Genomic DNA, 70,686 nt, shown 5'->3' on the forward strand with positions numbered 1-70,686 from the left:
ATCGAAGAAAACCCAAGGGATTGGCATGAGAAGTTATCAGAGGCATTATGGGCCTACCGCATGTCATGCCATGGAGCTATAAAAACTTCGCCGTACCAGCTTGTTTATGGGCAAGAAGCCGTATTACCTTGGGAGATTACGGCTGGATCAAGGCGTGTCACGTTTCAGGACGACCTGACGGCAGACGAATATGCAACTCTGATGAGTGACGCCATTGAGGACGCAACAGAGCTTAGGCTTTGGTCGTTGGAAAAGATCAAGGAAAACAAAGCCCGGGTAGCTCGGGCCTACAATAAGAAGGTTAGGCCAAAGGAGTTTCAGGTTGGTGACCTGGTATGGGAAGCTGTGTTGCCGTTAGGAACCAGGGACAAGGCATATGGCAAGTGGTCTCCTAATTGGCACGGTCCGTACAAAGTCGTCCAGGCCTTGAAAGGTAATGCATACATGTTGGAAGAGTTGGATGGGCAGAAGTTCCCAGTGGCCGTAAATGGTCAACACCTCAAGAAGTATTTCCCAAGCATGTGGGATGACAGGTACTAAGGTAGGGAGGCCGATTAGAATCGGCCAGCAAAAGGGGATGATCCAATCATGGGTACCAAAGTATGAGGGCCGACGCAATCGGCCGTAAAAAAAGAAAAAAAAAGCCGATGTCGCCGCCATCGACTCTAGAACAATTATACGAGACCCAGAGGGTGTTCAGTTTGGCTTCATGAGTTCCTTCGAGCACGTCCTTGATGATATCCTCGCCTTGACTAAGGCTCGGGGGGCAGCTAATCTAGCGGATGCTCTATATTCTCGGGAGGAGCCGATTGGGGTTGCTGCAAGAAAGGGAAGGAGACTAGTTGCTCAGATTAGCCGATGAACAATCATCGGCTGTGGAATTTGCAAAATACCATGGTTAAGGAAAAATAATAGTCCGATTCGTTTGCTATCGGTCTTGGTGTGGCAAGTAGGAAGATGGAGATTGAATTAATGAAAGAAGGATCGAACGAACAGTTCTTATTAATTCAAAGAAACTGCTTTACAAGAAGAGCCGAGGGCTCCCAAAAGAAGGATCTGGTGCCTAGCGCACTGCTAATCCTACTCCTCTAGTCGTCACCGTCTTCATCATCACCGTCGTCGTCGGCGCTGCTCCCGGGAAGCTCCTCGCCATCACTGTCCCAGCTGTCGGCTGGAGCCTCCTCCTCCTCCTCATCATCATCATCATCCTCGCTATCCGCCCAGGTGCGGAGGCGCTTCGTTGGAGGATATCCCGCAGAGGAGGAATCATCTTCCTCCTCCTCGTCCTCCTCTTCCTCATCATCATCGTCGTCTTCGCTGTCCGCCCACATGAGGGAGCGCTTCTTCGGCGGGAACTTGGTGGAGGGGGAGGTCTCAGTCCCTTCCGCTCTTTTTTCTTTTTTCTCCTTGTCGGAGGAGATGGGATTCGCCCCAGAGCGGGGGTCGTCTTCTTCCTTGTTCTTCGGCGCCGATTGGAGGGAGAAGCTGGAAGCAGAGGAGGAAGAGGAAGACATTGCTACAGAAGGAAAGGGTTTTTTGGTGTCGACTGCTAGAGCAGAGGAAGGGGATGAAGAGGGCTGGTCAATTGGCATGGTTAAATAATAAAGAGCCTAGTGGAGATTCAATGCCATTGCGGTTTCCGAGGAAGTGGTACCGAAGCTGTCAAACTTTACGAAGAAGTGGGAAAGACGAGGTGTCATGATGACGGAGGCTGCGACGGTTCCGCTCTGCCCCGACGTGACTCGACGAAAGGAAGCATAATGATTTTGGAAATGTCATTTCCAAAACCAGGGGGGCATGTGTTATCACCAGAAATTGGTCAGTTCAGAAGTGGGCCGCGATCAGGATGGACGTAAAGATATACATATAGGAGAAATATGTGAATCGGCCTTTTATACAAGTTGGGCTAAACCGCCCATGTATCTGTAACATATTAGATCGCATCTTAGTTTAGAAGTTAGAGTTTTACCCGTGCACGGTTTGGTGCACGACCACATTAGAAAGTCCCCTGGACTATAAATATGTATCTAGGGTTTATGGAATAAACAACAACCAACGTTCAACACAAACCAATCTCGGCGCATCGCCAACTCCTTCGTCTCGAGGGTTCCTCCGGTAAGCACCATGCTTGCCTAGATCGCATCTCGCGATCTAGGCGGCACGAGCCTGCCTAGTTGTTCATGCGTTGCTCGTATCGAAGCCTTTTTGATGGCGAGCAACGTAGTTATCATAGATGTGTTAGGGTTAGCATTGTTCTTAGTATCATATGCTTTCGTAGTGCAACCCTTGCGCATCTAGCCGTCCTTGTACCTCATCATGGGTGCAGGGACGGCACCCCGCTTGATCATCGTTTAGTAGATCCGATCCGTTACGATCGCTCCTTGATTCATCAAGGATTAGTTTAATATCCGCAATAGTTAGGCCTTACAAAGGGTTGGAGGATCCAGCGGCATGCGGGGTGTAATTTGCTGCCCCTAGACGGGACGTTCCGAGGATCAACCTAGTGTTGGTTTTTAGGCCTTGTCTAGGGCTGGCTTACGATCACCGTGCGTGAGCGCGAGGCCCAATCGTGAGTAGGATGATCCGATTATGCGGTGAAAACCCCAGATCGTCGTAGATCTCATATGCTTTATCTTGATCAAGCAGGACCACCACATATTCGGCCACCTTGGACGAATCGTGGGTGAATCGGCTCTATGAGCCGATTCACGAGACAACCTCGAGAGCCGATCGAGGCTCGTATTTAATGTGTACGTGTGTGCCCTGCAGAAACTAAGCGAGGCATCATCCACACCTTCCCGACCAGGTATAGGTCGGGTGGCACGCCCTTGCAATTTGCATCGGCGCGCGACCAGGAGGCTTTGCGGGCCGTCGCTCTGAGGGACTGGGGCCAGCCGCAGCCCTAGTTGTTCCCGGCTCTACGGTGTTGACCAGTCACTGCCCGCCAGTGGGTTTCTGACATCAACACTGAAGCAAGGCCGAATGTCGGTGGTAGAATACCGCGACAGGTTCCTCACCCTGTCAAGGTACGCCCCCGATGAAACCGACACCAATGAGAAAAGAAAGGAGAGATTCCTGAACGGCCTGCATGACGAGATGCAGACCGTACTGGTCAACATTCCCTTTGCTGACCTTGAAGCCCTAGTGGATTCTTCCATTCAAATGGAAGGCAAGTTGCACCAGGCCAATGAAAACCGCAAGCGCCGCATGATGAACCAGAGTGGGCCCAGCAATGCCCCAAGATACCGCCCTAGCTCAAGCAGTGGTTTTGCCCCCAGAAACAGCAAGCCCCAGAACCAAGTGTCGCGCCCCGGTTTTCAGAACCGGAGCGGAGGAAACCCAAGGCCGGAGGCCCCCACCACAACAAGCAACAACCCCAACTCCTATGTGCACCACAACAGCAACTTCAACCGCGCTCCGCCGCGAGCCCCCAACACCAACAACACCAACACCAACACCGCACCAAGGACCGGGAGCAATGCTATTCCGGTTGGAACCAAGGACAAGACCACAATCACCTGCTATGAATGTGGAGTTGTGGGACACTTCTCCAATGAGTGCCCCAAAAGGCTGGCCAAGCTCGCCGGCAACACCGCCGCACCTGCTCAGCAAGCAACGCCATGTCTCCACCGGCAAGAAGTTCGCCCCCAACAACCCGCACAACCGCGGAGGTCGCCTCTACCACATGAACGCCGAGGAAGCCCGGGAAGCCCCGGATGTGGTGCCGGGTATGTTCTCTCGTTAACTCAATACCGACAAGAGTGTTGTTTGATTCCGGAGCATCACATTCATTTGTTACCGAAGATTTTGTGAGCACTAGTAAGATTCAACCAATCAGCTTGAAACATGTCATGATAGTTCAAATACCTGGATCAACAACTAAAGCTAGAAATTTTTGCAAAGAAGTACCCATCAGAATTCAAGAAATAATGTTTTTTGCAAACTTAATTGTTCTGGGAACAAAAGGATTGGAAGTAGTACTAGGTATGGATTGGATGGCGAAACATCATGGATTGATAGACTGCGCCAAGAAGGCCATCACCATGACTAGTAGCACCGGAATAACAATAGAACATGTGTCTGAAAAACTCCCCGTAAATTTCACTTGCAACCAAGGAGTAGCCAAGCCAACTCCGGATCGATCGGGGTCGTCTGTCGATACGCTGATGTGTTTCCGGATGATCTACCCGGTATGCCCCCGGATCGGGATATCGAGTTTATCATCGAGTTAATTCCTGGAACAGGACCTATAGCCCAGAGAGCCTATAGCATGAACCCGGCAGAATTAAAAGAGCTAAAGAAGCAACTGGATGATATGTTGCACAAGGGTCTGATTCGACCAAGTGCGTCGCCTTGGAGGTCACCAGTTTTATTTGTGGATAAGAAAGATGGTGCCAATCGGTTATGTACGGATTATCGTAAACTTAACGATGTCACCATCAAAAACAAATACCCCTTGCCAAAGATAGAAGACCTGTTTGACCAGCTAGCCGGTGCCACCGTATTCTCCAAGATTGACCTTAGGATCGGCTACCATCAACCGAAGATCCGTGCAACGGATATCCCAAAGACTCGCCTTCACCACCGGATATGGACTCGTATGAGTACAATGTCATGTCATTTTGATTAACCAATGCCCCCGCCTATTTCATGAACCTCATGAACAAGGTCTTCATGAACTTTTTGGATAAGTTTGTCGTTGTTTTCATCGATGACATTCTTATCTACTCCAAAACCGAAGAGGAACATGAACAACACCTGGAAATAATCCTAGAAACCCTGAGGCAGCAGAAGTTATATGCCAAGTTCAGCAAGTGTGAGTTTTGGTTGAAGGAGGTAGGATTCCTGGGACATATCTTGTCCGCAGGAGGAATTGCTGTAGATCCCGCCAAGATCAAGACTGTCACAGAATGGAAAGCCCCAACCACTCAGACCGAGGTCCGCGCATTTCTCGGATTAGCGGGATATTACCGCCGATTCGTTGAAGGATTTTCCAAAGATAGCCCGACCCATGACGCAACCGCCGAAGAAGGACAAGAAATTTGAATGGACTGCCAAATGTGAACAAAGTTTCCAACAGCTCAAGAGCAGATTGACCACAGCCCCAATACTGATCATGCCGGATATCACCAAGCCATTTGATGTCTACTGTGATGCGTCCAAGATTGGTCTTGGATGTGTGTTGATGCAAGAAGGCAAAGTGATATCATACTCGTCCCGGCAAGCTGAAGCAAGCATGAACAGTAATTACCCAACCCATGACCTCGAACTCGCAGCCGTAGTGTTAGCCCTGCAAGTTTGGCGTCATTACCTCATGGGTAATCGATGCGAGATCTATTCGGATCACAAGAGCCTGAAGTATATCTTCACCCAGAAGGAGCTGAACATGAGGCAACGCAGATGGTTAGAGCTAATCAAGGATTATGATATGGAAATTCACTATCACCCCGGCAAGGCCAATGTAGTAGCAGATGCCCTGAGTAGACTGCCTTGTCAGTTAAACTCCATGATAGCAAAGGAACAGCCTAGCCTACACCAAGAGTTTGAGCATTTCGAATGGAGCTAGTTAGCAAAGGATACCTAGCCAAGCATAGAACCGCAGCCTACTTTGATTGGACAGATCAAAGAAGCCCGGAAGGGAAATGCCGACATTGACGGAATCAAGAGTCGATAGCTGCAGAAAGGCACCAGGATTCACCATCGATGAAGAAGGAGTACTTTGGTACAACGGTCGCTCGTGTGTACCGTCGGATTCAGAATTGAAGCAAGTCATACCGAAGGAAGCTCACGACACCTCGTATTCCATTCACCCCGGAGGAACCAAGATGTACCAAGACCTGAAGGAACAATTCTGGTGGCACGGAATGAAGCGAGAGATAGGAAGTTACATCGCCAAGTGTGATATCTGTCAACGAGTCAAGGCAGAACATCAACGACCCGCAGGACTGTTGCAACCCTTACAGATTCCTGAGTGGAAATGGGATTCTGTCGGTATGGACTTTATCACAGGATTGCCCAAATCCAGCAGGGGAAATGACTCCATTTGGGTTGTCATTGATAGGTTGACCAAGGTTGCACACTTCATCCCTGTCAAGACCACATACCAAGGCCCAAAGTTAGCTGAGTTATACATCTCAAGGATAGTCGCCCTACACGGAACCCCGAAGTCAATTGTGTCAGATAGAGGATCACAGTTCACCTCAAGATTCTGGCAGAAAGTGCATGAAGGACTAGGAACCCGTCCGAACTTCAGCACAGCCTTATCACCCGCAGACCGACGGACAGTACCGAGAGAGTCAATCAAATACTAGAAGATATGTTGAGAGCCTCGTGTACCGGAATATGGATCCAAGTGGGAAGACCGCTTGCCATATGCGAATTCTCGTATAACAACAGCTTATCAAGCCAGCCTGCAAATGGCCCCCTTTGAAGCCCCGTACGGAAGGAAATGCCGTACCCTCCGAACTCGGTCGAAGTCGGAGAAAGCCAAGTCTTTGGACCAGATGTTCTTCGAGAAGCCGAAGAGAAGGTGCACAAGATCCGCGAGTACCTCAAGACCGCGCAATCCCGACGGAAGAGCTACGCTGACAAAAGACGCCGAGAGATGACCTTTGAGATTGGAGATTTTGTCTACCTCAAGGTGTCACCCCTCAAGGGAATGCGGAGATTCCAGCTGAAAGGAAAACTCGCACCCCGATATGTCGGACCTTTCAAAGTTCTGAGTCGCCGAGGCGAAGTGTCCTATCAACTCGGAACTACCTCGAAGAAATGGCAGCCGTGCACAATGTGTTTCACATCTCACTGCTCCGGAAGTGCCTTGAAGTACCGGAAAAGACTGAAGTATTCAAGAATATAGATCATCGTTCGGTGGATATCAACACAGACTTGACATACCGCGAAGTGCCTATTCGCATCCTAGAGGAAGCATACAGAACCACCCGCACCAGGAGTATCAAGTTCTTGAAGATTCAGTGGAGCAATCACACTGAAGACGAAGCCACTTGGGAACGCGAAGAAGACATGAAGAAAGAATACCCCGATCTCTTTAGTACCTAGTTTTCTCTCGATCTCGGGACGAGATCTTTTGTAAGGGGGAAGGGTTTGTAACATCCCAAATTTCAATAAAATGGACAAGAGAGAATTCAAGAATCCCAAAAATCAGAGTTAACAAAAACTTTTTCTCATCATATAGGTTTATGCATGTAGATCACCTTATTGATTATTTTGAGTGTGCAATTGCCATGATGCTTGCTTATGTGTTCTCTCTCACTCTAAAACCCTAGCAATGATCACTTGATCACCCAAATTCAAATAAAAGTGAAATAGAAAAGAAATGCTAAAAATCAACTTCACATACCCATAAGGCTTAGGCCATTCTTGCCATTCTTGACCTAGGCCATTTTGGTTTGCATCATCACTTGTAAATGGTTACTAAACACTTATTAACCCCTTACAAATCAAGCCAACTCAATTCAAAACAAATTTGAAGCAAATATGAGCTCACATATGATTATGGTCATATGTGCCATTTTTACCCTGATGCTCACTTTGAGCCCCTGGCTTTTTACTTTTCACTTCTGTCCTGGACCAATTCTTTGCACCTCATCCAAGACAACATCAAGCACTTCAACTTTGCCCAAAACCACCACCCCAAATCCTGTACCAATTTCAAATGAGAAGCATGCAAAGTTGGAACAAATTCACATATGTAAGATCATATGCAAAATGTGATTTTGCATCTCAATTCCATTTTGATCACCACCACCACCAAAATGCTCTATTTAATATATGTTTACAACTCACCAAAAAGAATTTCAAAATTTGAAAATTTATTTCTTTCGGCCATTTGGTCGAACACCTTGCAGGCAGGGTTTATATTTGAGCCCATACTGAATTTTTTTAACTTGGACTTGGTCCAACCTGACCCTCTCTGCACTTCTGGAGACTCTCTCAACCCTGCAGCACCAGTGCCACCTCTTGTCACCCCTCCACTTGACCAAAATCGACCACACCTTGCCATGTCGTGGCATGGCATGTCCACTTCATGCCATCTCCTCACCTCGGTCGATTCCAGCACGCACCACCATGTCCGGCAGCTCTCCTCTCACCTCCCCGGACACGCTCATGCCATCCCTTGACCGAGACCGAGCTCGCACGCGTCGGCACACGAGCGCCCGCACACGCCCGTGCGTGCACACGCTGCGCCAGAGCGCGCATGGCGCCAACCCTGGACGCGCCAGAGCACCATTGGACCGGAGCCTCTGCGCCACCTCCGCCCTTGCTATCAGCGCCGGCCGACGCGTGACACCACCCTGCACCGCCTGGACACGCTCAAGGACCCGCGGGAACGCCGCAGGTGACGCGAGCATCCACGGCAGCCCGCCATGGCCCGAGCCCTCCCATCAAGCGCGCCAGCGCCACAGAGCCTCGCCAGGGCCACGATCACGCTCGTCGTCATCCTCAGAGCAGCAGCAACCCTGCACACCCATGCCTTGCCCCTTGACGCCCTTGGAACGCCGGCGCCATCAACGACTGCCGCTCCGCCCACGGCCACCTCCCGCTCCTATAAAAGGAGGACTTCTCCCACCAAATTGAGCACGCCGATCACTCCCTCTCCTCTCCCAGCTTCTCCTCGCCACCTCAATTCCACCAATTAGTCGCCGGAGGCCTCCAATCGCAAGCTCGAAGCCGCCGCCGGTACACGGAGTTCGCCGGAGCAGGAGGCCACCCCAGGAAGCGCCGCTGCTACCAGAGGGATCCTCGTCCTCGACAACGACGCGGCGCACCTCTCCGACGACCGCCGGTGCCCTGAGGCGCCCTCCGACCCCCTACTGCCGCCGCCGGTAAGTCCCGCTCTCGCCGTCGACGACGACGCACCCCAGCCGTCGATTGGCGATCTGATCGCACGGCTCTCCTCTCCCCGTACCGCTTCGGGCGTTAAGTCCCACTGACGCGTGGCCCCCGCCGTCGGACGGCCTGCTCGCGCTGGACGCGAAGTGGGCCGGCCCAACTCTTTTCTCTCTCGCAGCCCAGCCTAGTTTTCCCGCGCGAGCCCACCCGTTTAAATTCGAATTTTCCAGAATAAATAGAATATGCAATCCGATGCTAACTTTAAAATTTAATAGAGACAAATCTACTCAGCCAAATTTTACAAACTTTATATATTTGGAAACCTTAGGAAATTATCTATACAATGCCACTGGATTGAACCCTAGACCTATTATAGAATTAAAATAGGAAAATAAACAAGGCAGGGACTTTTCTGCATTAGAATAATTATTAAAAATCAACCAAACATGCTTTTAAGTTAATTCCAACTCCTATAGTTCACATTTCACTTATATTAATTGTTTCTACGAAAATATGCCATGCTTACTGTGTATGATCATGGCCTAGTTTAACTAAAGGACTATAAGACTATTTCTAGTCAAAACTATTGTCCAAAAATGTTAGGAAATCATATGGGAGTATTTTCTTCCATTTAAATCTTGTCATGAACAATGTAATATGAGGTAAAGACTCTGGTCATAAAAAAATCTCATATGGTTTGTTGATGATATTAAATCTTTACCATGCTAAGATTAACTTGTATGGGGTACTACACCCCATTTAAATCATTTTCTCAAAATGATAAGTGTGAAGAGGTTGACTTAGGTCAACCTAGGTCACATATTATGCATAAGAGAAATTAAATCTTAAAAAGATAATGAGAGGAAATTATTTCTCTGAATAATTCAAAGTAACATTCAAGATTAGTACGAGAGGAAATTATTTTTCTTAATTAATAAGAAAAACACATCCACCAACTAAATAATAATGTGTGATGCTAGTTTAAGGTGTGTAAATCATGAGTGTGACTAGTTTAGTAAATTTGTTTGGTATGATGATTGTGTACCCCGTATTCGTATTTTAGACGCTAGTACCGAGGAGTATCCAGAGGAGGAGGAGGTCTACTGTCAAGGAGAAGAAGACCACTTTGACCAGTTTCCCAACCAAGGCAAGATAATACTCTTGCAAAGTGCTAGCTCATCATGAGCCAAGTACCACCCATTTACTTTATGTTATGAGCCTAATTCCCAGTTTTATTTCCAAGTTTTACTTACTGTTATTTTGTACTGTTGATTCATAATTCAATAGGGTTAATGTTAGATTAGTACAAGAGTATCAAAGTTAGCCTAGAAGCAAAGCAAGGTACTTAGCACCCCTCATCCTTAGATGCTAGTGCTGAATTAAAAATGACTACTCTAGATGGGAACATGTGTGGTGAAATAATGATGATAATGATTATGAAATGAATTTTGAAGGTGAATATGACCAAGAGAAGATAGTGATTTTTGATTAAAAACTAATATTGGTTTGGATGCGATACCTTTCCAATTATTGAGTACCCCCACAATACCCGATTATGGGTAAGGGCTTAACTAGAAGTTTATGTATCTTAGTATGAGTTCCCTCCGAACACACATCATAGGGGTTATGCCGAGGCTGCCTCCGTTGTTGAGAAATGATGTGAATTGAAGTGAATTGTACGGCCAAGCCCCGTGCAGCTCCCAGTGTTGACAGCTTGGTCTTCACCGGGAGGCCAAGCTCATGGGGAGAGGTGCTCATACTAGGGTTAGTAAATGAAAGGTTATGGTTGATGATCCGCGTATCGTGTTACGATGATTCGGGGAAATCCCGACGGATGAAATCAAATGTTGTGGCACAAGTGTGCAACCTCTCGCAGAGTGTAAACCTATTCGAATAGCCGTGTCCACGGTTACGTGACGGTTGGAAAGGCCATACGCTTTCCAAGTATTAGCATTTGAACATGTTGAGAAAATGAAGGGTGAATGGTGACTTGATTATATTGAAAACACAACAGAGTTGTGGGAATGACACTAATGTTCCCACTTGAGTTAGTTAGCACATAAATAAGTCTTTAGTAAATACTTGCAAAATAAAACTGGCTTTATGCAAATAAACTAGAGCTTAGCACCCCACTACTAGAAATGTTAGCACTTACACTAGTATTAGTTTGCGAGTACATAAAGTACTCACGGCTGTGTCCCTGGCTATTCAAATGGCCGACTATGAAGAGGAGCAAGCAAGATCGAGGAGGACGGTCAGCAGGAAGTCTACAACAACTAGGAGTCCGCTAACGTCAAGCGTTGGCCTCGTGGACTATAGAGTCCTTGTATCTTCCGCTTCCGCTATGAACTTGTGTTTGTTCGTTGATCAGTTCGTTGATCATTAGATCAACTATTTGTGTAATATGGATCATGTGATTCCAATTTGTAAGACTTTATGAGTTGTAATGAATGATGACTGTGATACTTAACTATTATGCCTCGCAACAATAATATTCCTGGGATTGCGATGTATGACATAATAGGCATCCGGACTTAAAAATCCGGGTGTTGACAATCTTCGAAGCGGCCTTGTGCTAAGAGTTTGGGCTAAGTTGCCCGTGTATCTGTAATATAGTAGATCGCATTGTAATTTAGATTAAGAGATAGAGTCTGGCCCGTGCACGGTTAGGTGCACGCCTCAATTAGAAAGTCCCTTGGACTATAAATATGTATCTAGGGTTATCGGAAAAGGAGGACAATCATCGTTCAACCAACACAAATCAGGCGCATCACCACCCCTTTCTTCGAGGGTTTCTCCCGGGTAAGCACCATGCTGCCTAGATCGCATCTAGCGATCTAGGCAGTATACGTTTATTCGTCTACCTTGTACTGCTCGTGCTGAAGCCTTGTTGATGGCGAGCAGTACTACTTATCATTAGGTGTTTAGGGGCTTGCATTGATGCTTTCTCGTGCATATCTGCGTGGCAATGCCGTCCCTCGACACCTAGCTGCCCTTACACCTATCCAGGTGTAAGGGCAAGCATCTTGCTTGTTCGTTACTTAGTAGATCCGATCCGTTATAGTTGCTCCTTGCTCCGCAGGATTAGTTTAATATCCGCATAGTTAGGCCTTATCGTCGGGGTCGGACGATCCGGTAGTGCGTTAGGTGTTGTTCACCGTCCCTGCAAGGGATGTTCCGGGAATCAACGTTATGTTGGTTTTTAGGCCTCTCGTAGGGGTAGTTTGCATCATCTCCCATAGCTGCTAGGCCCGATCGCACGTAGGATGTTCCGGTTATGCGGTGAAAACCCTAAACTGTCGTGGATCGTTTTAACTTTGTTTTGATCAAGCAGGATCCCCATGCCATTGTAAATCCAACGTGAAACATGGGGCGATCGGCTCCTTGAGCCGATCCACAGGGAAACCTGAAGAGCCGATAGGGCTCGTATTTAATGTTTACGTGTCTGCCATGCGGAGAACAATCGAAGCACTCTAACACCTTCCCGATCGGGTCTAGGTCGGTGGCACACCCTAGCAACCGCCGGGACGTGGCTGGAAGATTTGCGGGACGACGCGAGGTGCCAGGGTCCACTAAGCGGCCTTGGGAGCCTCCCGGCTCTTCGTGTTGCTTAGCCATTGCCCGTCGGTGGGTTTTGGAGGGTAACAGTTCTCTAGTGATGTGATGTGTGGCGCCACTATCCTGGTACCAATTGGTATCAACGCCATATGAAGCAACATGAGCCTCCTTATCATCTGTGTCATCGTCATCATCCTGAAACCTCCACCAACAGTCACAGGCAGGATGACCTTCTTTGTTGCATATTTGACACATCACATCCACCCAGGGGGTAGTACGGCGCCGGCCACGTCCTCGGCCACGGCCACCCCCAGCAGGAGCACGACCGCCACCACGTCCGTCACGGCGAGGGCGGTCATCACGACGATCATCACGCCGGGTATCACGGCGGTCAGAGCCATCATTACGGTCGCTGCGAGACGGATTATTGGAGTAGTTGTTCCTCCCACGGCCTTGGCGCTGAGCGGCATTGGCTGAGGTCTCGAAGACCGTCTCTGAGCCACCACCAAGCATGTCCTGGCGTTCATCATAAGCACGCAGCTGGGCGTACAGGGAGGAGAGCGAAGGCTGTGTGGGAACGACGCCAAGAGCAGCAACCAGAGCATTGTAAGGCGCACCGAGGCCAGCGAGGATGAAGGAGACATGCTCCTTGGAGCTAATGATCTCGCCAGCAGCAGCCAACTCATCAACTATACTTTGCATCTTGGTGAGAAACGCATCTGTTGTCATCTGAAGTTTCTTTGTGTTCGCCAACTGAATCCGCAGGTTCGTGACCTTGGTCTGACATTGGGAGGCGAACATCTCCTCAACCGCACGCCAGACACCGGCGGCGGTCTCAATCCTTTGCACATGAGGCAAAACCTCCGGGCCGATTGACTGAAGGAGATACCCAAGAACCAGCTGATCCCGAGAGATCCAGGAATCATAAGCCGGGTTGGGAGCTGTCTTGGAGGGCTGATCTTTCTCAGGATTTTCGAGAGGCAGCAACTCCGGCGGAGCAGCATCGGATCCGTCTAGCGGTCCGAAGAGGCGGGCTCCGCGTATTGGTGGTAGGATCTGGGCACGCCGCCCAGAGTAATTCGCGCGGGTGAGTTTGTCGGAGAGAGGCTGACCAAGGTGGACGTGCGGAGCGGTGGACGGCAAAGCCATGAGATCGCGGCGAGGTCAGCAGGGGTGGCGGCGGTGGTGGGGATGGGGTTTTTTAGGTTTTGGAGCGATCAGTTTCGTCGGCGGAAGAGCCGGCCTGATACCATGTAAATTGATCAGGTAGGAGGGTTCTACTCGGATAATCCGAGCCCCTTGCGTATGCATTGCTTATATAGGAGATACATTGAGGGGAGAGGGGAGACTACGTACACGACCCGGACACATACGTCCGTGGTCTATTCTATCTCTAATAGTAACATGTCAAGATATACACAAGATATTTTTATATTTATGTAACATTTTAAATTTGTTCAAAATGCAATTCAAATAAAGGGTGCAGAAACACCCTATCCGGTTTTTGCTTTTTTCAAGGCAGTGAGGCTTTTGGTCGAGACTCGAGAGGAACAAAAACATTTCTCATAGGCTTTATGGGCCGTTAACCTTTCCACTAGTGCACTCTGGGCCTAGCGTTTCACAAAATAGAAAATTGATGTCCGGGGCTCTGAGCACGGCGTGTGAGGGGTCCATTCAAACTGTGCATATTTTCTCCCGAAGCTTCTAGCACATCTCTCGATGGCTTCCCTCGAGTTCACCCCGGGCCATCTGACCCCTGGTTGATCTGGTTTTGCGCATACATGTGCGTAGTGAAGGGGCCACCGAGAAACGTTTCTCCGGAAGCACACACGCAAGGTGTTCGTCGGAATGCCTCAAATGGACTTTCCATGGACACAGTAGCACCAGCGGCCATTCCAATTCTCTTCGGATGTGCGTCAGGCGGATGGTGATGTATCTTGCTTGATCCTAATAATGATTGTTCACCGATATGGTACAGTCTTCCACTTTGTGTTGTTTTTACTGTTTATCATGCGCTGCTTTTACGCTATAGCTCTAATGCTGATGGCCATGATCTTTGATTCTACAGTTCCTTGGACTTCTCCTGAATGCCCAGTTTCAGTTTCACTATGCTACGCAAATTTATGAAAATATACGCAGGAGTGACAGCGTCAAGTATTTACAGGCACAATCCTTTCAAAGAAAAAACGTACTTCCTCTGATCCATAATAAGTGTTAGGGTTTTAGTTGAACTAAAACCCCGACTCTTATTATGGATCGGAGGGCGCACTCACTATTTACATTTTGAAGGTACGACCATATGAGGCATTGTGAACCGCGAAGCAGGAAAAACACTATCTCTGATGCTGTGTCCGCTGGAGAGTGCCTTGTACGCCCAAACTGTATGCCTTCCTTAATTTCCATGTTCTTTGTACACGCTTTGCATTTACAATTTAATCCATGTTCTGTTCTGTTATGTCTCTTTTGTGACATTCACAAAGGGATCCATGCCTGTAATTCCAACAGGGTGCATTTATTATCGGTGCAAATTTAGATAAACATGAATAGCACCTTTCCCAGATTCATGGTACGCTACTGCTGCATTTATTGCCGGTGCAAATTTTAGATAAACATGAATAGCACCTTAACCAGATTCATGGTATGCTACTAACCTTAATTAACCCAGTTTCAGTTCCACAGAAAATGATGTCATTTGCGGCGAAGATGCTCGTTATCTTGCTCCCTGCAGATAGCCTTCCAACTTTCTGCTGCTTCTCTCTCAACCATATCTGTCCAGATGCATAAGCACAAGCATAATCAGGTTCGCAAGTTTTGTTTGCAATCTAAGACATCAGAGTGAAGGATGTGTTCGGGTACCTGTTACTTATTACTCCCTCCGTCCTAGAGTGTAAGTCATATTCCCAAAAACTATTTGTCCCATAACCCCCACCTCTAAGGCATAATTTTATTTAATGAGGGAGAGAAAGGGGTTGCATGCACCAATGAGGGAGAGAAAGAGAATGAATGCACCAATGAAAGAGAGAAAGGGGCTGCATGCACCAATGAGAGAGAGAAAATGAGACCCAATCAACTAGTACATTGGGTCAAGATATTCAAAAAATGTGACTTACAAACTAGGACGGAGGGAGTACTATACAGATTACTGACATTCATTGTTACCAGCATAATACAATCTCCCATAAATTAGAAATAACAATACTAACAAAAGTGATGCTAATAACCCTTAAAAAAAGTAATATTAATAAAATCACCTGGATGATACTAGGGCTTTTATTGCAGGTCAAGTAGATGAAGTCCTCCACCACTGCCATTGCATCTACGTTTGTTCCCTTTGATATTGGCATTGTCATTGCAGGCTTGCATCGTTTTTTCCAGTCCTAAAAATAAAACCATGATTAGAATTTTTTTTTCGTATAATAGTTTCTAGAGGTCAAATTTGATCATTACCTTCATGGCAGATCCCTCCACTTGAGAACCAGCACAGTACATCCAATCTTTATATACTACAATGGAGCTAATGGATTGCTTACTGATTCTCCAGCTTCTTGTAGGTGCCCTTATCTCAATCTTCGATTCTACTGATACATCTAGTTCCTGATGACATGTTTTATGTTTCAGATTCCATGTTCCTAGGTGACATTACCGTCATGGTAATAACAAAGCTAACCTGTATACTCAAGTCTCCGCAGCCGAGGTAAGCTTTGCCCTGAAAAAGAGCTAGAGACTTTACATGCTTGCTCTTGTAAAATGTCTGGGTACTTCTTGCTGAACAAGAGAACTGTGGAAGTAGTAGGAATTCAAGTTAGAAACATTGTTTATTACTACACATTCCATCACTCATTGACACAATTCTTGAGACCATAGGAAGCAAATGTGCACCTTGAGAACCTTTTTCTGTGTAAGCACAATTATTTTGTCACCATATATACCAAACTTCTGCACAGCATCTTTCATTCGAATCACCTCAACACACTCAAGCTTACGCTGTGCCATTTTCCATACCTACGAAGTGTACAAATGAGCATAGTAATTAATGATATTTTTATTAATTTCCCTTTGTTGTTGATTGCATTACCTACCCGAATAGATTTGTCAGCAGATCCGCTCAAGAGATTTTCTCCAGATTCTGATAGTGCAAAACAGGTGACTGCTTTCTTGTGCTCTTTAACCTCTCTGCTGATTACTGCCCGCTGGCCTTTTATATCCCATGCCTGTATAGGAAACGCGAGTATTAGGAACTTTAATTAGGGAAACATTACAGTGTTGCATACTGTCGTTTTAATGGTTATAATTCTGAGGAAAATCATTGTTTATTTCCCAATTATGAGTTATCTATTGTCATGTTACATTTGTGTTCTTCTGTTGATTTATGAGTTGGAAAGTCTACTGAGATATGGAACATAGCATTACCCTGATGGTGCCATCGAAATAACCAACAAAGAGCTGCCCTCTAAAGAATGTTATAGCAGTTGCTGCTCCATTGCCAGGTTGACCAATCTCTAGGATTTGTGTATGCACACATGATACACTCTGCACTGACAACTTCAGTTAATTAGAATACATGTGAAAGTAAAGCTTTGAAAGGGCGAACTGGAGTCCATTCTTATTAGGTTTGCAATATAGCACATCATTATTCAGATTAGAAGGGACTAAAGCACCATGGTAAAATGATAAATATAAGTAAATCAAGTTCAATAAAAAAAATTAAGTAAATCTACTGAATGTTCAAGATCTCGCTCATCAGTTGTGATCCAGAAAGAATGGGAAAACAAAATAAATAAAGAGAAAATTAATTAAATTTTAACAGCACTTACTGGTCTCCTGGGGAGGTAATAATCTGTAACTTGGAGTAACTCCTCAGCCATCCATGTGAATGATGAAAGCCTCCTAAGAGATTCTCGTGAACTCTCTGACAAGCTCATTAACTTCTTCTTCCCTGAATTTAGGGAAACAAATCACTTCTTAGAATACTCTATAACTTGGAGTATTGCTTTGACCATTCTTGTGCACACACTTAGGCTAGTTAATCTTTACATTCCAAAATCTTAATATGCAGTGTACTACTAGTAATTCAATACCAAACCATTCTAATTTAATTTTTAAAATCGGTGATGAGAAACCTTCCTTACCTTTTCCAGACGTGTAGTTATAGACACACATGCACGCCAGAAGCTTTTCATCAAGCTCACATCTCGGATGAAGGTGGCGCACTATGTCATGCAACAAGATCTCGCAAGCAAAATATCTTACATCATTTTCACCAAAGGAAGCCAGCTCACTTCCAAGCCATGCGGTGCATACAAGGCAGTCACGTGAGATTCCCTTCACCGTGCTTTGCAATCCTTTTGCCAAAGTAGTGATAGCTGGTACTCCTATTCTTACAATTGTTCGTGCAAATCTATTGCTCCATGGGCTTATTTCTGTATCCTGCATCATATTTACTCTTAATTGTCACTTTTAAAGCTAGTTCCTGTTGTGTTGGCAAAATGAATGAATAGTTTTATACTTGACCTGAAGACAAGTATCCAGCCAGTCGATGTTTCTGATCATATTTCTATGCGATATTGAGGTGAGACCTGCTTTCTTTGAGAGCCATGCAGCAGTGTAGGATTCTCCCGACCAGGAATAAGTCCCTCCAAGATTTGAAAGAAAAGATGCTGCTAGAGCCTGCACAGTCAAATTTTCTTGAGATGATAGAGACTCCAATAGGACCTCCACTGCTTCGTCTTTGAAAACGCTCCTTCCATCTGGTTCTCCCTGAAAAAGAAGGAAATTAAACGGTTATTACAGATAATGTAAGGTCACTGCAATGCCATCGTTGTCAATAGATTTTAAAACAAAAGCTATCTTCTTCATGGAATCAAGGGTAGGAGCTCTGCCCCATTTCACATAGAAAGAAGAGAAGAGAAACACTGAATTTAAAAAGGATTGGTATTTTATAAACACCACATTTTCTTAAATTTTATTGCAGCTAGTGTACAACATGGTTTTATGGACCAAAAAATGATTGTTTAGATTATATAGGACGGTAGGAGTACCAGCATATCCAATTGAAGGAGAAGATTAGCTGCTAAAACCCGATGTTCAGGTTCAGTTTGATGGAGACAGGCCATCAGTGTATGCATAATGGCAATTCCTCCTAGCTGTCGTATTTTTTGTAGCAAAGAATTTGCTGAAGACCTGAAGGTTAACACAGTTGAACAAGCTATTATGGCAAATATTTAACAAATTCAACCTTATCAGAGTGTGTATCATACCGAGGAATCTGAAGAATCTCATGGAAGTATTCAAGCGCCGCACACTTGGCACGTTGCTCTTTTCTTCTGAGAAGATGAAGGAAAGGTTCCACTGGAGTAGCCTGTGATAAGAACTTCTTACAGTTTCCACCAAGTCGCACACACCTGACGAGAATGGCTGCCAGGGCCACACCTTCTTCCAAGTTGTTATTCTTTGCAACATCAACAAGCTTAGAGAGAATAGGAGGAGAACTGATGGTGGCCAAGTGGACATTATTCGTTACATAGTCGAATGCTGTCACTAAGATCTCAATGAGAGCTATTGATGCTGATGTTGGTGTCAGGGGGAGCAACGTAGGCCATTTTTGAGTGGTAGAATTACAGGCCACATGTAGAAGTGAAGGTAACAGCTCCAAGTTTTTAATCTCTGAAGGTGAAGGATCCAACAAATATATCAGAATGGCAGCTTCATGCACATCTCGCTTCAGTGCAGTAGCTAAATTGGTTAAATGGAAGTCTTTCCTCTTGATGCCTCTCATTACATTCCTATCTTCAGATATCATAAGCACTAGAACATATACTGATGCTCTGATCACTTTTTCCTTTTTTGCTGTGGAAATGCTATCAAACAGTTGATCAAGAATGTCTTGCCCCACTGATGATTTGTGTCTCACTTCAGAATTATGGTTCAGCAGCTGCCATATAGTTGTGACTTCTGAGCCAGCATCTAGGCAGCTTTCTAGCCCATCTGAGACCAACAGTTTAGATACTGCCTTCTCGAATCTTTCAAGGAAATCAACCTGACTGCTGTTACCGCAGCGCGAGGTAATATCGCTCCAGTCATCACTATTTGAGAAAGCTCTGAATTTCCTACTCATGCTTCCTCGAGAGACTAGGTCGGATAGAGCACTTCTCTTGATGAATTTGGTTGAGAAGTTGCTGAAGCATCTGATATCATTCCTGGGTGTGCATTGTGGAGGCATGTCAATGTCATCCTTGTTAAAATACTTGGAAATGGCGTATGAGTCTGCATTGTGCAGATCAAAGACCGACTTTGACAGATTATTCAGTGAACCGTGCGAGCTGCTTGTCTGTATGTAGTTTGGTTGCATCTCGCTGTCGTCGACAAGGTAAAGTGGAGATTCAGGAGCGTATATCATTGCATTTTCAGGAGAAGCGCACCATGTTAGACTCTTCTTGTGGCATGATCTAATCAACAGAAGAGTCTGTTAGGAGGGTAGCAATACTCAACAGCATATCAGATGGAAGTTGAATGCAGTACCTTTCATGGAGTTTAGATGACAAGAAATCTGCATCAATGGGCATAATCTTTGCTGATCTCCCGTTCTCATGGGGAGCTGCCTGCTTCAGATGAATAAAATTCAATTATATTCCCTAGGGATGCTCAAGCATATCAAAGATTTTGCAGTTGAGGTACATAATCTGTTTACCCCGTATACTAATGTTACAAGTCATGCTTATGAGTTCAGGAAAGTATTTCACTAGTTTTCGGTAATGTAGGTTTCCAAATATCCTTGTATAATTTTTTTTCCACAAACTGAAGTACTAGTTTATGAGTATTCAAATAATGACTGTTAAGATCGCAATTTTGGTAGCTGTTCTTCTGATAATGAACTGAAACAAGAGCACTAGTTCTACAAAATGAGAATAACAAACTATGTTCACCAATATAATTTATTATAACTGAGTGGTAGAATGGATGTCTTACCTCGTCATCGCTTCCTTCACTAGAATCAAGATGTGAGTAGAAGGAGACCGGCGAGTCGGACTGGGCCTCCTCGAGTATCTCATGGAGGCACCTGCTGTCAGAGCTCTCCTTAGTATCTTCTTGAAACTCTTGATCTGCACAGCTGAGAAAATCCTTCAGCTCAGCGAAGCCACCGTAACTGCAGAAGTTTGAGACGGTGGCCATGCTCTTCTCTTCATAGCCAAACGGTTGGATTGTCCTCTCCTGCAGAAATGCCAAGTCCATTTCAGCTCCCAAATAACTCCTAAACTCTTCTGTATATACACTGCATTATATGAAAACATGTGTGCAAAAGTATGACACTTGCCTCGGACACATTTCGCCATCTTGGGATGACCGAGCTTGCAGATTTTCCTAGCTGAAGACACCTGTCCATGGATGTATGCGTATTCAGAATAGAGACACAACTGCTGCTACTATGGTGTGTAGAGAATAATGGAAAGTATAATGCAAGCGTGAGTTCATCTACTGGTTTTGTTTGAACTATATATAGCAGTAGCAGCACTCAAGGGTGATCTATCTAGACGGTGTTAAGTTTTGTAGGCATGCACGCAGCTGTGGGTCAGGACGGTTTAGTGTGCATGCTTGTCTCAAGCTGCTAGTGGAGAATCTTTGGCTTTGCTTCAGAAACTCGTCAGGGATTTGGAGACGGCATGCTGGTAAAAAAGGTGTGTCAGCATGTTCCTTTTAGAATCCTTTTGAAAAGGGATTAGTCCTGCGCTGATCTCTCCCTCCTTTTTTCTTTTTCTTTTTGCCACATCGCAAGGGCATGCAGCATGCTAGAGAAAGTTCAGGTTTGTGCCCAAATGCCCATGGACCGCACAATGTGGTCTGCAGAAACCAAGCAAAGAAAAGGTTGGGCAAAGGGAATGAGCAAGGCAAACTGACAATCATCTTTTTTTCAGAAATCGCAAGTTGGTGTCCTGTACTCCAATTTACCTTGGCTCTGTTTTTGAGTTTGACACGGAAAAACTCAGTTTCTCTACATTTTGAGTATAAAGAGTTGCCACGTCGAAACAATCATCGAGCTAAGTTAGGAACTTGGGGAGAATTATGTACACAACCCAAGATTACAACTTCATCGAGTAATGCATGTGACATTTCATCTTTAGACACTGTCTTGAGACCTTTATATTTGAAAAATCATCATCAATTCAAGAGTATGGAGAGAAAAGAAGAGAATGTGAAAGAGACAGTGGACAAAACTGCAGTAGCAAAATCTTTTCCATGAAAAAGTGACGTCCCTACTGCACCACATCACGACCCTATCATGAAGGGTACTGCCCCATGTTCAGTGTTCACTTTCCCGTCTCCTTGTCAGTGTACTGTCCGTCCGATGTATGCGCGTACGTATAATTATAACTGCTCAGAGTATGTACATACATAAGTACTCACTCTGTTCGATATTAGTTATGGCTGATTTCGATATATCCAGACATATCTTACGTATAGATGGAACAGAGTGAGGAGGGAGAATATACAGTAGTACGAGATGCCGTTATAACTGTCGCTGTAAACTTGGTAGTTTCCCGCGTTCGTAAAGACCAACACCGTAACACTCACCCGGCACTGTCGGCCGATGATGCGGCGCCGGCGCCGTCGGGCACGGCGGCCACGACCCGGTAGTACATGAGCCAGTCCTTGTACCGCCTGGCCGCCCGGCGCGCCGCGTCCTCCTCGCTGGCGCCGCCGGCGCGCGCCAGCACGGCCCCGTCGAACAGCCCGTCCCAGAGCGCGCCGGGCGCGAGCTCGCCGGCGGACACCGCGGCGGGGGAGACCAGCACCGCCTGCAGGAAGTGCGTGGCCGTCTGCCACGCGTCCTCCTGCGCCGCGCGCACGAGGGCGAGGTAGAAGTAGGCGCACGCCGCGACGCGCCGGTTATCACGCCCCGCCGTCCGGCCGTCCTCCGGAAGCAGCGCCGGAGCCTGCAGCGCCGCCTCGACGTCGTCGAGCGCAGAACTGGATCCTTCTTCGTCGGCGGCGGCGGACGGGAACGAGTCGATGGCGCCGTGGAGCGCGGCGAGGACGGCGTTGTCGTCGTCGTCGTCGTCAGCCGACGCCGGGTGGGAGTGGGACGAACCACGGCGCGGGGCTGACGCGAGTAGAGCAAAGCACCGGCGTCTTGTGGCTAGGAGCTGCATCGGATCGGCGAGGAGCGCGCGGAGGTGGTGGTAGAGGAAGGAGATGAGGGAGCAGATGGAGGTGTGCGGTGGGAATGCCGCCACTGCCGTCGCCGTCGCTGTCACCGTCGGCATTGCAATGCCTGCGCCGATCTCTCCGCAACGGCTCCTGCGGTAGGATTGGTTGCCGGAGAGATAAGAGTTTGCATGCGAGAGAGAGAGAGAGAGAGAAAGAGAAATGTACAAGCCGGAGAGAGAGAAGAGATGCACTTGGCGCGCACGGACAATGCTGGTAGGTATGCGAGGAGCTGGTCCTTCTCCTTCCTCCTTGTGGAGATAAGCGTAGGGGATCCCTAACCCTAAGCCTAGATGGATTACAGAGAGGGAGAGAGGGGGAAGGATTTTGGTTTTTGCGGTTAAATGAACGAATACGTTTCTTGGATGAATCTCGGACAGGAGTAAATAACGACTTTGGGGTAGATCGATGCTTCTGGGTCAGAGAGGTGGTACGGTCTACACCTCTCCACGACTCCACATTCAGGAATTCTCATGGACTACTCTTGTATATGTACTGGCAGTTTATTGACAGGTGCCACCTACAGTGGGTGTGCAAATTAACATACAAAATGTCGATTTTGGCTCATATGATGGAAAATTGCAAATCAATGTGAAGTTATCAATTTCCAGCAATTATATGTACTACATATCACAGCCACATCATACTCAATCAAAAAGCACAGTGTATATATGGAGCCTAGTGTCAGGTCCCATAGTGTAGATCAACGGAAGGGGTAGTGTATATGTATGTGTGTTGTATTCATACATGTGAAAACCGGGGAAATATAGAACTTTCGGATCACACTTGACAAAGAGACCTCGCTTAAATAGGCGAGTTAGGGTTTAATTCGTCGAATTAAGAGCAATAAATTTTGACATGAAATTTGCTAATCTTAAGGTTTTTTTTTGGAAAAATGGATTAAATAATTTTATAATAATAGAAGAACAAGTCATCATGAAATCATCATCACGACTGACTTGAGAATAATATTGGAAATTTTAATTAAAAAATTCAATATTCGGTAATTATTTCAATTACATGATAAAATAAAATAGATAAAAGGGTGCAAAGATAAGAATAAAAGAATTCACATCATGTATTGGATATTACAAAGTCCTAAATAAATAAATAAAAGTGTTCGTCTTACCTGCAAGGTAAACATCTAAGACAAAGAAATATGTTTTGTGATTAGAATGTTTGCCATCATCATATATGTGGATTTTTTACATTTTCATTCTAGCTATAGGGAACGAAGAACTAGTCTGAATACCCAATAAGTGGTTAGGGAAATATTCATTTTGCTTAGGCAGCTTAGGGACATTTGGACATCTTGGGTGAAATTGATTATTTGGATAATGTGGTAACAATGATTAAGGAAGCAAGTATATAATCCATTTCTTAGACCCAACATTTAGTGATCCATTTATGATTAGCAACAAGGCAACAATTTAGATTTTCCATCCAATCTAGGTAGAACTGTTTAAGCCCATAGATTTTTATGAAGTGGATCTAGATTGACATTGGAGGGTCAATCTGATCTAAGCCCACATTTGCTTAAAGCCAATATTTTACTGGGATAGTTTATATATTCATGTAGCTAATTGGTGGTAAGTACATCTAGATGCACATCCATCCTAAGTCGCGAGATAAGACATTTTTTATGGTCAAGCCTTGACTTGGCAGTAGGAGTGCAATGTCGTCTCCAAGTTGGCCCTGGTTTGATTCCTGGTGGACGGGACTTTCTTTCACGTGCGGAATTTGTGGTTTCACACCTTCTCTCTTAATATATGGCCGTTGGCCCCCTCCGAGCTTGTTTTAGATACAGTAAGACATTTATGTACAGTTCAGGCAAATATTTACCACATTATTGTAAGAATTGATCAACTTCTTCTCCTATTAGAAATTTGTCGAGTATGAAATAATATTGTAACTTGTAGGATTATACACTACCAGTGGACTCTCCAGATTTCAAGGATACGTCATGGAGATACATATCCGTTTCATAGAAGAAAGGCCTGACGGCTAATATACAACACACTCGCGGAGAAGACCCTGAAGTCGAGCACAGTGGGACGCAAGAAAGTCACTATGTTGTCTGCATACATCGAAGTGCGAAAACGCAGCCCAGACGCTGCCAATGGGGTGAGCAACCCGTCACTGGCTGCCATCTCAATCATCAAGTGCAGAACTTCCATGATCAAAATGAAGAGCTGCAGGGATAAAGGACCCCCTTGTCGCAATCCACGCCTGTTGGCAATCCGTGAAACGGGTGTAGCGTTAAGCAAAACACGGGTCGTCGCCGTGGAGAGAAGAGCACATATGACAGCTAGGATCCGTTCTCCAAAACCTATCTTCCTGACAAACTCGATAAGGAAAGCCAAGTCCACTGTGTCGAAAGCCTTTGTTATGTCCAATTTTAGAAGCACCGCCAACGTCGAACTGCTATGAAGCTTGCGCGCCGTTCCTTGCACCCTCATGTAATGGAGAATATTTGAGAAGTACATAGTATTCGTAATAGAGAACAAATTAAAAGGGCCATAATAGGAATGAGGAACCCTCATGTAAAATATACGGTTTAAATCGATTTTTCCTGTCAGAAATACCGAGTGTCCAACGGTTGGCACACACATGCATGTTGTTTCCCCACGCAAATACTAAGATGTAGGGACAACTTCGATTGGTTTGAATCAGATTGCATCGTCTTATCACCACGCTCGTGTATATGCCTCCAGTGCTCTAGGTCTTTTGCGGCTGTTAACGACTGGTGGGGAACGATCGATGAATCTGCAGACCCAAGGACACTTTTACAAACATATTCACTTTGTTCTAGTGTGTGGTGTCTTCTCCGTCCTAGCTGGCCTACGAAGCGAGGAAAAGGTGCCTCGATCGCAAGCTGGCCGTCTTGGCCCCGATCTTGGCGGCATGCAAAGGAGCCAAGCACGGCGTAAAGAATTATTGGCTTGTGCCTTTTGCACCGTACAAAACCTCGCGGAGGGTCCGGTAACCCCAACAACAACCTGGCCATGTTGTACGTACGTAGATACCCTCCATTTCGCACACTGTCGAGATCTTCCAAGACTCATGTAAGAAAAAGAAAAAGATCTTCCAAGACTGGCAAACTTTGGAACATTATTTATTGCCGTCGCAATATGGTGTATCCGGTTTAGATTAACTAGTGGTAATATTGCGTATAGACAAACGAGTTTTCAACTTCCCTAAATTCAAGGAATACTAGTAAGCGTGCACGTCAACACACGTCTCATAAACAAACCAATGCATTTTACGTACAAATCAAACTGGATCAATCCGAAAACTGGAAGAAAATTAACGGTATGCTCTCTATATTGATTTGTGAGTGAGTGCCATGTATATCTGGCCATGGGCAGCCCGGCCCGACGGCCCGGCCCGAGCCCGGCCCGAAAAACTCGGGCCTGGGCCGAGAAATGTTGGCCCGACTGCCGGGCCGGGCCGGGCCTGGGTAGCCCGAAAACAGCGATTAACACTACGGCCCGGCCCACGGCCCGACGGCCCAACGGGCTTGGTGGGTATTTGGCCGGGCCGGGCCGGGCTTGGGCCGTATTTTTTTGCGTTGGGCTTACCTCGGGCCGGCCCGAGGCCCGGCCCGGCCCGACACATGCCCAGGTATAGTGCCATGTATCTTACTCTATCTTAAAAGAAAAAATAAACAGACGGGAGGGGAAGAATATTTTTAGAGAAGATTTCGTGGTTGATTTGTGAGCGAGTGCCATGTATCTTAGAGCATCTCCAACAGGCGCGTAAAAATCCGGCGCGGCAAACCTCCGATTCGGCGTGCTGTATATCGCTGGCGCGCGTGATAGCGAATTTTTCCTCGCCGGATGCTTCATTTTGCAGCGCGCGTTAGTGTGGGAAAAAAGCACCTCCGGCAGAGGCTCTATTTTGCAGCGCGCGGCACAAACTGCTAAATTCGACCGTTTTTTTCAAAATTAATCAAACAAACTATGAAAATTTGATCGAAAATACGAATATATTTAAAAAGTTCAACGATACAACGCGACATATAGAACGAAAATACAAATCGAAACTACTCGTCCGACTCCTAGTCGAAGTCGGACGAGTGGGTGCTCTGAGTCGTCTCCGACACCGGCGTCGTCGTCCACTCGAAGGAGGAGGAGGAGAGGACGATGGTGGACGGCCCTGCGCCGTTCTTCTTTTCCTCCTCCTTCCTCGCCGCCTTCTCGGTCCTCGCCGCCTTCCTCGCCGCGGACTCGGCGCGGCGCTTGTCGCGGCTGGCTTTCTTCTTTGCCTTCGCCGCCGCCTTCTCCTCCTCCTTCTGCGCGTAGAAGGCCTCCGTGGCGGCGACGTCTTCGGGGAAGCGGCGTGCCCATTCGAGGCGCAGCGCCTCATCGCGCTCGGCGATGAGCAGGCGCTGCTCCAACTCCCGATGTCGGCGCTGCTGCTCGCGCGTGATCACCGGCGGCGGCACGACCATCTCCGCCTGCTCCCGCGTGAACACGTCGTGGAAGTTCATGGTGCGGCGGGAGCGGCCCAGCCGCCAGGCGACGGCGTCGTACGCCCGCGCCGCCTCGTGCGCCGTATCAAATGTGCCGAGGCGGATCCGCTCCTCGCCGGAACGGATTTCCGTGTCGAAGCGGCCGCTCGGCCGCGCCCGAACGCCGTGGTAGCCGGAGGCGGGGCGGCGGCGCGGAGGCATCTTCGCGCGAGGCGGAGCGGTCAACGGCGGAGTCGCGCGGAGGCGGAGCGGTCGGAGACGGAGCGGCGCGGGAGAGAGAGAGAGAGAGGCGGGAAGAGAGACGGATGCGTGGGAGGGTTGGAAGTTGGCCGCGTTCGCGCGTGTCCAGTTTATAGCGCGGGCGGCAGCGCACGCGGCAAGTTTCCCGCGCGGGATAGCGCGAAAGCACGCGGGCGGCAAAAAGTTTAGCGCGCGCCTTTTTCCCGCCTCCGCTGGAGCTGCGCGGCAACGCCCGCGCACGGCAAACTGGCGATTTTTTACAGCGCGTGTTGGAGATGCTCTTAAGTCTATCTTAGAAATAATAAAGAGACCGAAGGGAAGAATCCTTCGGCTAATTTCATTGAAGATTTCGTAAGCACGTCTTGATATTGAGAGCATGGAGGCTCAGACCCAGGAGGAGGCAGGCTACTTATCAGCTCGTGACTACCATTCCTGCTATGTCACGGTTCTCATCAAGTCTATCTTGAAAATAACAATTGCAAGCCAAACATATTCCTCGATCTCCAACAAACCAAGCTAAACCTTGATTCATGTAGCAATTTTGTCGGATCCATGACTTACTTTTTATACTGTTGCTTTCGTACTCGATACTTTGAGATCTTTAATAAAGGGCTGTGTGCATTAATTGATGCAGGCTGGAGCTTTTGTTTCTTTCTCTAAAAAAACAAACCAAGCTAAACCTTGAAAAATACATTTTGTCAAAATTAAGTAAATAGTTCTCACCTGATTATGCACTGCACACTTTGAATCTAGAAAGGTGCATAGTTTCATTTTATAGGAGGAGAAAACATGTCGCTCTGGTTGTGTTTGAGAAGTGTGAAAAACATTGACGGTACAATCCATACCAAGAACATATCATCCACCGAAACATGTCTTGCAACGTTATAACAATGGATGTCAAAGCTCTAACTTGAAGATGCTTACAAAAATAACAAGGCCCTTGATATGGTGGATGAGTTTTCTTCCTTTTGTGCAACACATGGAGAATCAAAACCTATTTATAAAGGTGTCTACACGGATGGAGAACATTGCGAGGGATATTTTTATCTAACATGGATGGCAACGTGGTCTATGCCTTACAGTTTCTCCATGATTTGATGTATTTCGCCTTTTTTTTCTCTTTTGTTGGACTTGTTGCAGCTATGATGGGCAAACGCAGCAGGGTGGCCCACCCTAAATTTTTTGAAAAAATGATTTTATCTTCTACGGCTAAGATCTCTAGCACACTGAAGATGCAACATCACACTTGACTAGCGCAAAAATTGCTTTCATATACCCTCTATTTTATCACATGGGCGGATCCACGGGGTGGTCAGGGTGGTCCAACCACCCTGGGATTTCAGATTGGTCCATATACCATATAGCCATATGGCCCATCTATCAAATAAAAGTTCGACTCAAGAGCTTAGGCTACGTCCTCGTCCGCCTCATCGTTCCGATGTCTGGTCTCACGATGTCATCGATGTCCACCCTAAAGGTTTCTCTTTCATCTCATTCCCCTGCGGCCAGTCCCATGCTTGCGGTGGATTTGGCGGAAAAGCAAATTCAAGATGTGATGGTAGACGAAGAAGATATAATTGAGACCTTCATGGTCATGATAAGGCGTAGGCTCCATTAAAAGTACTCTTGGTTCTCTCCCTCCTGCGTCGCCCCCGCGCTTCCAGGTCCCCCTCCTCCCTCCCCTCTCCTCCCTCGCCGCTGCCTTAGGGCACGGCCGGGCAAAGCCCAGTCGGCGGCGGCGGCGGCGAGGTCCTCTCGTCCTCTGGCTCGGGTGGAGGGGCGCAGGAAGTCTCCCCCAGGACAGGGCGTGGCCTGTCCGTCGGGTGCCACGGCGTGCCGGCGCGGGCATGGTCTGCTGCAGTGATGCGACGGGCGACGGTGGTGGCTGCGCGTCTCCGGGCGGCGCGGGCAGGTGGCGGCAAGGGCCGTGGTGGCTGCTCGGCCGATTTCTGCGAGGAAGGTGGCTCGACGGCGGCTTGCATGGGGGGCCGGCGGTGGCTCGCTGCGGGCTGGATCTAGGCTGCCAGGCCTGGATCTTGCCGGCGGTGGCGCGACGGTGTCCTCTGCGGATACGGCATCTGAGGGACGGGGGTCGTGGCTCAAGGAGGCTCCATCTGCTTGCATCGGCACTACGCTCGGCGAGGTGGGGATCCGCGGCTGCTGATGAAAACCATGCTCCAACTCCGGTCTTGGCGGGCGATGGCGGCGCTACACGTCGTAACCTTCTTGAAGGCATCGTTGTCGCAGCCTGCATCTACACACTCGTGCTGCTTCGGGGAAAACCCTAGATCTTGGGGCATCGTTTTTGGAGCAGTTGCTGGATGTTGGCGGATGTTGGTGGAGTGGTATTCATCTACCACATTGTTGGCGTTGAGTCTCGGTGGCATGGTGTTGCAGAGCATCGACGACGGATGCGGGATGATGTATGTGCAGGATGGTGGAGCTGTCTGGCGTCATGGTGGCATCGACGACTGGTCTTGCAAGGTTAATGCGATGATCTCTCTTGAAGATAGAGTTGAGGAATACGGGGGTAGCAACTTCTGTGGCGTGTGCATTGGTGTGCGCGGAGAGTCTGCTTGACTGGATGTGCTTCTCACCTGCTATTGGGCGGTTTGGGAAGGCATTTGGTTTTTGGATGATGTGAGTTGGTGTATTATCACCCTCTTCATCCCACTGTAGGTTTAGTGAGGTGGCTTCGAGGTTGATCTTTTGTATTGTTCTTGTAAGATTTTGTGAATAATCTAATAAACAAGTTGTGTGCATCCTTTGGATGCAGAAGCTAAGGCGATATTTCTCCATTTCGAATATTTTTTAAAAAGTACTCTTCTCTTTGATTCTTCAAAGGTATGTAGACCCATTTTATGTAAAATTCAAACTGAACTGTGAACTATTATATATTTGTAAGACCATAGTGTTAATGTTAAATTATATGCTAGTATGTTGATATTGACCTATTTGAGTTTGGAAAAAACAATTGACGGTGGATCACCCTTCTTTAGAATCTTAGATCCGCCAGTGCCGCTACTGGTGGTTGTGTACATCTTAGTCATACAGAGGCTAGATGAAATAATTAAACCTTTCCAAATAATAAAGCTCTCTTTATCGAAAAAATATACTTCTTATCATGGTCCTGAAAGTAGCGATAACGGGGATTTTTCTAAATTGGAATTGCACCATGGTTTCTGGAAGAACGCAGCCAGGTAAGGTGTATTTCCTTACTGGTACATTCTCTGGAAAAAAGAACACGATCTGCCGCTACACACAAGACGGAGGTAGAGGATCAGTGCGCCCGGCATTCACGAGCTTCTCCCAGACCCCACAGCAACAAAATGCCACGAGTTTGATTAGTTGCGCGGCACAAGGCTCCAAGGATCCATCACAAGACGATTCCCTCGCCCAGGGCGTAACAGTGCAACACACGTTCGCAGATTCACCTATCGACAGCAGCGATGGATGAAGGGGGCAAGAGCCAAGAGATAAACTGTTCGTACCAACAACTGGTCTACCACTAGAGCGACGACGCAGACATTGCTTCTGCTTGCCTGCTCCCAGAAGCAACCGGTACGCGTTGCAGATCCCCGGGGGAATTGCACATTTGTCACTGACATGTGGTGGTTATAGGGCAAATATGCAATAGAAAATGTAAAGTGTGGCAAATATGCAAATATGTCTCAAACCCCAGCACAAGCATCGCCTCGCCCATGGCGATAGAGTTCACGGTTCCATCTCGTGGCCGCATGGCGATTTCAAGCTCTGAAGAAAAGCTGCCACATTGCACCGCATGCATGCATTCAGAACCTGCGCTGGTTCGCTGTGATCTGCAGAGTAAATGGGAGCTCTGAAAAATTGAGCGGCGGCTCTGAGTTCTCGTCGATCTCAGAAGGAATTTATGCGGCCCAGACGACATTGCCGTAAGTGCGAGGAGCAGATCGCGGGTGAACTGGTTGTTGCTGCGAGGCTAGGCGCGCTCGATCGCCCGTGACGCATAGGCGTTAGGGAAGCGTTTGTCCGACGCGATGAAGAGGGCCAGACAGCGATGGAACCATCACACGGCATCAATTATCGGCACGGAGCCTCATCCGAGTAGCAACGAAGAGTATAGCACGGGGAGTGCGCAGTGGAGACCAAGAGGATGATGGCAGCCCGGCGAGATGCCACACCTTCCATTCCATGCCCAGGTAGAAACAATGCTGGGCCATGCTACTCCTCTGCCTACTTGTTGTTTTCTCAGAAAAGGTTCAATGGTGAGTTCCATGGTTGCAAGCGATGACTTTTCTCCAAAGCGTTCGAAGATGCCATTCAAACACTGGAATGTGATCACTGACCCCTCCAGGTATCATCCTCGAATGGCACGTCGGCAATGATAGGAGTTCCGCACTGAGAAAACTAATGCTCCCTCCGATTCATAATAAAGTGTCGGGTGATTTAGTACACTTGTTATGGATCAGAAGGAGTACCAAAAAATGAGACCGAAAAAAACCAATTCACTACAGATCAATTTAAATGTAAATTATTGCTTGAAACTTCCAAAAAAAATGCATCACTGAGAACTGAAGGAATGCATTTCTGCCCAAACCCTTGCTAAAATGACTTAGGGCAGATAAAGGCCAATTGCACAACAACCTAACCTGACAACCGAGCAATACATCCTCGACAGTGCTTATTAGGTACAATAGCAATCCACAATACAGAATAAGGGAGATCTAATCTAAGGTACGTAACAAACCATAGCCACGACAAGACAAATCCCAGGTGCCCACGGGCATGTCCTTTGCATGCCTGCCAGGGACGGAGGGAAGGGGGGACGAGCGGGGGCGAGACCCCCCCTGACGATCCGCTCGTCCCTGGAAACGACTAGCGATTATCGCTATTTTTCAGCCGACATGCTACGTTCGCCCCCCCTATCTATGTGTGTAAATCACGTAAAGCAGCCTGCAATGGCCCAATCGTCCAATCCCAATTGCTAAGAGCCTAAGCCCATATTAATTATTACTGTATTAAGCTATTTACGAGACAACATCCAGGCCCAGACCAGCTTAGCACACCGTAGCAACCCGTCCAGGAGACACTTTACCAGCTCGCACGCTCGATTTGATCAGATGGTCGTTTCGTTTACTGATGTGTGATGTGTTGTGCCTGTGTTCGCCGCTAGGACAGCTGCCCCGTTGCCGATTTGCCGGCCGCCACCATTGAGGGCTCCGATCTAGAAGACAAAAACTCCAGATCGATCTACAATTGAGTGTTGAGAAGGGGCGCGCATCAAGCTGGCCGGCCGCAATGTCAGCATGCGTAGTCATGGAAGGACGAAAGGTAGTTCATAGTTTCCCATGTCCAAACTTCTGATTTGATCTGTCTTTGAGTTATTTTTTAAGCCTAATTCTCAACATTCATCACTAGAATACTAGATTAGTTTGTCTATTTCTTAGCAAATTCGGAAATTAATTAGGAAATTTGGGATGTTCACTTGTACTTGTGTAGTCTAGTGGAAATATCCTGCTGGTTTTTTTTTTAAATCGAGACAGACTCTTCCGAACTGCAACTGCAAAGGGAATTGCTATAAAACTACACAAGCCACATCTTTGCACTAAATTGGGATATAACTTTTGCCATTGTGTGATTGTCTATATAGAGAGGGAAATAGCAAGCAAGTTTAGTGTTGACGAAAGTATTGGGACCTTTGATCTTGGTGCTCGTAAAACCGACTTCAATTTGATAGATATAAAACATCATTCATATGGTAGAAAAACAGACATATTTTGATGATCCAGATCTTATAGCATTTACCGTGTTGTGCGACAATTTTTCCTATGATTTTGGTGCTTCTGCTCTCCGCCCCCCCTATCTCCAATTCCTGGCTCCGTCCCTGATGCCTGCTCTCCATCATTTCAATGTTTCAAAATCAAACAACCGTACATCACAGATCTCAAGCCTCGGCTCGAACGGAACAGGATATAAACAATGATGAAAAATGACACCAGAACAGACTAAACCAGCAACCCCCCTCCATCAATTCATTATGGAAAAGCTTCATGGTTTCCAGTGGCTTGCCTGGATAACGCGGCTTAGCGGCACTATAAATTGTTCTCAAGACAGAGTATGCAAATATGGGCACAGAGGCTCAGACCTCATCCTGTCATCCAAGTACTACCAGCGACAAGCATATAGCACGGGGAATGCGCCCCCAGGAGACAGCCCGGCGAGATGCCAGACCTTCCATTCCACGCGATGCTGCCAGGTAGAAACAAAGCTGGGCCATGCTTGTTTTCTCACAAAAGGTTCAAATGTGAGTTCCATGGTTGCAAGTAACGACTTCTCTCCAAGCGTTCGAAGATGCCATTCAAACACTGTAATAACTGGAATGTGATAGGCCGGATGTATCATTTTGATGCAAAGGCTGGGGAAACCCATTTCGAAAAGAAAAAAACACTGTAATAACTGGAATGTGATCACTGCCCCTCAACAGCCCGCAATACACAATACAGAATTCGGGAGATCTAAGGTACATAACAAACCATAGTTATGAGAAGACAAATCTCTGGTGCCCACAGGCGTTCCATCATTTCAAAGTTTTCGAATCAAACAGACATACTATCACAGATCTCAAGTCTCACCTCGAATATGGAACAGGATACTGAAACAATGATGAAATATGACAGCAGAATAGCCTAAACCGGTATTCCCCAAAAAGAAAAAGTCCAGATCAATTCATTAAGGAAAAAAAAGCTTCATGGTTCCAGTGGCTTGCCTGGATAACGTAACGTGACGCAGAAATAGTTCTCAAAACAGAGTAGGCAAATATGTTGACTTGCACGTAAAAAAGAATACAAGTGCTGCAACTATTCTGTTGACCACTAATATGATAGACTGATGACAGGAACTGGTCTTATTAACTATAGCCTAGACATGGTGAGTCTCTGTTGTGACGCTGGTACAGCAGACGCTACAAAATTCCTCCCCTATTTCAACTGAGAAAGGATCTCCTCGGAAGGAATCTCAAGTGTAGCTCCAGCATGTGCCTTCTCAGGTTTCACAACTGCAACACAAAGTAAATTGTCAGAAAACCAACCAACATAACCAGTTTGTGATGTCATTAAACAAACAAGCAAGAAAGTCTTGATAAACATCAAACACTTGCAACCTTTTGTAATGACTTAATGCTGTTATACCACATACAACAACAGAACAAGGTTCTAAAGCTTGATAAAGTGTAAAGTTGCTATAATTTAGTTCATCACTCAGAAGAATTCAAAATCAATTGGTGGAAAACTGTTGCCCTGGACTGAGAAGCTGTCAGCTATGTGATTCCCCACACAGGCCAATATTACAATAATACCCCACATAAGGAAGTCACAAGCAAGGCACTAGTAAAGCCAATACATGTCTGGAAAGACCAATTTTCCATCATTAGCAACCTGCACAGCCGTGGTGGTTGGCATAATGTGTAACCTGGACCACTCGCGACCAGATACAACGAGCAGTACTGCTGTATTGCTAAAACCAAAATCAGGCCAGGGAATACTATGACATTGTAATCCAGCCTACTGGTCATAACCATGGAACACCATCCCAATAATTACAAAACTACAAATATAACAGATATATAGTTTGACAGACTAATGGTACACCAAAAACCTCAATCTGTTTTTACCCTGAGCCTGGTCATGCTATTTTTGGCCAGCAATAAAAGGCTACTACTGAAAGAAGAAAGATTTGACTTCTCATCTTCAATCTTATTACAATATGACCTTCAGCTTCGAATTCAATAATTCCATTCCAGCAAAAAGATATACAATAACAGCGCTTGCTATTGATCAGCTTTTAACTTGATATTTATGTACACCATCAAATAAATCGTAGACTCATTTTAAATTAGGCCATAAAATGATTCTCTTTCACTCACTGTGCCTGCTGTATAAGCTGTAATGTCTTTTTTATACTTCAGAGAATAGAAACCTTATACAATTGTGCTAAAGCTCAAGCACATACTCAAATCATAGTGGACTGAAAAAGGGGACAACACTACTTGATTAAGTTTTTTGAGAATACTACTGGATTAATTTTTACAGGGAACAAATTGCTGGCTGGCTGCAAAGATGAAAAATATACTAATCGAGTTTTTGCTTGTGTAGGCAACTGGTTTCACTATCTCACCCATACAATGTGCCATGAAATCTGTGCATACTCTCTCACAACACATTTACTTGTTTTTTGCGGGAAACACACATTTACTGACTGCGGATTCCCCTAATAAAAGAGAGCTGTGGACAGATCTCAAGGTAGAAGAAGGTACTATGGGTGAGATAGTGGAAGCACTCCCTGACACATAAACACAGAAATATTTTTTTCTAAGGAACATTTCAACTATTTAGAGGATTACATTAAGCAAAGTATTATACAAAATTCCATGACACCTGGAAATTTTGCTAAAATAGTTAATGAACTATTTGAGTATCAAACAGAAGACAAATAACCTACAAACAGAAATTAGGTAGAGAGAGTTACATATATATTTCAAATGTTAAGATTAGAAGTCACTTGGAACTTTTCACAAAGTGAAAACATTTGTGCATTTTTTTGTTCATCAGTAACTTTGTGAACACTGCACAGTGGAGATCGTCTCCTCAGTTAGGGCCAATGGTTGGGACTTGGGAGCTTTATGTAGCTTAAAGAGTGATACTAACCAATAACCTACAAACACAAATTAGGTAGAGGAATCCACGTGCTCTTGATACAATAAACATAATTTAACAAAGGCATGCAGTTATAAGATGGCATAACACTAAATCAGCTAAAAGAATTAAGCAAATGGAACAATTTGCCATGAAAAGATAAATTCGGGATTTCATTGCCTTAGTGTCCTGTAAATGTGCAAATTGAGCATTACTGATGACCTAAACTAGAACTAAATCACTGGAACAGATCAATGGGAAGTGTACACACTCTTCCAGCAACATCAGCTGTCATAGCCTCATAGTGCACTTGTTCTTGCACCATGTTTGCTCCTAATGTGGTACTACAGGAAATTTTGCAACAACTCAGCACAGGCTAATCCTTCATCACAGACTTCAACTAAGATGTTTCTGGGCTGGTTGAACTGTCATTCAAGTATTCCGCAGCAACTAAGCTCAAGTCTTACAGGCTAACCTTTCATCACAGACTTCAGTTAAGATGCTTCTGGGCTGGTTGAACTGCCATTAAATTATTCAGCAACAACTAAGCTCAAGTCCTACAGGCTAACTCTTCATCACAGATTTTATTTAAGATGCTTCTAGGCTGGTTGAACTTCCATTAAATATTCCCCAGTTGTTTGGAATAATTAATCCATATATTCGTTTCTTGATGACACTGTTAGAACTAAATTAATCCTTTCACTTAAATTAAACAAAAGAACCAGTGACATTAATCCATTCCGAAGGATTGTATTTCTATTCTGGCAGGGTAAGAAAAAATAATCCATTTCGAAGGATTGTATTTCTTTTCTGGCAGGATAAGACAAATTAATCCATTTTGATGGACTGCATTTCTTTTCTGGCAGGGTTAGACAGATTAATCCATTTCGATGGGTACGGGCAAATGGCCCTTATGTTTTTAGCTATAACATGTGTCACATTGACATTCTGCTATCTAAGTATCAAACCATGTCAAGTCAGAAGCTTGATACTAGGGCCTAATGTTGAGTTCTTCAAGGCCTATAGTTTAGTTGATGCTGGAAAATCACGTTGATATTTTACCTAAAGTGCATCATAAGGTCAACCTCAAAATATGTTACACTGGTTTGCATCTAGAATCCCATCTATCACACTGAAATTTCAGCTACGCAAGAACCAGTAAACAGAGCAGTTGACAAGGGCAGGCTCAATCTAGCCAGCCAAACCCCCTGCGATAGTATTCGATCAAGTAAGATAAGTTCCCAGACTTATATTATTTTTGTGAAATGCTGTTTCATGTAGCCTGGAAGATTCTGTTGCATCTGTTAATGATATGTCTAAAGAGTGCCATTACTGTTAGTGTTAAGAGCTCCTGAAGATCAAGTTACTATGATACGAAAACTAGTAACTCCTGTTTGCATCTAAATACCTTCAGTAGTATGCGGCTATGTGTTTCACAAGACTAGCTGTTGCTGTATTAGGGAATTGCTCAATGTGGCGAGGAGCCGGTGCAATTTATCTGTTTTAGTAATCTCAAATATTACAATAGCCGCTGTGTAACTGTCGGAAGCACTCTTACTTCATGGAGCAATGCAGTTATCACAGGGTCTGCATCCACAGACCCAATCAGCAAAAGCTCCTCCTGCTCCTGTGATCCTACCGTGTTTAACTCCGAATTCGAGCCTGCTGAAAGCCCTCACTCACATAGCGCAAAACAACAACGGCATCTGATATGAACACGCAACGAATTCTTTCATAACCCTAAGATCCCAAACAGAAAGCAAAGCATTAACAATCCAAGCGGGCGGTGGCCGTTGGTATGGATAATGGAAGTAGTACCGAAGGATCCGGAGGGTGCGCGCTGGGCCTGGACGATCATGTTGGTGATGAAGTGCGCAGCCTCGCGGGCGTCGGAGAGGGCGCGGACGGCGTCCTCGGATCCCGGGGCGAGGCTGCGGTGCTCCTCGAAGCGGCGCCGGATCTCCGCCGCCGACTCGGTGAGCATCAGCTGGTCGCCTGTGAACGTCCGCCGCGCCGCCCGCAGCACCGCCCGGTACGCCGCCAGCCCCTCCGCCGCCGCCGCCGCCATTTTTCCGAGGAGAAGAGGTGTGGCCCTGTGGTGCCGTAGTGGTAAAGAGTCGGCGAGTGCTTTGACCATCCATGCCGACTAGCGTTAAACTTTATAAACTCGGAAATTCAGTTGGGCTCAGGGTGATGCTACTGCCACCAGAAAAAAAAATATTTTTAATTGTTAAAAAAATCATATCTTGATAATCTATTCGTGAAGATGTACATGTGGATTTTTTATTTAAATTTTTGCAACATTTCAAAATGTATCAAAGATACAATTCTAAATAAATGGAGCATATGCCCCAAAGAGCCAGAACACCACTCCTAAAGCTCCCTCAAGATAAAACTTTATAAACTTCAAATGTATATAGTACCACATGACATGTGTAAATGTGCCCATTTTTCCAAAATTAAATCTTGCCTATGTTAATTAGGAGAATACCAGATACTACTGGATAAAATAGGATAATTGAATCTATTTACACTGAAATGTTCATAAACAAAGGGACCATAAGAATAATATACTACTTCCTTTGTTGAATAATTAGGAGAATGTTGGATTTGTGAGACCCGACATTCTTAAATCTCTTTTTTCAGAAATTTTTGATTGTTTTCCTGCAATGGAATCAAATAAACTATAGTCCATACAAAACCATGTAGGATTGGAGGCCCCTCTTTGATTCACATGATTGTGAAAAGCACATGAACGAGAAAAACACATGACATGAAAAATGCATGATTGCAATGCCATGCCCACTCTAGTTCTATAGAAATTTATATGCACTGAAGTTTGTACAGATCCATCACACGAAAAAAAATATGGCGAAGAAGTTTCACTAGATGCTAGATTTCATATGAAATTTAGTGCAAATAATTCCTTAGGAAAAAATGTGGGATACAATTCTATAAAACAAACAACCACTGTAGAAAAAAAATCCTAAGAATAGAGATCTCCATTCTAAATGCAAATCCTTCTGAATCAAAGATGCTCTTAAGCTCATTAGCAACACCAAACCAATCACCACCAATACGGGATTGGAGTCGCATAAATTTTATCGGACGCAACTTCCTCATCGGCATCTCAGCTTTGTCAATGGGGCACCAAAATCTAACCAAAGTGATACATGGTTCACAAAAAACAAGAATGAAAATACCCTCGCCTCGGTCCCACGAATCCGGGCGGCTAGAGTTGGGAGGGGAAGGGTGATTGATCTAAAAGTTTTAGTTAGGTTTTCTTTCACGAAAGTTGCAGAAGTAGTCTAACCCGTAGCGCTATTGGATCGTAAACATCTCACTATTGTTTAAGAACAAAATAACATGTGTTATAGTGGTTCCAAACATAAGAAAAACACTACTTGGTCAAAGCTTTCAAACAACCAATATGTCTTGGAGTAGTTAACATAACGTGCACCACACTTTTGTGGTGCATCTGGTGCTGACTATAATAATGGTATGGAGTAGTAGACCAATTTAACTTAGTCACCACTCATCGGAGGCGGGTGTACATCGAGGGGGGGGGGGCGCCCCCTATTTTAACTAATCTCTGGAGATTTTGTTTTAAAAGGGTTCACTTGGATCTTTTTACCTGTTTTTTCCCATCATTCTCATCCCACATCAACTTTTGTCTAGCCCCCTGGAACACATTTGATGCATCGACGGAAGGGCAGGCACCTCGGACAGATCAAGGAAGTTGCTCAGATCTTGCACGATGGAAGCAGCTGCAGACCACTGAGTCATCCACCAGAGGCGGAGCTATGTGTATCTAACCCATCCCCCTCCCTCCGCCCTAGATTTTGACCAATCTTTGAAAAATAATTTTTTTGGAAAGAATTTAGATGGGGGTTTTAGCCTTTTGTACCCAAACTCTCTGCCACTGTGACTCACGGCTAGATTTTTTTGTTTCTCCGATTTTGGGTAGAATTTGGATAAAATTTACGTGTAATGATTTATTGAATTTTTCATATTCGTTCTCAAGAGATTCGAGAGCTTTTAAAAACTTTTATTGGAAGCAAACTAGATACAGGTGCACAGATATGATTTTGCTGCTCCCGAGCTCATATGCTCCTGTTTTAATAAAAACGGGAAAATATAAAATAAAATAATAAAATCTAAAAAATTTGTACAATAAACATGAACACGTGTTCTAATAGCATGCCAAAAATCTCCTAAAAAAGATATACATGTGCAAAAAGATAAATCTGATTGTTGCAAACAACAAATCCAAATACTCCAAACAACACCAAATTTCGTTATTTTTGCATAGACCACCAAACACGTCATTTCTTACCATAATGTTGTTTTCAGTTAGAACACAATCTCATGTTAGTTGGTAAAAATTCCAGATTTTTTTTATTTTGCTTGCTAATTTTTGGATTTTTTATTATACCAAGAGCATATGAGCTCGGTTAAAAAGTGCATTTTCACGGATGCACCCTCATGATCTATATATACTTTCGAAGGGTACCTTGACATGTTGAATGATGTCGTCCCAACATACTCTAATTAAGAGACATGAAGCGTCGGTTAATCATCATGAAATATTGAAATGCTACAGACCGTGTAATTTCACAAGTGCAGGTACTGGTATTGTAGTGGTAGTTAGGATTGTTAAAATGCAAAAATGTGCAGGATAACTCCCTGCGAGTAGTTTAGGGTCGCTGCCATGTGGGCCTAAATGTGAATGACCCCAAGTTACCCGAACTTAACTCAGGTAATCTCTGTATGATGACGAGATTTTCTTTCGGCGTTCAATGGTGGTGTTGAAAAATTATAGTTCTCTATGTATGGATATTCACATCTTGCTTCGTTAAATTGATTTTAGGGTATTTAGTTATTTTTTTTCTCGGCATGTTGCTACTCTTGTTGATGTTGATTGTATACTTCAATGGCTGCGATGCACGTAGCTTTGGTATTGCGGCTGAAATTAAATATCTACATGTCTATGATTTGGTACCTATCCAAAGCATCCATTCAGAAAAGTATAAAGTTGTGTGAAATTTTTTAAAAACTTACAAGATGTACTCTTTTAGACTATTTTGTATGTAATCGCTAGAGACAGTATCTCTACTATGTACTACGTGTTACTAATACTCTAACCTGCATCTCCAGCAAATCTACTATGTACTACAGGTTCTAGTATATGGCATTGATTGTAAAAAAAAAAAAAAAAAACATACAGAACCTGCATCTCCAGCAAATCAACAATTCAAAGATGCATCAAACATGCCAAAGTGATACCAGGCAATACACATTTGTACTCTGTGTTTCAAGGGTTTTTACAGTTAAGTAAGAACAGCCGCTACAGCCAACCTAGATAATTGTTTCAAGCAGTACAACGCGGCCCGTCCCTCGTGACCTCTAACCACCTTCAAAGACGTATCTGTACAAAATTTTACGTTTACGCTCATCAACTAAAAGACAGGCGTATAATTTCTTCTAGGTGTAACAGGATGCCACGACATGAATCAAATCCGTGTCCCCCTCATGCCGCCAGGTACTCTGTACTCCAACTCTTCATGTACTCATTCATGACATCATGCGAGCGTATTCTTCATGCAAATGTCATAAAAGGTGGGACGCTAGACAGACTAGAAACTATATTCCTTATCCTTTTTCCAGCAAATCTTGATGTGTTGCACCTGCATTAATATAATCAACAAAGTTACATGAGAACACCAAACAAAGACCTACGTGACATGAACACATATTCAAGTTTCCAATATGAAGGCAAAGCTTTAGTTGCTTGTGAGATACCATCACATTAGAGAAGACTAAGTCCTGAACAAAATGGCAAATACATAGTACCCTAAAGCGAGTTGATCACATATGCTAACTAAAAAATGATTTTCTTTCGTTTCAAGTTCTTCATCTAGTTTTATGCAGCAATACTTCACCCAAAATTTAGTGACACATCAACGTCTGGCTTCTGTGCATCAACTTGAGAGATCCTTTTTGAATTTCATTTGAACTATTATTTCCTAAGGAGTAAGGACTAAAACATTGCGTCACATATAACACATCATTTACCATTCTGTAGGAGGTGGAGATACTGAGAAATGGGGAAATGGCAATTTGAACTTAAAAGACCAGAAAATACATGTGGACACTATTATGTACCCAAAATGAACATAGAAAAGTTAATATATGATACCTTTAAAGGGAGTGAAATTCTGCCAAGGGAAGAACAAACTGATCACCATGTGGACACTATATTATTGCACAGAAAGGCTCTGTAGCTTGTCACAGTGAGGTGTAGGGTAGTTCTTGGCCCATTTACGTCGGTGGAGTTCTACACGGCAGTTTCTTCCTAGCATAGACCTATAATCTCTGAAAACTTGTTCCTCCAGGTTATCTCTAGAAAGACTTCCTTGTGGAAACCGCAGATCAAAATCCTGTTTGCTGACAAAGTACTCTACCCCATGCTTTTCTGTGACTGTTGATATTGGATAGTTGTATGTCTTCTGCAGGGCATACTCAGGCTGCCATACTGGAATGAATGCCAACAAAACAAAAAGTAATAACACACCAACGTGCACCAGTATTGTTAAGTTCATGACTGACCCACCCTGTACTGGATGCTCCCTTCTCTGCTGCTCCTGCCTAGCTGCTCCTCTTGCTCTGTTGGCATTGTGAGCACGGAACGAATTATCATGGTACTGGTTACCATAGAAGAAAGACCTGAATATCTCATCTGGATCTGGATCTTCTTCATAGTTATAGAAGCCATTTCTTGGTTGCCTCCTTCGCCTAGCAGTTCTCTGCCTAGTGACATTGGAATATTGGTCGTTAAACTCATGGCCCTCAAGGGCACCTGTCTGATCATAGGTCTTCCGTGACTGATCATTGCCTAGGCACTTGAAAGCCTTGCTGACCATCTTGAATGCATCTTCTGCCCCAGGGGCCTTGTTCTTGTCAGGATGAATTTTCAGCGATAACCTTCTGTAGGCCTTCCTAATCTCCTCCAAAGAGCAACTCCTCTCCACTCCAAGAATTGCATAGTAGTCCTTCTTCTTCCTGATATCACGGACCACTCTAACATTCTCCTCGCTGTAACCCTTTTCAGCACTAGAAGGACCGGCGCATTCTTTTGGAGTTTTTTGGTTTTCACAAACTCCACCTCTTCTGGTCTTGTCATGAGAAGCCAGCGGATCAAACTTCTTGGTTGTGGTCAACAAATCAACAATCGGAAGGCTAGGATCCAATCTTTGGGCAATTCGAATGAATTTTTCTGCCCGCTGTCTATCTCCAGATGCAAGTGCAGCTTGTGCAAGCTTGACAGACCTCAAAGCCTCATCTTTGTTCCCCTCCATGACTTCAGTCAATCGTCAGCGTCTGGATCCAATATAGGTAGGGCGTTAAAATGTATGCCATATGAAACAAGAGTATACGGCAACTTGGTACCAGCAGATTGGCGGATTAGAAAATAAATATGGATTCATAAGATAATACACTGTATGGAACGGTATATGATGACCATCAGAAATCAGTTGATGTAAACAAATAGCCCAACAAACTACTAGGAAACTCCTGGGTGCATACAAAATTAGAAACTACAGTACAACACCATATGAGAAGAGTTACATAAAAGCAAAAATAAATAAACAGAATGCCGCGCTCATCAGTACAGAAACTACATAAATTGAGCAAGAAATTCCGATGTGATAAACTTATTGATCAAGCATGGCCAAATAGAACTGAACTAACACAAAACGGTGGAAGGAAATTAACAAGCAACGACACATTACAAAGCTCAATCTAAGAAGGTATTCCTACTATCAGTGCCCAGGGCGTACGATAGAGCCGCAATGCTTTTTTTTTCTTCCTGTAATCCATCGTAACACTTGTATTATCAACGAAATTAGCAGCTCACCCTTGCTATATTCCAAAGAAAAGGCTACTTGCAGGCATTCAACAGCTCAGGAAATCAGCAAGCAATTGGATCGAAAAGGTCCAACCTCCCATAAATCGTAGCTCTGCAGCCCAAAAATCCTAAGCATGCTCACAAACGATGTTCATTTGCTACTATTTGCGCTAGAGAAACTACACTTTTGTGGGTGGACAGAAAGTCAGAAACTAGTAAACTTGCAAAAGAAAATAATTATAATTCCTATGCCTAACTGATCTTATGCCTGACTGATCCAAATTGGCTACCGACTAGAGAACGTAAGATCCCGACTAAACAAGAACCACGGGCGCATGTAATAGCTGATCCTACCCACCGCTACGGTTCTCGCAAACCCTAGGCTACATAGCTTCGCAATCAGGACGGACAGGAAAGTCAAGTTGGGACGAACACCTGCGCTCGCGGCGACAGGGTCGAGGCCAAATTAAAGGAGCTTGAGACTTTGAGAGCCTGTAGTAATCTGAGAGCGGCCGACGGGAAGTTCTTACCGGGAAGAGAGAGAGAAGCCGGCACGGCGAGGAGACCACCGCCCGACGGGAGAGACCGGGAGAGGAAGAAGAGAGGATGGGGGGAGGAAGGCACTTTTTCGCGGAACCCCTCGACCTTTCCGCGTCTTACGATCCGGACCGTCGAGGCTCACTGTGGGTGGAGGTGGCTGGGGCCCAAAGCCCAGCCAGCCAGGTATCACATCCACGGCTCGTACACGCGGCACGAATCGTAAAGCACAGCAGCCCTCTCCTACTTGGCTACTTCCGTATCGGCCGCCGCTCCCCTCCGAAGCTTCTCGATCCCCCTACACAGACTGCCGTTTCTGTCCTCGTCGTCTACCTCCCCGCGGCCGCGGAGTCCTTGCGCAGATCAATCCAACCCTAGTTCTTCCGCGCTAATCCCCGCGTAAGTTCGTGTTCCCGCTTCCTGGTCGCTACTGCTTTCGCGTATGCCTCTCTTTTTCCCTCTCTGCGCGGTAATCGTGTCGCGTTTTGCTTGGATTGGTTTGGAACGCCGTGTTGGTTTCTGCAAATTTTGTTCGATTTTAGCGGTAGAGTTTCTGTGTTCGCGGCCGTACGAATCCCAGTGGTTTCTGGGAGATGAGATGCAAATTTTGTTTCTGTATAATTACTTTTTCCCTCAAGCTATTTGCTGATTGGGAATTTTGTCCTTCTTGCAGAAACGATGAGCCGACGCAACGGCTGCACCATCTACGTGGGCAATCTCCCCGAAGACATCCGCGAGAGGGAAATCGAGGATCTCTTCTACAAGGTTAGTTTTAAGGAGTTCGTATTTACTCGTTTGCTTCTTGTCTGTTATTAAGAACGCGCCAGTTCCGCGGTAAGCTGGTTCTGATATCAGCTAAAACTGTAATTCGCGGTAGCAGTCAGACATGGAGGGCATAGTTCTCGGTTAGAAGTTGGAAATATGAACTGATGTCAAGTGTTGTTAAAGTAAAAGACTTATCTACGGATTTCATTTTGCTTGTAAGAACAATTATTGTGAGCGCTGTGATTGTACTTGTATGCGCTCAACAAGATAATTCTCTATCCTAACACCATTTGACATGTAAGCTCACTGTCACCGTGACAACAAAAATGTGTCCATGTGACCGTGTCCTGTGTGAGTTTCGCAATGCCAGCTTCACAATTGACTTCTACCTTTACCTAGATCACACCTCGTTGCTCTTGCAAGAGGATTAGATTTGCAGAAGGAAAGCATAGAGATAGAGCATTAGGTGCCGCCATTACCTTCATTTTTCTGTTCAGTAAAGCATTCCTGCATGTAAATTTTAATTTTCTGTTACTTGTCTTCTGCAGTATGGCCCTATCGTGGACATCGACCTGAAAATTCCTCCAAGGCCTCCAGTTTTTGCTTTTGTTGAGGTAATGTGTTGTCGTCAGGGTTTTATAGGAATATTTATTCTCGCTCAATTGTGTTCAGATTTATAGTATACGCTATTTTCCTGTGAGGGTTGTCTCATTAAAAAAAGAAATAGCAAATTAGATTTGTTTGTTGGTTGTTTTGCTTGTATTTGATAAAATGTTTGGCATACATTGTGTCAATATTTTCTCCCAAGTTTTGTTAAAAGTGGTATGAATCAATCTTGAAATAAATCTTTTTGAGGTTTAGGACAACTTGATTATTCTATATCGGTTCTACAATAATATATATAACAAGATAACTCCATCCCCTCCCTATAAACAACTTAGTTGCATAACCCCTTGTAAATCATCTTACAACGCCCCTTATAAGTCCTCATGTATCATTTAATTGTCCTCAACCTATCTTAAATGTTCATCAAATCCTGACACATCTGAGGTCATACAGTCATGCCCATATCACTAGTCATGTTGGAGTATGAGACCAGTAGGGACAATGCCACTACCACCAATGGGCAGCAAGGAGATAGTGAGGAAAGACAGTTCTTGTGATTATGTGGTAGAGGGGGAGACCAGGCTAGGCTTTCTAGTGGATCCCATGTGTTATTGTTGCTAGTGTGTGAGTGATGTTGCAAGGAAATGAGACGTGGACTTAGGGTAGTCAAATAGAGTGACTTAATATCTTTGAAATTGGAGCCAGTGACAGATTCATCCATGCTTCCTGCCTCCTTTCCCACCTTGCTCAAAATGTTATTAATCAGCTAACTTAACACAATGATGCTCCCCTGCAAACTAACTGGATTAACCACGTCCTAAAAAATTCTTCAATTCAAACGGAGCATGACCCAGACATGCTGTGATGCCAATTCGGATGGACGTCACAGCGTAGCTAAGGTGTGGAGCCGCCGGACGACGGCCATGGCTTAATATGATCGTTGATCGGGGTATTTTTAATTTAGCTACTTTTACTTTCATTCTGTAACGAACTGAACCTCCTAGGAGGCGTGTACCAAACCCTATCTTTTCAATGAAATGAAAAGCAAAAATCTCTTTGCGTTTTCTCGAAAAAATTATTTAGCTAGTAGAAGAATTGATGTAGTTCTTTTGCTTCTATTTGTCAGATGAAGGAAGCTCACCATCAGTTTTTCTTGTGAATGATGTCCCCAACAAGTACATACTAAATATTAAACACAGCATCATACTAAATATTAAACACAGCATAATACCACATCTTAAGTCAAATTGCACATTTTGCACTCATCTTATTCATCTTGGTACTTTTGGTTTTATCAACATAAACATGGACACATCTAATCTTTGAGAACTCCATGTGTCGAACAGCCTCTTTATGCAACATTAACACTTGCACTGCAAATGGAATAGTCTCCGATGACACTTAATGACATAAACCCCACTCCTCTTTCATATGGACCCTAGCAGCACTGATTGTGGAGTGCATATTCTCTCTTGAATGATATGCAAATGCAAAGACATAACTCCCAACTTTACTAACAAAAGAAACATGTCATACTCTTTACTCGTGACTTTTGTATCGCTACATCATCAACCTTAGGCGAGTTATCAACATCCAGAAGTAATATCCTGTGAAACAATATAAGGAATAACATTTTAGGGATTCATCGGATGTACCCGAAGGGACATTTTAGGGATTCAAGTAGATTAGATATTGACAGCTTCTGACCTGGATTTGGCTTTAGCCGCGGTCCATAAATTATTGGTGGTGGTGGCTCTGGCCTGAATGCACAAGTACCTGTTCGAGATATGCAATCACGACTCCATAAAAACATAACAAACCATATATGTTGTGTTATTAACAGGTTTAATTCCCCACTTTCCTGAACCGAACATAAGTTCTGTAGTGTCAACACAAGCACGTGGCAAAAAAGAGGTTAACCCACATACTTGTGAAGCCAACCTTTTTCCCTTTGGTGTCGATACAAAAGCTGGCTGCTTCAGCTTAACATGACATAGGGGTATTTCTGGATGATGTCTTTTGGTGCATAACTGAACCAGAAACTTGCACTGACATTTTTTTAACCAAACATCTTTTAGTGGCATGAACCTAATTTTCCTAGATGTAATCATGTTTTGTATCTGTATTTGGAGCACAACAACCTAAAAGTTCTTTTTTTTCTACTCTCTAAAGTCTTAACTCCTACAACAAACTATGTTGTCCTAAGACTCATAAACTACTTGGTTGTACCTCCTTATCAAAGGAGAGCCTGAAACCCTCATTGGCACATCATGCAAAACAACATGCTTTTCCAGTATACAAAATCTAACCAATGGGATATATCAGTTTTTCTGAATGTTCTACTATATATACTTTTAAAAGCATTAAAAGCAATCTTTTGGATAGCACCTCGGAGTCTAACACCGAAGTGTGGCATGTTGCAGTTTGAAGACCCACGTGATGCTGACGATGCGATTTATGGCCGTGATGGATATGACTTCGATGGCCAGAGGTTGCGGGTAAGTGGACCTTGTATGAGTATTCTTTTTTCCTTTTTATAGATGGAAAATATATCTTAATTTTTCTTATCTTTGCTTCTTTTGTGAATTATCCAGGTGGAGTTAGCTCACGGTGGAAGAGGCGCTTCTTTTGATCGATCAAGCAGCTATAGCAGTTCTGGACGCCGTGGTGCAGCTAGACGTTCTGATTACCGTGGTTTGCATTTCTAACTTTAAGCTTCAGAATATTGATTTTGAGATATCCCTGCTCTTATTATCTCTATTCATGAATTACAGTTATGGTTACTGGATTACCTTCTTCTGCATCATGGCAAGATCTCAAGGTTTGTATGTGAACGTAAGCTCTTGAAGTTCATCCTTCATGAATCTTAATTTACTTCCATTTTTCAGGATCATATGCGGCGAGCTGGTGATGTCTGTTTCTCTGATGTTTATCGTGAGGCTGGAGGTTAGTAATGACCACTTTTCAGTTCCTCTTTTGCCCCTTATGAGTTTTCGTATGAATTTGGGGCTGGTTGTTTAGATAGTATGAAATTCATAGTTCATTCAAACCGTGTTATCCTATAGAAATCTTAATTACTGCTATTTTTTTTTACGTGCTGCAGCAATTACTGGAATAGTTGAATATACCAATTATGAAGATATGAAACATGCGGTAAGTTTGTATGTGTCTTCTCTGTTGTCTTGTAGATGGTTGGTTTAGTAACTGACAAAGAGATATGTTATACGCTGCACCACAATCAGACATGTCCATGAACATATATGCTTACTAGTTGTATCTTGTAGATAAGGAAGCTTGATGATTCAGAGTTCCGTAATGCGTTTTCACGATCGTATATCAGGGTATGATTGTCTTCTGTTCTCCCCTTCTTTAGCTATACTGGAATGATATTCATGTTTGTCCCATCCGAACTGGAAATATACATGTCTTATTCAACTTGTGCTGCTAATAGGTGAGGGAGTACAATACTAAGCGTAGCCGCTCTTACTCCAGAAGCAGAAGCCCCAGCTGCTCGTACTCGAGAAGCAGAAGTCGCAGTTATAGCAGGAGTCCAAGGTATGGATTAGTTTCTTCATACTCAAATTAGTTCATGATGGTACAGCTTAGATCTTAACATGTGCATACCTTCGTTGATCCAAATCTAGAGCTGCTTCTCGGTCTCCGTCACCTGTTAAAGCAAGGTATGACCAGTTTCATTCCGGTAGGGAGTGTATTGAAGTTTGACAACGCTAGCTATCTGCATCTTTGGTACCGAGAAAGCACACACTAAGGAAATGATGCTGTCAGGTTTCTTACTGTTTTGTTCAGTAAGTATTTTGAATGATCTGATGAGTTCGTGTTGTCCCAACTAAGGAACTGCAGTGAAAAGAGCTGTTAACAAGAAGTAAAAAATGACCCGCAAAATAAAAAGAAAAAAGAAAAATGGCCTTTACCTTTTAACTTCTAGAATTCTGTTTTGGTTTGCTTCGTGTCTTACGTTTGCTGTACATTGTTTTTCCCAACACGGCCTTTTGAGATGGCAACTGGACTACAACCAGCGCTAGGAGGGCTGGCACTAAGCATGTATGCTATGGATTTTGTGGTATATTGGTATTACTACTGTTGACTTTAGCACTTCCATACTCAAATATACACCTGCCCTGGTTCTCAAATATAAACCTTGCATTTTGTTTTTTAGATCACATCTGTGCAACCAAAAAAAAAAGGTTTTTCCTTGTTGGATCAAAACCATCAATCCGTAGTGGCTGCATATTCCCTTAAACACATGCAGTTAACTCCTTTTTGAAAGGAAAAAGCATGTATTTTCGAATTTGTTTTGTGGTACAAAAAGACATGAGCTGTGGTGTGGGGTGAGGATCTGCCCAGATGCCCACCCAAATTTTGCAGTACATTCTGTTGCTCTCATGTGCATAGGTGCAAATATATTGTGATCATACCATATGAATGCAAAATTGCTGAGTCACAATTTTTTGTTCGTGGGAATATTTTGCAGGTCATCATCAAGATCCCTATCACCTGCTGCTGTAAGTGTCTGAGAGAATCAAATCCTTCTGTTCGATAATTTTTTCCATATTTTGACTCGAGTTTGTTGCAGCCCCCTCACGACAAGTCTGCGAGCAGGAGCCCCACCAGGAGCAGAAGTTTATCCCCATCTAAGTCTCCTGTATGCAGTGTACTTCATATTTCGACGCTCATCAAAATTTTATAATCTTGTAAGATTGTAGTGTAGTGATCAAATTCATTTTCCTTGCAGGTGAAATCTGACTGAAGGCAAATGCATCTGAAGCGTCAAAAATCATATCATGGGACAGAGAATCTAATATCGATTATGAATGTTCTGTTCTAGGAAATAGCATACCTATTCCTTATATTAAGAAAAAGAGTTTTCAGCCTTGTGGTTTCAGATGAATATGGCTCTTCGCTACTATGTTTTACTCCTGCACTTAGCAGTTGCCAGTATACAAAGTGGTTAACTCGTGGCTTTAAACTTTATGCTATTGTATCTTGTCACAAAAAGTTTATGTTACAGTAGAGTTTATATATGCTTTAAATAATCTACTTCAACTTTTGTGGTTTCTTGTCACGAAAAACCCAACTGCATTGGTCTATTATTGCTGCGTTTCTGGATCATTGATTGTGCAAAAGCTTTGGTATGTGCTGGTGTGGCCTTTATGGGCATAATTCAGCTCGCCTGGGTTGTTGCTATTTGGCTCCATGATCTATGTTCCCCTCCGGTGCTCCAGTGGTGCGTGGCTGGTTTCTGCCTGCCCGGATGTTGTTCCCCATGAAGTGAAGAAAGGAATGTATGCTGATCAAATGTGCCTCTTGTCGCATTCAAGTGATGGCCCTATGTGGCTGGGGGAGAAGATTGGAAAGATAGCCCATGCATGATTGTATGACTGGCCGAGAAGATTGGAAAGATAGCCCATGCATGATTGTATGACTGGCCGAGAAGATTGGAAAGATAGCCCATGCATGATTGTAGGACTTGGCAGTGACACGTTAGAGCTCGTTCTGATAAGATGTTCATAAGAGGACATATGGGATGGCCCAAAGACCACAGAATTGGGGCAGATCGGCGGTCTCTGGGCTCTCGAGACGTACCAGTTCGGGACACTCAAGTGTGAAGATATTGCTCTTTAGAGGTGTCCGGTTTTGGTCGAGTCTGACACGGGTTGTTTTGTTTTGTGTGAGGCCCTCTTTGTATTGTGTTTGTATTGTGTGTGGGGTTGCTAGTCTTCGGATTGGTGTTGTAAGCCGAAAGGCTCTGTATTGGTTGTCGGTATCTCCTTCTATGTGTGAGATATGTCTCCTTTGAAAATATGTTCCATAAGAAGATTTTGCATCTTGGATGAGTAAGTTCGTGAAAAGCACGTGTGTAGCGTCTACAGAATCATGCCTGCAAAGTCCTGTGTTTTAGCTTTTCTTTTTGTAGAGTTAAGAGATTCATGACCTCTAGTCATGGGCTCCTTGCACTGAACAATTAATTTGGTCAACACACTGTACCGGAGGAAAGAGTACAAGGTAGTTGACCTGTTGATGATAGTTGGAAGTAGACAGCAGCATCAAGTCCAATCCAACTGGGGAAAAAGCACAGAGCACACAGCGAGGTCATATAGCGAGGAGTACGCCTCTTCACGCCACTGCACATGGCCGTAGAAAGCAACCAAGCACAGGAACCACATAAACGGCTCAGCGAACTCGCATGTTAGGCTAGCCCTCTTCCCTGTCACGACCAAACAGTTACATCATAATCTGATCATGCCGTTGAGGAATACAGAACTCCAACGAAAAAGACACTGGAAAATCAGCAGGTAAACACATGGAGGCCGGGTGGATCTCAGTCCCCGTCGGAGGGAGGGCTCGGCGCTCACATGGTGGTGGCAGCCTATTTTCAAATAAAATCTCCCCGGCTTCAGCTCCATCTCGATGGCGACATCGAGAAGCTTGTAGGAGTGGTGTAATTCTCGAGGACTTCTTCGGATCTTCATGGAGCTTTATCGATGGTTATTCCTTCTTATTCGTCTCCGAGACGGATGTGGTCTTTCTAGACCCGTTTGCAACTTTCCGTTCACAACCAACAACGTCAGGCCAACTCAGGGAGGAGCGGCAGCGGCAACACGCCGTCGACACGGTCTGGAGGTTGAAGACGAATGGCATCTCAAGGATTTTGTTGCAATTATCGTTCTTGGTGGGGTGCTTTGTACTATTCGATGTTCTCTTAATAACATGGTTCTATTCGCAAAAAAGAGCAATATCTTCAACCAAAGTTTCTTTGTCGACGCACCATCCACCCTTAAACGTCTAAAAGATGGTGAGTGGGAAGCGGGACTTGGTCTGCCCTGAGAAAGGTATCACCTTGGACGCATCGGCAATGTCATATATTGCGCCCCTAGAGTTCAACCAGGAGCAGCGACAAACACCAGAGAAACACCACTGGAGTTCAAACACCAGAGCAATACCCCTGGGTTTAACCCTGTATAATGACAAGTGGGCCTTATGTGGCCTTAGCTAGAGTTTGTTTGGAGTTAGATCATCTCAAATAATGTATTGGTCATATTAAATTTTGCATCCACTCAAACCTCATGAAAATAATCCTTTGTTTTCTCTGCGGTGCAATCAATCAAACAAAAATCAGGTATGATTCAAGTGGCGGCAACATTGCAATCTTACCATTTTCCTATCCGTATGCTTTTTTCTGAATCATCTTAATAAAATAGGCTATCAAGTTCATATAACTATACTGAAAGGATCAAGACGGTCAGCTGAGGGGTGTGAATAGGAGACCACCAATTTTTAGTATCTTTTTCCAATTTTAGGGAACAACAATAAACTAGGTTGTCTTGATAATGCAACTAGGTGAACAACCCATATGAGAACACACAAGATACAAGTAGCCAAGCAAAACAACAAATTTAGCAAGTTATACCAAGTAAGTGAAGGATAGAAATAGCGGCAAGGTGGAGACAATGATATATCTCGGAGTCCCCACCTTTGGGGGTGGTACGTCTCCGTGATATGCGTGAGGGTACAATGCCCACATAGCAACAATGGCTAACTTATTCTCCTCGTGCCCTCACACGACGCTAGGTGTCATGATCCACTAAGTAATGCCCTTGAGGCAGCAATCGAGCTTTCACAAACAAGGTTAGGGCAATCTCCAGAAACTCAAATTTAACGGAGCTTACATCATGATGATTGTGATCTAGGACGACCTCTACTATCAAAAAAAAAAATGAAACCGTGTCTAGCAGGAACTAGACACTTTTTGATATAGTAGAAGGCGGGACTTGGCGTGACAATTCCGAAATTCGTTCCTGATAGGAATTGAACTCTGATCGTTGGGGTGCGCCACTGCGACTCCAACCACTAGGCTAAGCCCACGTCGTCACCTCTACTAGGGTACCCAAACATCCACAAGTAACAAAATCCACAGTTGATTACAACAGGGGACCAACATTGCTTTTGGTAAAACTCTAGATCTAGACCATCTCTTTCAAATCCCAAAGTATCAAGGAAGTTGATGTACTAGGGAGAGAGAGAGAGATAGGAAGATTGACGCTCAAGAACAATGAAGGAGAAAGCGGTAGAAGTCGTGCCACTTCTTCGGAAAGAGGGAATATTTATATGGATTCCCAAACTCTAACCATTATGAGATGTTTTCTGATGGCCGAACTTAAAGACGAGCTCACTGCCGAAGTCTTGTAACTTATCTCATGTCTTTAGCTTGAAGGACCAGAGAAGCACACCCTTCAGTGGCTTAAACTAGGCTTGGATGACATACATGTACAGAAGAGGTCATCCTTGTATAGTTACACGTAGATACGCGGTGGCGTTGGATCATCATAGCACCAATCCCCAACTAAGCATGCATATGTAAGATCCATTACTCTAGACCAATCTATTGTTCAAAAAAAAAAACCCATTCCACGTGCATCTTAGAGAGTTTAAGACGCTTACAACCGTTGTTATAGAAGATGGTGGTGTAAAAGAATATGACATTACCACCAAACGATGCAGTGAGCAGGATGCGTTGAAGACCGTGTCATCGTGAATGAAGATCATGCAGCCGCCGCCGCCGGGTGGGGTAAGAGCATCCCCACTCGTTGGCGCTCCCCACGCCCAAATCCGGCGAATTTTTCGTCCGGATTGGAGGAAGATTTGGCGTGGGGAGTAGTAGTTTCCCAGCCGCGTGCCCAGGCGAAGTCGACGAGGCGAATTTGAAAAACGGAAACTTGACAAACTACGGCTAAAAACGGGTGAATATAGACTAAATTTAATGATATTTATCATATAACGGGCGGAGTTCATACATAGAGGCCGAGTCGACTATATTTCGAATTCGGCTAGGGGAATTCAAATGCTAATTCTAAAACACGGCGATCTACATGCCTAAATGGCGGTAGAACACCGTGTAGTCACCGTCGTCGTCGTCGGAGCCGTCGTCCTTCGGCTGCGCGGCCCGGGCTGCCGCTGCCCTAGCCGGCGTCTCCCCACCACCCGGGGATGGCTTGTACATGTCGTCGTCGGAGGACTCGAGGTCGACGACGGGGACAGCGACGCCGGAAGGAGGTGTCGCGGGACGGCGGAAGCGCGCGGCATCGTCGTTGGCGGTTGTGGCACCGCGGGCGGCGCGGGCGGCGCGTTGGTGTGCGGCGGCCAGGTCCAGCAGCCGCCGCTGCTGCTCCGCCTCCTGCCGCTCCCAGTCGCGCCTGGCCCATTCCAGTGCGGCGTCGTCCTCGCGCTTCTCCTCCTCCAAGTCCTTCGGCGACCCGGCGATCGCCTCCGCCGCGCGCGGCGTCCTCCGCGCGCTTCGCCTCCTCCTCGGCGAGCCGGAGTGCGGCGGCCTCTTTCTTCGTCCTCTTCCGGCCGCTCGCGGCGCGGAAGGCTGGTCGCGGATGACGAGGGCGCCGCTGCTGCGCCCTCTGGTCGGCGGCGGAGACGCCGGCTCCCTCTTCACGCGCGCCGGCGTCGAAGGCGACGTCGCCTCCTCCCTCTTCACCGGCGCCAAGGATGACCTCGGCGCCGATCCGGAAGACGACGAGCTGGCAGCCATGCGCCGTGGCTGCCAGACGTTTCCCCGACGGTGGCTCGCCGATGCCCTCGATGGAGCGGGCATCGTCAGCACCGGGAAGTTGCCGCCCTGGATGTGCTCGATGACGGCCTCGAGGTTCCGGCCCGGCGCGCTCCACCAACGTTTACGGCCCGCCGAGTTGTTGCGCGGAGGCGGAGGCGGCGGGCCGTCGTACGCGGCGAGCTCCCGCTCCCACCGGCGCAGGAAGTATGAGTTCCACGCCGTGTAGTTGTCGGGGTGGTGGCGTGGTTCGGCGCGCTCCTCATCCGTCATCTTCATCCGCGCCTCCTCGATCTCTATGTCGAGGAGGTTGCCCCGAGGCGGCGGCGGGATTGGCACGCCGCCACGGCTCAGCCGCCACCCACCGCCGGGCGGCCTCGTGTCCGGCGGGCAGGGGTACCCCGCCTGGTGGAGGAGGTGCCCCTCCCACGCGTGGAGCGAGCGGCGGGGGAAGCCGTTGTTGGCTGCGCCGTCGTCGTCGGAGAATGCCATCTTCGGAGAGTGGGGGAGAGTGGACGGAGACTAGAGGGAGACTGGAGGGAGAGTGGATCACGGGGTACCCCTGGCGGCGAGCGGAGCGGCGTATATAGGTGCGGCTGGGCTGGCACGGGGGATTAATGCGGCGTGGAGTGCGACGCGTCCGCGGCGAGCTGACCGGCGGCAGCCTTTGACCGCGTGGAGTGCGCGCGGAAGACGATGCGTGCGCGGAAGACGACGACATTAACTCGCCGCGTGGACGGCGAATGCGGACCGGCGGCGAGGCTTTTACGGCGCGCGGAAGACGATGCGATGAGGACGACGATCGGTTTCTCTCGCCGACAAGTTGGGGCCACCGGACGCGCGGGAAGTTTCCTCGGTATTTCCGCGCTTTCGTTTCGTCCGGAGTCCCCGAGCGCTCCCCGGGGGCCGGGGATGGCGTGGGATCGCCGGATGAAACTAGGCCCAATTCCGGACAAAAACGAGGAACCGGGGGCGCGACTGGGCCGATTTACGCCGTCCGGATGTAAAAAACGCTCGCCGGGGGCCTGTTCGGGGGGACGAGTGGAGATGCTCTAAGACCGGATCGTTAGAGGGCAAGTGAGCAATGTAGCCGAATGGGGAAGCAACAATATAACCTCTAGAGCATAGGCGTGTTGATACAGATGATCCGCCGAGGCATAGAATTGATGGAGTGTGGCATCAGCCGTTGAGCTTGCTCAACGAAGAAGATAATGGATTCATGGGTAGTATTAGAGGAGGTGAAAGAGATTTAGATGGATTAAACACGTCAATTCTCGAAAAGACGCAACTTCTCCCGCGTGTATCTCCTCGGCCAGTATATGCTCTTAGGTTCTCTTCAGTCGGTAATATTTTGGGTAGAACCTCCATTTTGAAAAGATTTTTTTTGGATATATAAGAAAAAAAGGGATTGACATGCATGGTACAATTGATCATGCTTTTATCTTTTATCAAAGACCTCGTTTTCACTCATAATGGAAATGCAAAATTCCAAGAATGTGAACCACATACATTTCGTTAGTGGAGAAAGAAGTCATGCAAGTTCTTGGCTAGGACATGAACTATGAACTATTTGCTATGATTGTAAAACTATAAACTATGCATGAGTTGTTTGTATTTGATCATATGCCAATTCTGTGATAAACCCTGCCTTTACGGGTTCGGAAGCCGCTGCCGCAGAACAGAGGCCGTAAAACAAAATTGTAAAATAGAATATTCTGTTTTACAATTTTGGTTTATGGGTTATGTTCCGCGCCACCTCTTTCTCGACTCATAAACATGAGATCGGTGAACCGAACTCCCGCTTTTCAGTTCGAATGTTTACGAGCTCTGTTAGAGATGCTCTTACAACCATTGTTATAGAAGATGGTGATGTAAAAGAAGATGACATTACCACCAAATGATGCAGTGAGGAGGATGCGCTGAAGATCGTGTTGTCGCGAATGAAGGTCATGCATCGGGTGCGGGTAATACTGGATTGACAGAGGGCAACTGAGCAATGTAGCCGAATGAGGAAGCAACAACATGACCTCGAGAGCATAGGCATGTAGATAGAGATGATCCGCCGAGGCATAGAATCGATGGAGTTTGGCCCCAACCGTTGAGCTTGCTCAACGAAGAAGACAATTGATTCATGAGTACTATAAGAGGAGGTGCAAGAGATTGATATGTGTTAAACACTGCAATTCTCGAAAAGACGCAACTTCCCCGGTGTGTATCTCCTCAGCTAGCACATGCTCTTAGGTTCTTTTTAATCGGATATATGAGAATATAAGAAAAGTACTGCGGGTGTCTGCAATTAGATGTTTGAGATAATTTTAAATTTGGATGTATCTAGACGTTATTTAATGTCTACATACATCCAGATTCAGAGAAACCTCAGACATTTATTAATAGACTGATTGACATGATACAATTAATCATGCTTTTTTTCTTTTGCTAAAAACCTTGTTTTCATCCAAATTTGGTCAGGAAAATAAGCTAGAACTCCTAGAAGTCTCCTGCTGGAAGAATGTTGAGCCCCTCATATTTGATGGAATATAAAATATCTTGCAGGTTGACACACGGCTGGAGAGTGACCGCTCATGATTGGCGACACAAGTGAACACCACACCACGGCCTCCATCCACTCGTTGCGATCGCAGGAAACGAATTTAATACGCATCGTCTATCTGCCCCAGCTTACATCACCGCCACACAAAAACCCACACACAACCACAAAGTTTAACCGATTTCCCACCCGAACGGTCAGCAGCCAGCCGCGTACCAAGAAACCAGGAGAGACCACGACGCGGCGCGGGCCACAGCCAGCCAGCCATGAGCGCGTCCGAGGAGGAGATCGCCGGCCCCGTCGCCGTCAGGAGGAGGCGGGACGGCAAGGAGCCGGCGCCGGCCAACGAGGAGCCGGCGCTGGCCGCGCTGGCCGACGACGTGCTGCTGCAGATCCTGGGCCGGCTGGAGGAGGACCCGCGCGACTGGGCGCGCGCCTCCTGCGCCTCCCCGCGCCTCGCCGCGCTCCTCCGGGCCGCCTGCTTCCCGCCGCGCGTCTCCCAGGCGCTCCCCGCCGAGCTCCTCCCGGCGGACGGCGCCCCCGCCGCCTGGGCCGCGCTCCACAAGATGTCCGTCTGCTGCCCCGGCCTCCTCCGCGCCGGGATCCTCCTCGAGCCCTCCGACGACTTCGGCCTCGAGCTCGACATCGGGCCCGACCTCACCGTCCCCGCCTCCTCCTCCTCCTCCTCCTCCCTCGAACCCACAGCCACCTCCCTGTCAAGAACCAGCCCGCTGCCCAACCCCAGCGACCCACCGGCCGCCACCGCCGACGCCGCCGTGTGGTCGCTCTACGATGACCTCTACCTCGACGCGGCGTACGACTGCACCTCCGAGGCGCACACCCCCGCCCCCGCCGCACCGGCAGCAGACTCGCCCCCAACACCACCACCAGCACCAGCACCAGCACCCAATGCCGTCCGGCGGGGCGTGGCGTCGGCGACCCGGCGGCGCCCGCGGAGGTGGCTGGGGCCCGTGGGCGCGCACCTCGCGTCGGGCTCCCGGACGCTGAGCCGCGAGCAGGGCAACAAGCTCCTGGCCAGCCGCTTCCGGGGCGACCGGCTCTACATCTGCGACTGGCCCGGCTGCGTGCACGCGGAGGAGCGGCGCAACTACATGGTCTTCCGCGGCGTCTTCCAGGACTTCGCGCGCTCCCAGGTGCGCCGCGCGCTCCGGGACACGCGCCGCCCCACCGTCGCCGTCGACTGCGCCTTCTGCGGATGCACCCAGGCCTGGGACCTCTACTCCGCCTTCTGCCTCCGGAGCTTCTACGGCTACCACGACGACGGCGAGCCCGTCGTGCGCGCATACGTCTGCGAGAACGGACACGTCGCCGGCGCATGGACCGAGCGCCCGCTCTACTCCTGACTGCTGGCAGGCATGTCCAGTGGCAACAGCATGACGCGCATGCCAGCCACGCTCTGCCGTTGTTAAATTACCGAGGAAACCTCTCGCGTGCATAGCAGCGATGACTGCTGTGGATCTCAGCGAGCTCTAGGATCATGCGTGAGTAATGTATCTTTTCTCTTGTTGATGATGATGATGCGGAGCTGGTGATTCAGATTTCGCGTCATCTGATGGATGTAGTAGCTCTGATGCTTAGCACAACGAAGAATGTAAGTGGATGTTTACATTGACACCTGATAATGTGGTGAGCTGATTCCATCGACTTCAGACGAGCCCATCTTTTGTCGATTCACAACGATTTTCAGACATGAATGTGTTTACTCTGCACTGCTAGTCTGCAATTACTAACTACTAGTATACAGTACATTATTTGCTTCCTTCAGTAGAATTTCAAAGTTCGGGCATTTTTTTCCTCAGTGAAAAGCTTATATACATCCTTGCAACTCCTACTAGGTTTCTTCTTTTGATTGGCTGAAGCCTGAAGTTTAGTTAGGTTGGATCTTTGATCATCCCTCTGGCATACATCATTTTGTATTCGTTCATTTCTGAATATTCTAACTTGCAACTTGCAAGTTAGGGCTACCATCAGCCAGTATATATCAAATGATTGTCACAGATCGCCCTGTGATATGATAATCAAAATTACCAGAAAAAGAAGTTCTAGTGTGCGTACGGTTGATAACTCTCCACCCCCTTTGGGCAATTGGCACTGATCCTCTGGGATTGCATGGGACTCCCCACCAGAAGCAATAACAAAATCCCCCTGTCTGTGCTTCCATGCAAACTCTATGCTTATTTGATCCCCCGTTACCATGACGTGGTGCCGCGGCGTACACACTCCTCGTATTGTTTATCCGTGGCCTTGGTGAGTTGGTGTGGTAGGCAATCGGTCATCGTCCAAGGGGCAGATGCTTGCTGACCGTTCTGATTCGTACGGATGGAGAATAGGAGATACCTTTCTTTCTCTGTGTGTGTCCCTTCTTCATTTTCCACGGATTTGCTGCAAAAATTCCAGATGTTCGATGATTTGCTTCAGGGCGTTTGCTCAATTACAACCCCTTTCTCCTAAAACCAGCCAAACTTACACAAAAACAAACTGAGATGGCTCGATACCCCTTTGTAATTAAGGGTATGAAGATCTTTTAAAAAACTAAACATGTATGCGTGGCTGCAAAACATGTATGACCAAACTTATTTGTACAAATATGTAATGTACACTAGTGGAGCTAGTGTGATGACCCGGCATACCACTGCATGGTGTAGTATGCAAGTCTGATATAACACCAATGAAACACCGTTCCACTCGTATTATATCGCTCAGAGTGGTACAACAGAAACATATGCGGGTCCAAGGCATGTCTATAGAATTACAACACAGACTCTTTACAAAAGATCCACACAACCTCCAACTTTACAATGAGGTAAAACTGCAAATAAACTCCAGAAGAACGACTCGTGATCTAATCTTATCACGGACTCTAATTATAGAGTATTTGACTAGCTAAAGAGGTTATGACTAGGTTCTAGCTAAATAGGAGCTAGGTTTAGGAAGCTAGTTCCCTTCTACTACTTAATCTAGGTTTTCTCCATGGTAGTTGTGGTGTTTGACTCTTTCGGCAGAGTTCCTGTCCCCTTGAAGTATTTGTAGACTCCTCGGTCTTCGAGTTGCACGGTAGATCCTCCTTCGATGCCTCCATATCTAAGCAGGGGATTTAAGAGTGGGATGAGTACGAGCGTACTCAACAAGTTCATTATAGGAAAGAGGTGTTTAATGCACTAGCTACGGCATTAGACCGGAAAGTCTAATACCAATGCAAGTTTTCATAACCATTTCTTCAAAAGGTTGCTTTTATTCGGAAGAACTATGTCCGTCGGCCTTCACCGGTTTACTAGAACTTCATGGAGCTCCTTTCCGGCCGCGTTCGCAGTTCCATATCCCGGAACAGGGAGTGACAGATCACGGTTCTTTACACTCTGCAGAGGTGTGTTGCTTTACCCATAAGAGATCTTAACCTTGGTGCCAACCGGGCGTACACCCCGTCCACACTTCCTTTGGTGTGAGGCCCGGTATAAGGTCATAGCCAATCATATTCCTCCGCTGCCTCATACACCCACCCTTTGCTCGCAAACTCCGACCCCGGGTCCTCGCCGGTCCCATTATTCCCACTTACGGGTGGACCCCGACCACGACAACGAGTTCGAGGTCTCTACCATGAACTCCTTCGCCGGTAGCTGCAACCCATCCTAGACCGCAATTACCGTGGGGACTTCATCGGGACCCCCACCCTACCACTTGTCCTCTCTTGGATCAAGGGTACCACTTGTCCTCTCTTGGATCAAGGGTCTACGGTAAAGCGCATCCGTTGATGTACAAGAGGTGGAAATACAATTGACTATTCCGTCCCACTCCGGATCTTATGGTTAACACGGGTATTACGGCACAAGAATCACTTGGCGACATTTGTTGTTTAATCCTAGATGGATATAAACCCTTGCAATGGAACCTCCACCATATCAACACAATCCATGGTTCCATTGCCCACCACATAGTCATATTCATAGTTATGAAAATAGTGGTTTTGGTTTTTATGCAATAGTGATAATCATAGTACTTTGTAAGTAATTTGATAAAGATACTCAAATGACATGAGCAAGTGATGAACTTGCCTTTCTTGACTGCAAGATTATGCAGGCAAGGTCTTCGATACGCAATAACTCCAAATTCTGAAATAGCATCATCGTCCGGTAAGGACGATGTTTAAGAGATTGCCAAGGATGCAATAATGCATAAGTATGAGATGCAATCGCTCTATACGTGACCTAACCCCGATGATTTAGGATTATTGAGTGGTAATGATTAGTTTCGGTGTGTTGCACTTTTAGAATGATTCTCATACAAGGTTCTTATTCAGGTGTGGTTACATGGTATCATAAACAGGTGCTGCAGCATATCATAACAATAACTCTAATAGCGCAACAATAAGATTATGTATAATCCTAACATGTAATGAATAGTGGTTGGTTTTAGTACTATATGTCATGGTTAATGATTGATTATCATATACTTCAAAAGAATAACTGTTGAAGAACATGTTCTGTAATAAGGAACAAGTATGATAATTAAGGTTGTGGAGTTCTATGTTTTACTATGGTTTCAACTAGTTTCTGGAGTAATTACTAGATGGATCCCAACATAGTTGGATTCATCAAAAGCTAGAACTTGTAAGTGTTGAGCTAAGCCTAAGCATCTTGAGCAATTTATTATAAATAGTTGCTATCAAGGTTGGTATACCTTGCTGGAGATAGCTGGTTATTGGCTATAGGTCCTATTAGGCAGCACTGATGATGATTCCTTATTTTCTTCAAAAGAATAACTTTTGAAGAACATACTTCTTAAGTAATAAGAAGTTTTACAATTAAGGTTGAGGTTGTCTAGGTTTTACTTTTGAATTCATCAAGTAAAGAATAATTGGTTCCTAAATAAGGTGGTTTATAAACATGTTACACTTATTAGGGTTTAGGGTATATGGCAATTGATGCCAAATATTAAGCATGGTTGTTATATAGAGTTCATCACAATGGTGTGATGCTAAATAGGGATAAATAAGGATGATGGTTTTGGTAACAGGAACTAGGGTTTACACTTGGTTGATCCTATTTGATCACCTGGGTTTTTAATAGGATGAGTACATGAAATACCAACTTATTAGTAATATGGCTTCTACTATTTTATGAGAATAAGAATATTTATTTAGTTGCTAATTATAGATCTATGAGTAAGGTTTAATTTCATATGATCACATTTCAAAAGCTTATAGGGCTTTAGAGGTATTAACTAAGTAACATTGGAGTTATGGTTTCACATCACATTATGGAGGTAGGGTTTTAAATAGGATTTAGGGTTTATGATTCTCATGAAATTATGAAGTTGTGATTTCATAATGGAACTAAGTTTTCCTATTTGTTATATAATTCCTAAAACAATAATTGGTAACGGAGTTAAAGTGATTAATTACTTTGAAATAAAATGATAATAGATTTAACATTATATTATGTCAAAAGACTTAATAAAATATGATAAATACTATTAGGGTTTAGGGTTTTGAATTAATAGTGGAAGTAATGATTAGTTAGGATTGTCATATGGTTAAACACAATCATCAATAAATATTTGTTGTTTATATGGCATTTCAATGCAAAGTAATATTTTCTTTATGTGAAGAGTAGAAACTGATACGTCTCCGACGTATCGATAATTTCTTATGTTCTATGCCATATTATTGATGATACCTACATGTTTTATGCACACTTTATGTCATATTCGTGCATTTTCTGGAACTAACCTATTAACAAGATGCCGAAGTGCCGGTTCCGTTTTACGTCTGTTTTTGGTTTCGAAATCCTAGTAACGAAATATTCTCGGAATTGGACGAAACGAAGACCCGGGGTCCTATTTTTCCACGGAGCTTCCGGAAGACCGAAGAACATACGAAGTGGGGCCACGAGGTGGCGACACCACAAGGCGGCGCGGCCTAGGGGGCCCGCGCCGCCCTATGGTGTGGCCCCCTCGTCCGGCCCCCGACTCGCCCTTCCGCCTACTTAAAGCCTCCGTCGCGAAACCCCCGAGGCGAAAAACCACGATACGGAAAACCTTACCGAGACGCCGCCGCCGATCCCATCTCGAGGGATTCCGGAGATCTCCTCCGGCACCTCGCCGGAGAGGGGATTCATCTCCCGGAGGACTCTACACCGCCATGGTCGCCTCCGGAGTGATGAGTGAGTAGTTCACCCCTGGACTATGGGTCCATAGCGAGTAGCTAGATGGTTGTCTTCTCCTCATTGTGCTTCATTGTTGGATCTTGTGAGCTTCCTAACATGATCAAGATCATCTATCCGTAATTCTATATGTTGTGTTTGTCGGGATCCGATGGATAGAGAATACCATGTCATGTTAATTATCAAGTTATTACATATGTGTTGTTTATGATCTTGCATGCTCTCCGTTACTAGTAGAGGCTCGGCCAAGTTTTTACTTTTAACTCCAAGAGGGAGTATTTATGCTCGATAGTGGGTTCATGCCCGCATTGACACCGGGACAAGGTGACGTAAAGTTCTAAGGTTGTGTTGTTTTGTTGCCACTAGGGATAAAACATTGGCGCTATGTCCGAGGATGTAGTTGTTGATTACATTACGCACCATACTTAATGCAATTGTCCGTTGCTTTGCAACTTAATACTTGGAGGGTTCGGACGATAACCTCGAAGGTGGACTTTTTAGGCATAGATGCGGTTGGATGGCGGTCTATGTACTTTGTCGTAATGCCCAATTAAATCTCACTATACTTATCATGTCATGTATGTGCATTGTTATGCCCTCTCTATTTTTCAATTGCCCGACTGTAATTTGTTCACCCAACATGCTTTTATCTTATGGGAGAGACACCTCTAGTGAACTGTGGACCCCGGTCCATTCTTTAATACTCGAAATACAAATCTGCTTGCAATACTTGTTTTACTATTTTCTCTGCAAACAATCATCTTCCACACAATACGGTTAATCCTTTGTTACAGCAAGCCGGTGAGATTGACAACCTCACTCTTTCGTTGGGGCAAAGTACTTTGGTTGTGTTGTGCAGGTTCCACGTTGGCGCCGAAATCTCCGGTGTTGCGCCGCACTACATCCCGCCGCCATCAACCTTCAACGTGCTTCTTGGCTCCTCCTGGTTCGATAAACCTTGGTTTCTTTCACGAGGGAAAACTTGCTTCGTGCGCATCATACCTTCCTCTTGGGGTTGCCCAACGAACGTGTGAAATACACGCCATCAAGCATATTTTCACGGCGCCGTTGCCGGGAGATCAAGACACGCCGCAAGGGGAGTCTCCACTTCTCAATCTCTTTACTTTGTTTTTGTCCTGCTTTATTTTATTTACTACTTTGTTTGCTGCATTATATCAAAACACAAAAAAAATTAGTTGCTAGCTTTACTTTATTTACTGTCTTGTTTGCTATATCGAAAACACAAAAACATTAGTTTACTTGCATTTACTTTATCTAGTTTGCTTTATTTACTACCGCTAAAATGAGTAATCCCGAAGTTGAAGTTCGTTCATTTAAGCAACAAGGGGGAGAATGTTTAAAAGATGCTTGGTATAGAATTAGTGATGCCCATAATAGGTGCACTAAGAAACACTCCACTACTATCCTACTCGGGAATTTTTATGTTGGTATCTCTAGCTGGAATAGATATGTTCTTGATTGTCTCGCGGGAGGTAACTTCCTAGGTGCTCCCGCTTTAGAAGCTAGCTGCATTATTGAGAGTTTATTTGGAACACCACCTGTTAATGAAACTAAAATTGAAACCTCCCTTGAGGATGTTATGAAAAAATTGGAAACCATAGAGAAAAATTTTCCGAGTGTTGAAACTAAGTTGGAGATATTACTTGATAAAACTGATGAACTTGATAAATCCTTAGGAGGAATTGATGAAAGAATTAGTGTCCTAGGAACTTGTGTTGACCATGATAATCAAATTAATAGGATTGGCGAACTTGAAAAAGCTATGGGAACCTTGGGTTCAACCTTTTCATCTTTACAGTTTAGAGAGAAAGCTTATGTGGGAAAGAAGCAAAAGTTTATGTATGTCTCTAAAGTGCCTAAACCAAAGAAATATTATTATAGGCCTAAAATTGACAAAGCCCCTAGTACCACTACAAATGGGGGAGCTTATGATATCAATGCTTCATCTCTTGATGTTACTTGAGATACACTTTCTGCGCCTAGCTGAAAGGCGTTAAAGAAAGCGCTTATGGGAGACAACCCATGTTTTTACTACAGTATTTTTGTTTTATATTTGTGTCTTGGAAGTTGTTTACTACTGTAGCAACCTCTCCTTATCTTAGTTTTATGTTTTGTTGTGCCAAGTAAAGTCTTTGATAGAAAAGTAAGTACTAGATTTGGATTACTGCGCAGTTCCAGATTTCTTTGCTTGTCACGAATCTGGGTCTATCTCCCTGTAGGTAGCTCAGAAAATTAAGCCAATTTACGAGCATGATCCTCAGATATGTACGCAACTTTCATTCAATTTGAGCATTTTCGTTTGAGCAAGTCTGGTGGCCTAATAAAATCCATCTTTACGGACTGTTCTGTTTTGACAGATTCTGTCTTTTATTTCGCATTCCCTCTTTTGCTATGTTAGATGAATTTCTTTGATCCATTAATGTCCAGTAGCTTTATGCAATGTCCAGAAGTGTTAAGAATGATTGTGTCACCTCTGAACATGTGAATTTTTATTATGCACTAACCCTCTAATGAGTTGTTTCGAGTTTGGTGTGGAGGAAGTTTTCAAGGATCAAGAGAGGAGTATGATGCAATATGATCAAGGAGAGTGAAAGCTCTAAGCTTGGGGATGCCCCGGTGGTTCACCCTGCATATTATAAGAAGACTCAAGCGTCTAAGCTTGGGGATGCCCAAGGCATCCCCTTCTTCATCGACAACATTATCGAGTTCCTCCCACGAAACTATATTTTTATTCCGTCACATCTTATGTACTTTGCTTGGAGCGTCGGTTTGTTTTTGTTTTTTGTTTTGTTTGAATAAAATGGATCCTAGCATTCACTTTATGGGAGAGAGACACGCTCCGCTGTTGCATATGGACAAATATGTCCTTAGGCTCTACTCATAGTATTCATGGCGAAGTTTCTTCTTCGTTAAATTGTTATATGGTTGGAATTGGAAAATGCTACATGTAGTAACTCTAAAATGTCTTGGATAATTTGATACTTGGCAATTGTTGTGCTCATGTTTAAGCTCTTGCATCATATACTTTGCACCCATTAATGAAGAAATACTTAGAGCTTGCTAATTTGGTTTGCATATTTGGTTTCTCTAGAGTCTAGATAACATCTAGTATTGAGTTTTGAACAACAAGGAAGACGGTATGGAGTCTTATAATGTTTACCATATGTCTTTTATGTGAGTTTTGCTGTACCGTTCATCCTTGTGTTTGTTTCAAATAACCTTGCTAGCCTAAACCTTGTATCGAGAGGGAATACTTCTCATGCATCCAAAATACTTGAGCCAACCACTATGCCAGTTGTGTCCACCATACCTACCTACTACATGGTATTTATCCGCCATTCCAAAGTAAATTGCTTGAGTGCTACCTTTAAAATTCCATCATTCACCTTTGCAATATATAGCTCATGGGACAAATAGCTTAAAAACTATTGTGGTATTGAATATGTACTTATGCACTTTATCTCTTATTAAGTTGCTTGTTGTGCAATAACCATGTTTCTGGGGACGCCATCAACTATTCTTTGTTGGATATCATGTGAGTTGCTATGCATGTCCGTCTTGTCTGAAGCAAGAGAGATCTACCACCTTCATGGTTGGAGCATGCATATTGTTAGAGAAGAACTTTGGGCCGCTAACTAAAGCCATGATTCATGGTGGAAGTTTCAGTTTGGACATATATCCTCAATCTCATATGAGAATAATAATTGTTGCCACATGCTTATGCATTAAAGAGGAGTCCATTATCCGTTGTCCATGTTGTCCCGGTATGGATGTCTAAGTTGAGAATAATCAAAAGCGAGAAATCCAAAATGCGAGCTTTCTCCTTAGACCTTTGTACAGAGCGGCATGGAGGTACCCCATTGTGACACTTGGTCAAAACATGTGCATTGCAAAGATCCGGTAGTCCAAGTTAATTAGGACAAGGTGCGGGCACTATTAGTATACTATGCATGAGACTTGCAACTTGTAAGATATAATGTACATAACTCATATGCTTTATTACTACCGTTGACAAAATTGTTTCATGTTTTCAAAATAAAAGCTCTAGCACAAATATAGCAATCGATGCTTTCCTCTTTGAAGGACCATTCTCTTTACCTTTATGTTGAGTCAGTTCACCTATTTCTCTCCACCTCAAGAAGCAAACACTTGTGTGAACTGTGCATTGATTCTTACATACTTGCATATTGTACTTGTTATATTACTCTATGTTGACAATATCCATGAGATATACATGTTATAATTTGAAAGCAACCGCTGAAACTTCATCTTCCTTTGTGTTGCTTCAATACCTTTACTTTGATTTATTGCTTTATGAGTTAACTCTTATGCAAGGCTTATTAATACTTGTCTTGAAGTACTATTCATGAAAAGTCTTTGCTTTATGATTCACTTGTTTACTCATTTCATTACCATTGTTTTGATCGCTGCATTCACTACATATGTTTACAAATAGTATGATCAAGGTTATGATGGCATATCACTTCGAAATTATCTTTGTTATCGTTTTACCCGCTCGGGACGAGCGAGAACTAAGCTTGGGGATGCTTGATACGTCTCCGACGTATCGATAATTTCTTATGTTCTATGCCATATTATTGATGATACCTACATGTTTTATGCACACTTTATGTCATATTCGTGCATTTTCCGGAACTAACCTATTAACAAGATGCCGAAGTGCCGGTTCTCGTTTTCTCGCTGTTTTTGGTTTCAGAAATCCTAGTAACGAAATATTCTCGGAATTGGACGAAACGAAGACCCAGGGTCCTATTTTTCCACGGAGCTTCCAGAAGACCGAAGAACATACGAAGTGGGGCCACGAGGTGGCGACATCACAAGGCGGCGCGGCCTAGGGGGGGCCCGCGCCGCCCTATGGTGTGGCCCCCTCGTCCGGCCCCCGACTCGCCCTTCCGCCTACTTAAAGCCTCCGTCGCGAAACCCCCGAGGCGAAAAACCACGATACGGAAAACCTTGCCGAGACGCCGCCGCCGCCGATCCCATCTCGGGGGATTACGGAGATCTCCTCCGGCACCCTGCCGGAGAGGGGATTCATCTCCCGGAGGACTCTACACCGCCATGGTCGCCTCCGGAGTGATGAGTGAGTAGTTCACCCCTGGACTATGGGTCCATAGCAGTAGCTAGATGGTTGTCTTCTCCTCATTGTGCTTCATTGTTGGATCTTGTGAGCTGCCTAACATGATCAAGATCATCTATCTGTAATTCTATATGTTGTGTTTGTCGGGATCCTATGGATAGAGAATACCATGTCATGTTAATTATCAAGTTATTACATATGTGTTGTTTATGATCTTGCATGCTCTCCGTTACTAGTAGAGGCTCGGCCAAGTTTTTACTTTTAACTCCAAGAGGGAGTATTTATGCTCGATAGTGGGTTCATGCCCGCATTGACACCGGGACAGGTGACGAAAGTTCTAAGGTTGTGTTGTGCTCGTTGCCACTAGGGATAAAACATTGGCGCTATGTCCGAGGATGTAGTTGTTGATTACATTACGCACCATACTTAATGCAATTGTCCGTTGCTTTGCAACTTAATACTGGAGGGGTTCGGACGATAACCTCGAAGGTGGACTTTTTAGGCATAGATGCAGTTGGATGGCGGTCTATGTACTTTGTCGTAATGCCCAATTAAATCTCACTATACTTATCATGTCATGTATGTGCATTGTTATGCCCTCTCTATTTGTCAATTGCCCGACCGTAATTTGTTCACCCAACATGCTTTTATCTTATGGGAGAGACACCTCTAGTGAACTGTGGACCCCGGTCCATTCTTTAATACTCGAAATACAAATCTGCTTGCAATACTTGTTTTACTATTTTCTCTCGCAAACAATCATCTTCCATACAATACGGTTAATCCTTTGTTACAAGCAAGCCGGTAAGATTGACAACCTCACTGTTTCGTTGGGGCAAAGTACTTTGGTTGTGTTGTGCAGGTTCCACGTTGGCGCCGGAATCTCCGGTGTTGCGCCGCACTACATCCCGCCGCCATCAACCTTCAACGTGCTTCTTGGCTCCTCCTGGTTCGATAAACCTTGGTTTCTTTCTGAGGGAAAACTTGCTGCTGTGCGCATCATACCTTCCTCTTGGGGTTGCCCAACGAACGTGTGAAATACACGCCATCAGAAACCATAAATTATATGTTTAGTATTTAGGTCTTATTAGTTTAGGATTTGAAATTAGGCCTTTTAAAATTTAGAGAAAACTTCAAATTATTGTTCCTTTAACTTTAAAGTATTTTTTTTAATATTATTATTATTAAGGTAATTTTCTGTTACCCACTTGTATTTATTGGCTGTTATTTAATTAATTTCTTTTAAATGGTAAAATTTCCTAGGAGAAAGTTAAGAAAGAAAAAAAAAAACATAGACCAACTGGCCAGTTGGTTTGGCCCAATGGCCAGGTCAACCAGGCCTGGCCCAACCTGGTCGGTTTTAGGACCGAACCCGGCCGGTCATCGACCCCCAGTACTCTCTCCCCTCTCTCGTTTCACGCACACGACCCCCTCCTCTCTTTCTCTCTCGCGACCACC

The 70,686-nt window shown here is 45.2% G+C and overlaps 6 protein-coding genes across 7 annotated transcripts; 2 read left to right on the forward strand and 4 right to left on the reverse strand.

The window, feature by feature from the left end:
* Window positions 1-14,679: 14,679 nt before the first annotated feature.
* On the reverse strand, window positions 14,680-17,332 carry LOC124650553 (putative E3 ubiquitin-protein ligase LIN-1). The gene is made up of 9 exons (XM_047190063.1): window positions 17,223-17,332; window positions 16,819-16,938; window positions 16,488-16,619; window positions 16,288-16,410; window positions 16,076-16,186; window positions 15,856-16,002; window positions 15,660-15,785; window positions 15,060-15,176; window positions 14,680-14,898 (listed from the first exon to the last, which is right to left on the reverse strand). Exons 1-9 carry the CDS (start codon window positions 17,328-17,330, stop codon window positions 14,881-14,883), a joined length of 1,002 nt encoding a protein of 333 aa, XP_047046019.1. The 5' UTR covers window positions 17,331-17,332; the 3' UTR covers window positions 14,680-14,880.
* On the reverse strand, window positions 17,330-22,667 carry LOC124648765. Its single transcript, XM_047188473.1, has 9 exons — window positions 21,976-22,667; window positions 20,720-20,780; window positions 20,374-20,616; window positions 19,927-20,006; window positions 18,666-19,853; window positions 18,447-18,588; window positions 17,920-18,165; window positions 17,659-17,835; window positions 17,330-17,344 (listed from the first exon to the last, which is right to left on the reverse strand). Exons 1-9 carry the CDS (start codon window positions 22,665-22,667, stop codon window positions 17,330-17,332), a joined length of 2,844 nt encoding a protein of 947 aa, XP_047044429.1.
* Window positions 22,668-34,030: 11,363 nt separating this feature from the next.
* On the reverse strand, window positions 34,031-38,059 carry LOC124648766 (mitochondrial zinc maintenance protein 1, mitochondrial-like). Its single transcript, XM_047188475.1, has 2 exons — window positions 37,810-38,059; window positions 34,031-34,355 (listed from the first exon to the last, which is right to left on the reverse strand). Exons 1-2 carry the CDS (start codon window positions 38,057-38,059, stop codon window positions 34,279-34,281), a joined length of 327 nt encoding a protein of 108 aa, XP_047044431.1. The 3' UTR covers window positions 34,031-34,278.
* Window positions 38,060-42,214: 4,155 nt separating this feature from the next.
* On the reverse strand, window positions 42,215-43,360 carry LOC124650554 (chaperone protein dnaJ 49-like). Its single transcript, XM_047190064.1, has one exon. The coding sequence runs from the start codon at window positions 43,347-43,349 to the stop codon at window positions 42,252-42,254; it is 1,098 nt and encodes a 365-aa protein (XP_047046020.1). The 5' UTR covers window positions 43,350-43,360; the 3' UTR covers window positions 42,215-42,251.
* A 1,381-nt stretch (window positions 43,361-44,741) lies between these two features.
* LOC124650555 (serine/arginine-rich-splicing factor SR34-like) lies at window positions 44,742-50,622 on the forward strand. 2 transcript variants are annotated; one of them, XM_047190066.1, is made up of 13 exons: window positions 44,742-44,836; window positions 45,111-45,202; window positions 45,751-45,816; window positions 48,232-48,306; window positions 48,403-48,502; window positions 48,583-48,629; window positions 48,697-48,754; window positions 48,912-48,961; window positions 49,093-49,149; window positions 49,260-49,363; window positions 50,301-50,331; window positions 50,403-50,471; window positions 50,562-50,622. In XM_047190066.1, the coding sequence occupies exons 2-13, from the start codon at window positions 45,116-45,118 to the stop codon at window positions 50,574-50,576; spliced, it is 759 nt and encodes a 252-aa protein (XP_047046022.1). In that variant the 5' UTR covers window positions 44,742-44,836; window positions 45,111-45,115; the 3' UTR covers window positions 50,577-50,622. The 2 variants fall into 2 exon arrangements, with proteins under 2 accessions (XP_047046022.1, XP_047046021.1); XM_047190065.1 differs by lacking the exons at window positions 50,301-50,331; window positions 50,403-50,471; window positions 50,562-50,622 and adding an exon at window positions 49,453-49,592.
* A 7,574-nt stretch (window positions 50,623-58,196) lies between these two features.
* On the forward strand, window positions 58,197-59,600 carry LOC124648767 (phytochrome A-associated F-box protein-like). The gene has a single exon (XM_047188476.1). It carries the CDS (start codon window positions 58,197-58,199, stop codon window positions 59,292-59,294), a length of 1,098 nt encoding a protein of 365 aa, XP_047044432.1. The 3' UTR covers window positions 59,295-59,600.
* Window positions 59,601-70,686: the final 11,086 nt, after the last annotated feature.

The sequence above is a fragment of the Lolium rigidum genome, chromosome 4, assembly GCF_022539505.1.
Source record: "Lolium rigidum isolate FL_2022 chromosome 4, APGP_CSIRO_Lrig_0.1, whole genome shotgun sequence".
NCBI classification, from domain to species: domain Eukaryota; kingdom Viridiplantae; phylum Streptophyta; class Magnoliopsida; order Poales; family Poaceae; genus Lolium; species Lolium rigidum.

Excerpts from the sequence above, each read along its gene's own strand:
- LOC124650554 (XM_047190064.1), bottom strand. The coding sequence starts at position 43,349 with ATGGAGGGGAACAAAGATGAGGCTTTGAGGTCTGTCAAGCTTGCACAA.
- LOC124650555 (XM_047190066.1), top strand. The coding sequence starts at position 45,116 with ATGAGCCGACGCAACGGCTGCACCATCTACGTGGGCAATCTCCCCGAA. Across the intron at positions 48,630-48,696 it reads CATCATGGCAAGATCTCAAG|GATCATATGCGGCGAGCTGG; the intron begins GTTTGTATGTGA and ends TCCATTTTTCAG. Across the intron at positions 48,755-48,911 it reads TGTTTATCGTGAGGCTGGAG|CAATTACTGGAATAGTTGAA; the intron begins GTTAGTAATGAC and ends TACGTGCTGCAG.
- LOC124648766 (XM_047188475.1), bottom strand. The coding sequence starts at position 38,059 with ATGGCGGCGGCGGCGGCGGAGGGGCTGGCGGCGTACCGGGCGGTGCTG. Across the intron at positions 34,356-37,809 it reads CGCACCCTCCGGATCCTTCG|TTGTGAAACCTGAGAAGGCA; the intron begins GTACTACTTCCA and ends TTTGTGTTGCAG.
- LOC124648765 (XM_047188473.1), bottom strand. The coding sequence starts at position 22,667 with ATGCCGACGGTGACAGCGACGGCGACGGCAGTGGCGGCATTCCCACCG. Across the intron at positions 18,166-18,446 it reads TCCTTCAATTGGATATGCTG|GGAGAACCAGATGGAAGGAG; the intron begins GTACTCCTACCG and ends CTTCTTTTTCAG. Across the intron at positions 17,836-17,919 it reads GGCTGGATACTTGTCTTCAG|GATACAGAAATAAGCCCATG; the intron begins GTCAAGTATAAA and ends AATATGATGCAG.
- LOC124650553 (XM_047190063.1), bottom strand. The coding sequence starts at position 17,330 with ATGAGCTTGTCAGAGAGTTCACGAGAATCTCTTAGGAGGCTTTCATCA. Across the intron at positions 16,187-16,287 it reads CACAGAAAAAGGTTCTCAAG|TTCTCTTGTTCAGCAAGAAG; the intron begins GTGCACATTTGC and ends CTACTTCCACAG. Across the intron at positions 15,786-15,855 it reads TGGAGGGATCTGCCATGAAG|GACTGGAAAAAACGATGCAA; the intron begins GTAATGATCAAA and ends TTTTATTTTTAG.
- LOC124648767 (XM_047188476.1), top strand. The coding sequence starts at position 58,197 with ATGAGCGCGTCCGAGGAGGAGATCGCCGGCCCCGTCGCCGTCAGGAGG.